Raw genomic sequence first — 65192 nt, 5'->3', positions numbered from 1 at the left:
AGGCATGAAGCTACCCTCGTCCGAATGACCGCCCAAAAACAATGGATCGAGAGGTATTATAATCGAAGATCCAACCTTCGACACTTTAATGTCGGGGACTTAGTGTTGACGAAGGTCACATTAAATACCCGGAACCCGAACGAAGGAAAGATGGGAACAAACTGGGAAGTTTCGTATCAAATTATTGAGATCAACGGAAAAGGGTCGTAAAAACTCGGAGCAATGAACGGTGAACAACTACCGAACAACTGGAACGTAACTCACTTGAAACGATATTACTGATAAGGTACGAACCCATTTACATCTTTTATTTATCTACATTTTGAACTAACGCTTGCAGGTAGCCGTCAAAGAACGCTACAATTTTTTAGGCAGGAAAGCACGCGTTGCACTCTTTTTCCCTTGATCCGGTTTTGTTCCAAATGGGTTTTCCGACAAGGTTTTTAACGAGGTAACAATGGATCATGCTAACTTAGAATCAAAGACCGATTGTCAACAGTACTCGAGGCTTCTCTATGATTGACCTCGAACATTGGGGGGCATCACCTTTGGAAAATGATTTTGACAAGGAAAGAAACTTTGTGCTCGAATAGTCTAGGCTCGAACAATAGGATTTACTGTAAGGGCCAAATGGTCGAATGAACTGTGCCCACACAGACCACCTGAGCCTGGACACAAAGCTTGAACAACACATGTGTAACTTTGTATATTACGCACAAAATTGAAAGGAAGTCTCTACCTTGCGGATAAATATTTTGCCACTTGAAAATTTTTCTTTCTTACATTTGATCTCCCGAAAACATCGAGCCTAAGGGCCACCTCACTCAGGGACTGCTGCCCAATGCAGGTTTGGACATCCCAAGAAAATAAAGTCCGGGGGCACAAAGCTTATTTGGTAGTGCCTGAACTTTAAAGGCTACAGCCACCCCTATTCGGGAATAGTTATCTCGGTTAAGCCCGGATGACTCAGGGTAACAAGCCCACTAGGCAATACCCGAACTAGAAAGGCTACGACTGTATTAAAATGGCTCGAAGACGTCTGAGACCCGTAACAAAAAACAATGCCTTCAAAATTTTTAAACCGGTTCAAAAGGCTACCCTCGACAAATTATAATCTAAAATATTCTAAGTACTTTGGGGAAAACTTCCAGTCATACCGAGCCCCCACGAGTCTTAAACAAAATAATATCGAGAGCAAGGCATGTTCGAACCTCTGAACAAGACCTAGTTATTACGTGCTAAGGCATTCGATATCTTTGCAATCATAAAGAAAAAAGCGAAAGGAAACGAGCTTAAAAACTGTCGAAGGAAAAAAAAGAGATATATATATATATATATATATATATATATATATATATATATATATATATATATATAGATAGATAGATAGATAGATAGATAGATAGGCCTTGACAAAAAAATTACAAAATTACAAAAACAAAGAAAAATATACAAGGCACTTAAACAACTTGGTCTCCACCAAAGCTTGCCTCGTCACCGGGATCATCAAAGTCTTCTCCGCCCCCGGATCCGCCCGAACTCTCGGAGTCTTCTTTGTCCTCGGGATACACCAGTTTCTTGGCCTCGGCTTCAAGCCCCTTAGCAGTTTCGTCCTCGACCGACAAATCAAAACCCCGAGCATGAACTTCCTCGAGGGCCTTTCTTCGAGACTGCCACTTTACATATTCGACGATATCTTTCAGACGGTCCTGGGCTGCCTCAGCATCGGCCTTATACTGGGCCACCATCTTGTCGGCATTAGCTTTGGTTACTTCAACCATAGACTTGGCCGCTTTAAGCTCCTTGGCAAGGGTCTCTCGATCAAAAATAGTCGAGCTTAGCTGAGGCTGGAGCTCCTCGATCTTTTGGGACCGTTAGCCTTTTCCCTCATCGCTCGAAGCTAGGCCTCCGTCGAGGTCAACTGCGCCCGGGCAATATCCTTTTTTGAGGCCAGACGGTCCATCTTGCCTCTCCACTCTTCGGCCTCGACCTTGGCTGCATCCATCTCAGCTCGAAGTTGGTCGATCCGATCAATGTTCTGTTGGACCTATGGGTTCCGACCATTAGTCACCTTGTCTAGCTCATCGTCACTAACTTCAAAAAATTTTACCTGTTCAACCAGGTCGGCGTGTTCTTTCTGAGCCGCTTCTAACTCATCTCAAAGGCTATTAGCCTCTCCTTCACTATGCTCGCTGAGAAGTTTATACGTGTCTCTCTTCTCAGTAAGATCTCCGACTTCGGCTTCGAGTTGGTTCAGCTCATCTCGATACCGGAGGAAAGTTTCGTGGTGAAGCACCGAGGCCTACAAATACGAAGAAAAATGTTAGGATTATCCATGAATTAGTTCAAGTATAAGAGGAAAAATTGAAATCATCGAGAGTTATTTATAGTTACCCGGTTCAACGCCTTTTGTGCTTCGTTGAATAGGCAGGGCTCGTCTACCTCGTTGATTTTGGCTTGGTCTTCTTCGGTCATAAGGCACCGAAGGTAACTGGACACCCCTATGGGGGCGGAAAGGACCCAGGCATCCTCTGGAACATTGATAATGATAGACCGCTTACGATTAGGATCCACACTCGGGGCAGGGAATCGGTTGATTAGTTTCGGGATCGAGTTAGGCCCACTTGCCCCCGAGTACGGACTTTTTCTTGGTACCTCTATGTCACCCAATCCGGTGATGTCTTCTGTGGCGGTGGAATCCATGCCATCAAAAAAGCAGCGGAGGGGGTCGTCTGCTCCGTGGGCCCCCTCGTTGGAGTGCTCTTTGATGTCAATCACACCGAGTGCCTCCTTTGGGGCACTGCCGTATCCCGGGAAACCTCGGCCGCAGTCTCCTCATCGCCTTCCCTGGCTTGAGGAAGATCCGCCTCACTAAACTCTGGTTCAGGCCCCCCTGCTTTTCGAGTTGCAACGACTCACGGGACACTGGAACAAAAGGTTCTTCTTCTTCGGATTTGTCCCTTAGACGATAGAGCGAATCCGAAGCTGGTGCTCGGGCGCTGGTGCTTTCTTTTGACTAACGCACCAACCTTCTCCTTGTTTTCTTTTTCTCCGAGCTTGGGGAATTCAGATCCCTATTTCTTTTCTTCTCTTCGGCCTGTCTCGGATCAGGGACTCGGTAGGTAATTCCTCGCCACCGGCTGGAGGCCTCAGCTCGACATCCTTAGATAAACCTGTAAAAAAGAAGTAAAGGGAGTAATGGTTTAACGTTAAAAGAGGGATCTTAATACTACCTACTCGGGGAAGAAGTCTCACCATGGGAACGGGCCTCCCAACGGCCCTTCGAGAGCTTGCACCACTAGCGCTTGGAATAGGGCATTTGTGATACGATACTCTCGACTCACTTTTCGAGTCGAGGGATAGCATTTGGGACCCAAGCGACGGCTGCACCACCACAAAGCACCAATAAGAAAAAGAGAAGTAAGTGTAAAATCGACATTCAAAAGTAAATCGTACTTACGTGAGGTATTCCATTTCTCGGGGAATGGCCTGCACTCGGCTGGGATTAAGTCTGAAGTCCTCACTCGAACAAAACGTCCTTGCCAGCCCCGATCCTGGTCCTCATCAATACTTGAGAACGGGGCTTTACTAGCCCACCGCACAAGCTTTATCAGTCCCCCTAGAAGATTCGGTGACTGTATAAGCAAAGAAGATGGTCGATGGTGAACGATCACCCATCAATTTTATTCACAAAGAACCGGAAGAGGATCATGATCCTCCAGAGCAATGGGTGAATCTGGCCTAGGCACATGTTGTACCTTTTGCAGAAATCCAAAATGACCAGATCCACCGGGCCCAATATAAAGGGATAAGTGTAGACACTTAAGTATCCCTCGACATGGGTGGTAATGGATTCATCGGGGTCAGGGATTACTATGTCCTTAACGGCCCAGTTGCAGTTTTTTCGGACAGTAGGGAGGATCTCTTCGGTGATCGAGCAGATATATCTCGAGACCTCATCACACCGGCCTTCTATGGAGGAAGGCTTTTCGACCTTGAAATCGACGTTGACCGAGCATCCCCCATGGATAAACATTTTCAAAGGGAGTTCGGGTACTGGTTCATAAACGGTAGCGCGCGAAACGGTCTCCTCGGCCTCAGTAGCCGGTCGCGAAGTTGAAGGAGTTTCTTTCTGGAGAACGGTCTTAGAAGTCTTTGCCATTTCTTTAAAAAATGGAGAAAAGTCTGAGAAAGGTGGAAAAAGAAAGGAAGATTGAAGGATTAGACTTGTTGTCTTGAGATGAAGATGGGTAAAAATTCTTGCAAAGGGACTCGAATAACCAGGGTAAAAGTTCTAAAGAGTATTGAAATCTTAAAGGTACGAGGGTAGAAGGTTTGGATGTAACGTTAAAATGAACAAAGGAGGGGGTATTTATAGTTCATCGACGTTTTGCATCCAGGGACGGCCGACCGGCGGCTGACATGCATTTAATGCTATTAAGAGTTGACTGGCGAGACGTTTCAGTTGCTTTGTCGTTTTTGTCATGGTGTATCGAAATAAGAATCGGAAGCTCATGTCGATTCTCATAGTTTAATCTCCGAAAAACGAGGGGACTATCTGTATACGGGTGAAATCGAGCTCATGGTGCATCCTAGCCTCCGATAAGATAAGCCAGGCTCGAGATATGATAATAAGGGACCGAAATCGAGCCAAAGTCCCACCGAGCTAGAACCCGGGGGCATGACGCCTGCCTTCAAGAATATCGAGGTCATGATCCCAGAATCAGTCCTAGCCTCGAACGACTTCGAAGAACGTTGTCAGACAATCGAGCATAGCCAACAAAAAGCCGAAATATCCGTGACCAACCGAATATTACGGCTGGAATCTCGGCATGTATCGATAAGGAACCAACAATCAGCGAATCAGAAGATTTTTTACCTTTTTATAGAGTTGTACCAAAAATAGGACTCTTCTACTATATAAAGGGGGTCTAATCATTCATTTGACATATTGTAACACGCACTCATAAGCAATACATTATTATTTTTATCCGTCTTTTAAGTTCTTGTTCTTTTTCATCCATACCGGTCTTTGTGAGTTCGGTTCGAGAGTGACTATTTCACTTAGGCTGAAACTATCCAACTCTTGTGGTTTAAATTTATTTGGTCTTTGTTTATTCAATAGAAACTTAATTTATTGCTTTGTATCAAGTTAATCCGCGTATCCTTAAAACCACTTATAAATTTAATTGTTATCCGATTTTGAGGGTAAACACCTATATCTATCATTCTATTGTAATAGTTGATAGGGTTTATTATCAATAAAACCTCCTAGTTTAATTTAGCTGTTCCTTCTTCTCTTCCAAATATTTCACTGTTCCATTGCAGCTGCATCAGATAACTAAGGAGAACAATTTGGATGGTAGGCCCAGAGAAAGATATGATCTAAGACTAGAGAGAAATTCACCAAGAAAATCGTACTCCTTATTAAAATTTTGTTTAAACGGTCAAAGTAGTACTTCTCGTCATCCTAAATCCTAGTACTATTTAATGGCGGCTTTTATGTTTCTGGAAAAAAGTAGTTGCAAGGAGAAATTAATTTATGGATGCTGCGTTTAACTATAGATTGGTGTTAAACAATATCAAAACTCAAAAAGGTTAGCTTCAAACTAAATAATATTTAGACATTAATTATTATCCTGTAATATTTAAAATTTTCATCAGAATACTTTCCAATTTGCTAATATTATTATTAATTCTAATATATATGCTTTTTTTTTTTTGAGAAATAGAGAAATATTTATTTTCTACGAAAGATGACTTTCGTCTTCTTCCGCCAAAATATAGGTGAAAAATCGAAGACGTCCATAGCAGATAAAATAGAGGGCACTCCTACTTGTAGTAATTGATCACACTTAACATGAAAGAGCTATAATGTTAGTTATTCGTTCGGACGAACTCGATAATTTTTGTTTAACTTGTATTAGAAAATTTATTAAATATATATAAATATTTTAATTACAGACTCATTAACTTAAAAGAAGATATAGACTCATTAACTTAAAAGAAGATATAGATTCCAACACAAGTTCAAAATTCATAAACGTCAAATCTTGGCTAAATTTCTGAACATGAATGCATTCCTTTAAAATATAGATAATAAGTTAGGATGTTGTCACTTTCTTAAAGCATATTCCGACTGAGTCTGGTAGAATCTCATAAACTTTAGGCCTTATCTCTTCAATTAGGCAATTACTTACCTCCGCTCTACTTTAAGAAAATTCAATGGAGTACACCATTATTAAGTTCATATAAAAATAAAATTATATTAATTCTGTCTCTTGTTGGTTCGCTCTATCTTTTTCTGTTTTCCTGCTTCAACCATAACATATACAAGAACTACATTTTCCAAGCTAGATATATCTAACATGACTGACTTTGTAAATTTCTTTTGCCAAGTTAAAGAAAAAAAATGATGTTATCCAAATAATAAAGAGAAAGAGCCCTAATGAAAAAAATGATTTACTATTAGAGTTGTTCAGCTAATCACATCAATTATGGTTTTCATCAAGTATGACTAATGGCGGCTCTTATCTCACGTGATGTGACATTGAAATTCTTTGACTTTAACACTAATGTCATATGCTTTCAAATTAATAATCCGATAAAGTCTGCTAACATGTGACTTTCCAATTTTTTTCTTTTACAAATTGCAGACTTTTCAACTCTTATTCCCTATTAAAACCCATCCATACTATTCCTTGTTTCTCACCAAAACCCAAAATGGGATACTCCACAACATTAGTTGCTTGTTTCATTACCTTTGCTATATTATTTCACTCATCTCAAGCTCAAAACTCTCCCCAAGATTATCTTAACCCTCACAATGCAGCTCGTAGACAAGTTGGTGTTGGTCCCATGACATGGGACAATAGGTTAGCGGCCTTTGCCCAAAATTATGCAAATCAGAGAGCTGGGGACTGCAGGATGCAGCATTCCGGTGGCCCTTACGGCGAAAACCTAGCCGCCGCCTACCCTCAGCTCCACGCGGCGGGAGCAGTAAAGATGTGGGTTGATGAGAAGCAATTTTACAATTATAATTCAAATACTTGTGCAGCGGGAAAAGTGTGTGGACACTATACTCAGGTGGTGTGGCGTAACTCAGTACGTCTTGGTTGTGCTAGGGTTCGATGCAACAATGGGTGGTATTTTATAACATGCAATTATGATCCACCTGGTAATTGGAGAGGACAACGTCCCTACGGTGATCTTGAAGAGCAACATCCCTTTGATTCCAAGTTGGAACTTCCAACTGATGTCTAGTAATAACGGTTTACGTGATCAAATAATGAATAAAAGCTTTGTCATGTGTTAAGGAAAATTAAATAAATACCAGTACTATGCTATGTGATGTTATCTTCTTACCCAGTGGATAATAATCCAATGGTGTAGCAAGGGGTGGATTTACTGTTATCTACTTGTTTTACATTTGTTTTTGGTGGTATTATGGAGGTGTGTATATGTATGTGTTTTTGCTTAAACAAAGTGAACAAGGTGATGAGTCAACAGCGATGTAAATTTGTTCTTTGATTAATATAATTACTTACTAGATACGTCTCTTTACTGCTTTTACTTTGTTTAAAATTTTTGCTACTAGCATTTGAACGTATGGTTTTCACAATTAAGGCTTGACCTGTTGATCAGCTGAACTTTGTGGATAAGTTTACTTTGACATTTGGTGCTGTAATAAGTTCATGCAGTACTACTAACTAATTGTAACGGGTGAGAAGAAAAATCGAAAATACTAGTAGTTGAAGTGCAATAAGGAGAAAGAGACCCATAAGGAAAAGCGCCGTCGCCGGCTTCAAAACGTGACAACGGGAAAATAAATATATATATATATATATATATATATATATATATATATATATATATATTTTTTTTTTTTTTTTTTTTTTTTTTTTGAAACCTTCAAAACATACGCAGCTGCTAGTCTTTCGGCTGGGTAAACTTCCACTGTGTAATAGCTTGCAAACCATACATGAGATGTAAATCGCACCAGGCAAGCCCTTACGACAAGCTCAGACCCAAAGGGACAATATGGTGGATAGAACCCGCATATTCTGTGTGGAAATCATCGGCCAAACCCAACTGGGCCGCCCTTTCGGGACAATATATTTGGATTTATAAATTATAATCTTGTCTTTTTCTTCATATTTGTTTATTGTTTTGTCACATTTGTTAGAAATGATTTGACCGTTTGTGTTCTAATCCAATTTTCCACTCTAGGATTATTGGAAATCAAGCATATGCCTATTGATTACACCTAAGTTTATAATGCCAAACCTTTTAGTTTCTCAATGCTATTGGGATCAAAATTTCACTTACCCCCGAGAACTATTCTTAATTTAGTGTAGTATTAAAAATATTGAAATTATAAATTTAAGATCAGGTATATCTCAGACGTTTATCTAATAATCTAGTGAGTGCTAGGAATAAATGTATATTTTGACCTTTGTGACCCCAAGACAGCTTATTGGTTACTTAGTGAGAAAGTGAAGAGAAGTATGGATAATATTCAAAAAGAGACAAAGTAAAATCTTTAATCAACTTGATGGTGGATAACACACCAATATTATATGAAAACAGACAAAAAGTATTACATATGGTTGTAGTTAATCGAGAGGAATACAAGTTGATTTGTCTAAAGGGCTAGACTTAAGCAATACTTGATTACTTCTTTTGGTAAAGGCATGCATTAAGATACGCAAATTATCTCAACATTCCCTAGCTACTTGCATTATATGCCTTTTATTTACGAGTTTAGAGTTCAACAAATATATAATGACTATGTAAAAACTACAATCAGGTTATTAAAAAGTCAACTATAAGTAACTTTCTGTGGAAAATATAACTAGTAGTAACCTACAAACCTTGGTAAATGACCTATTACAACAAGTAAAACCACCATTAGTAAATCTTTTACATAGTTTGTGTATATTATTTAAATACTTACTAGTAGTATGTATCTTAAGGTGAAAGCACTGTAACTTTACTAAGGGAGATGTCTTCTCGACTTTAAAAGTTGCTTTAAAAAACGTTCAGCCTCTTTTCGCTTTACACATGCATTTCCAAATTTCACGTAGCAAAATAATCATATTTTTCACCTATAAATAGCCAACTTATCCAATTCATTCTCATCACCTCTTCAAAAATGGCAATATCCAATGCTTCTTTTTCGACTCTTCTAATTTGTTTCATAATCTTGGCCTTTGCTTTTCCTTCTCATGCCCAAAATTCCCAAACAGACTACCTCGCCGCTCATAATTCCGCTCGATCTCAAGTTGGTGTTAGTGCAATAACATGGGACACTACTCTTGCAAATTACGCACAAAATTATGCCAATCAAAGAATTGGCGATTGCAATCTTGTCCATTCTAATGGACCTTATGGTGAAAATCTTGCAAAAGGGACTGGTTCTTTCACTGGCACAGCTGCTGTTAATTTGTGGGTGGCAGAGAAGCCATACTATGACTATACTAACAATTATTGCACTGGCGGAAATCAGTGTCTGCATTATACTCAGGTGGTTTGGCGTAACTCGGTTCGAGTTGGTTGTGCTAGGGCTCAGTGCAATAATGGATGGTGGTTTGTTATTTGCAGCTATGATCCTCCTGGCAACTACGTTGGTCAACGTCCTTACTAAATATTTCTCAAGGACTAAGAGTTTGATTAAATAAGAACATGATCATTAGAATGTGATGAATAAGCTACTTAAATGGAGCAAAACCTATCAGTAAAAATAAGTGAAAGTGATAATAAGATAGAGGTTTTATATATGATCTGTATTGGCAGCATTTAGTTTCGTTGCACCAAATAATTTGGAGTAACGAGCATTTGTAGCTGCTGAATTGTTGTCTTGTACCTGTTGTTTTGAGTTATTTGGTCTGAATTATATGCATGACAGAGTTGGTTATCATCGGATCTAGATTTATGCATGAAAACTACTTAACTCTATTTGATTTTGTTCGTTTTGCTTGATTTATAGAAAATAAATGAATTTTGATAATCAATCTTCTATGTTTATAAAATAGTTACATTTGACGAAGTAACTAACTATTCATTTAAAAATTCAATTACCTAATGATACTGATCTAAATTAAACAGAAACGAGATCAGAGTCCGATCGAACCAAAGTTTCTGTAATTTGTCATGAATGAACGGCCAATTAGGGCTTATAACAACATCCGGGATTTCAAGAGAATGGGTGCACTATGAAGAGGTGGATCTAAAAATTACATTTGCCGGGTTTAACTTTAGTCTCTTATCATGAATCCACTACACTTTTGAAATTATAGGTTTAAAATTATATTTTTTTTGAAATTTTAGTAATTTTCACACACACACATAATGGGATGTGAACTTCCAAATTCACTTGGAGAGGTACACCCAATAATAATTGTACTATAAGAGTCTTTGAGAATAGGTTCGCGCACATACATTTAAGTAATTTAAAAAAATATATTATTATACATGGTTTAGGGAAAAGAGTATTAGTTCACGTGAACGCATATCCCTCAACTTGAATACGCCTATGATAACAACTTATGCAAAAGTGTTGCATGCATCATGCATGTTGTGGGGTATGTGATATTGTCACGACCCAAAATCCAACTAGTCGTGATGACACCTAACCCAACCCGCTAGGTAAGCCAGTTAACCACTAACCAATTTCAATAATAATAAATAAAGCAATTAAGTAAAAAAATTATCTGAATCTTATACATTTCCCAAAAACTGGTAGTACAAATCATGAGCTTCTAAGAATAAAATTTACAAAGCAGAAATGAAATAAATACATCGTCTATTTGAAAAGTACATAAACAGAGTTTTACAGATCTAAAGCTACCACGAACAAGAAGCAGCTACAATCGGGACGCAGGTACATCTTCAATCCAGCTCCCATCGAGCACAACAACATCAGCAACCAACATCTGCACGTAAGGTGCAGAAGTGTAGTATAAGTACAACCGACCCCATGTACTCAATAAGTAACAAACCTAACCTTAGGTTGAAAATAGTGACGAGCTAACACAAGGTCGGGTCAAATACCAATATCCCACAACACAATACAAGTAATAAAAGATGTATCTCAGAAGTAAAATGCTCAGCTCGTTCACAATTCTAGGAAAATAGTCATGCTTTTCAAGTATCTTAGTGAAAACCCGTTTACCGAAAATGCCAAAAATACGAGTAAGTTTGAAAACGGTAATTTTTTTTTTCCATATATCCTTTCCACATTAAATAAGATGTTTCATTCTCTTTTCAGATATCAAGTGTGAAATACCTCTCTATGCCCACATATCAATGTGTGTAAAAAGTCATGAATGACGTGATACCGTACAACATGAGGAAAAATACATCTCTATACATGTATGTCATGTGTGCATGCCAATGCCATGTATCTCAGAGATGAATCATGTATTCGCACTCACTGTCTCACACTTTTCACTCATCATGCTCAAATACTCGGTACTGTATATGGCCCATACGGCCCGGGGAAGATCCATACCGGAATATATACATCACTGACCATCAGTCACTCAGTACCGAGGAAGGCCAATTCGGCCCCATGGAGAAGATCCATCTCCAGGTATATAAATGCTTCGGACAAGATCCATGTCCAGAGAAGATCCATCCCTCAATATAATCGACCGCGCTCACTGGGGGTGTGCAGACTCCGGAGGGGCTCCTACAGTCCAAGCGCTATCATAAGCCAGATCCAAGCATAAATCAATATAGCATGTTGCGGTGTGCAGCTCGATCCCATAATTATAATCATTATAACTTGCTGCGGCATGCAACCTGATCCCAAAATATCACTCTCACTTGGGCCCTCGGCCTCACTCAGTCATCAATCTCTCCAGTCTCACTCACGTGCTCACAATATCATAAAACTATAACTAGCCCGACAACAATGATATGATGTATCAATAAATAATAACTGAGACTGAGATATGGTATGAATGAATGGATATGACTGAGTATGAAATATCAATAAAATCAGTGAGATGATAGTAAGAAACGACCACTATGGGTCCAAACAGTATCGGCATAATGCCTAAGCATGATATCTAGCATGATTGACAGCTTAATTACTACATCATATGACGAAAATACGGATATCAACAAAGTAGGACCATTGTACAGTGCCATGGAAACAATAGAGTACCAATTCATATGGTGCACGCCCGTCACCTAGCATGTGCGCCACCTTAATACCAATCACATAACATGTATTTCGAGGTTTTATACCCTCAGCACTAAGATTAGAAAAGTTACTTACCTCGAACAAGCCAATACCAATACCGAGCAACCAAACGATACTCCAAAGATGCCATCCCGTGCGTTCCGACCTCTGAACGGCTCAAAACTAACCAAAAACAACTCAAATGCATCAAACAATGCTAAAGGAACCAATCCGAATCGAAAAGATCAAATCTTGAATCAAAAGCCCAAAATATGCCAAAAATCCAACCAGAGCCCGCACCTCGGAACCCGATAAAATTTACAAAATCCGAAAGCTCATTCACTCACAAGTCTAACCATACCAAATTTATCAAAATCCGGCACCATTTGGTCATCCAAATCCCCAAAATCCACTCTCCAATTCTCAAGCCCTAAACCCCCAAATTTCACTTCAAAATCTCACTAATTAGGTAGGAAAATCAGTGGGGAAACAAGTTTTATGATCCAAAACGAGTACAAGAATCTTACCTCAGTAATCACCTCAAAAAGCTTCTCCAAAATCGCCTAAGTCCGAGTCCAAAATGTTGAAATAAGACTAAAATCGCGAACCCTTGCTTATAAATCTTCTGCCCAGACTTTTCGCATCTGCGGGCCTATTGTGGCACCTGCGACGCCGCATCTGCGGTGAAAATGCCGCTTCTGCAGAAGTCACTTGCACCTCCAGGGCCTGCACCTGCGCTCCAGGTTCCGCACCTACGAACGCGCATCTGCGGCCCTGGCCTCGCTTCTGCGGAGTCAATCTCTCCTAGCTGCCCCTGCACCTGCGTCCACTTGTCCGCATCTGCACTACCGCAGGTGCGGGAAATTCTTCGCACCTGCGATCCTTGTCCTTCATGGACTTGCCCGCATCTTCAATTCATGCCACGCTTCTGTGTGCTCGCACCTGCGGTGCGCACTCCGCAGGTGCGGTTACACCAGTAGCAGCAGCTCTTCAGCTGCTTCATCAACTCAAAAAAAATATCAAGTTCGTTAACCACCCGAAATATACCTGAGGCACCCGGGACCTCAACCAAACATGCCAACAAGTCATATAACCCAATACGAACTTAGTCGAACCTTCGAATCACTCAAAACAATACCAAAACACCGATTACACCAGGATTCAAGCCTAAAGAACTTCTAAGCTTCCGAATTCTACAAATGATGCTGAATTATACCAAACCATGCCCGATTGACCTAAAATTTTGCACACAAGTCATATTCAACATTACAGACCTACTCCAACTTCCAGAATCGGAATCCGACCCCGATATCAAAAAGTCAACCCCCCGGTCATACTTCCCAAAAATTTAACTTTCGCCATTTCAAGCCAAATTCCACTACGGACCTCCGAATCACAATCCAAACGTGCTCCTAAGTCCAAAATAACCCAACGGAGCTAACAGAACCATCAAAACTCCGTTCCCGATTCAAATTCACAAAAAGTTAAACTTGGTCGACTCTTTCAAATTTAAAGCTTCTAGCTGAGAATCATTCTTTCAAATCAATTCTGAATAACCTGAAAACCAAAACCGACGATTCACATAAGTCATATTACATCATACTAAGCTACTCATGCCCTCAAACAACCAAGCAAAGTGTAAATGCTCAAAACGACCGGTCGGGTCATTATAGATGTGGTTTTAATTTATGTCTACTAACATTGTAAATCTTGTTTATTGATCACGCCCAACTATGCCTTATAAAAAGGACTAAACAGTCGATGCAAAAATATTCGGTTCAAGAGTCCGGAGTCGAATCCCATAGGGAACTAACCTATTTGCTATAATTTTTTAGTATCACTAATGATAAGCTCAGACAACTTTCAGAGTTCAAGATTTGATTTGTGAATTAATAAAAATTACTTAACTAAAAAAAATGACAATAAAAACTATGAACTAGCAAGATTGAGGTTGAATCAAGGATAAAAAGATCTAGGGTTTATGATTTCCCCAATTATCGGATTAATTCATGACACGCTAGCTATAATCTCACTGTAACACTCTCTAACGAGGATGAGTTCTTATCTGTCGCAATTATCTCTCGATCAATTACGATAATTTACTAGAAGTATTCTCTCGAACTACTCTAGTTGACAATTTGTACAACTCAAAAATATCGCACCAAAGCTTCGTTATCTCTAATCCTGCTTTTAAATTCAAGTAATTAATTTCTTAGTTTACTCGGAAGTGGCATTGTTCAACAAAGATCTACTCAAGTGTTCTTTATCAAGCAACACAAGATAACTAGATACGATTAATCAAGGGCCCTTTAGTTAATCACAAGAAACACATAGTTGAATAATTAAAGAGTAATAACGGCTCAATTATATCAAAACACAATCAAGGCTCCATCCAACAATTGGTTCCATCAACTCTAGATGACTGGTTTAGTTACTCATAATTGGATAGATAATCATAGTAATATCTAAGAGCATTAAACTACAAATAAAATGAAAGCGAAGACAAAAACTCGAGTGATTCGTGCTTCCAAAGTATTTCGTAGCCTCTTGCCTCTCTAATGATGTATAACCCTTCAAAAACTAAATTTAAGAGGTATTTATAGGGTAGGGGCAGAAATCAACATGTCCAAAACTAGTGAGGAATTAAAATTTGCTCGGATGGCATCGTCGGCGTGAGGCACTGTCTGGGGCACCAATATTTCTGTGCGAGGCACTGTCTATGGCGCCATTGTTTAAGAAAGGCACTGTCTTGGGTGCCAATGGCAGTGTCCTAGACAATGCCTTACACTGTCTATAGCCATGACTTTTCTTTGCCTTGCACGTCTTCTTTTATTGCTCCATTTTGTAGCTCTGAGGTACCATTTCGTACAACTTTTCTCCAATTCATGTCCAAGCATTCCTACACGTGAAAAAAGCTCTATTAAGAGCAATTGTCGCACAAATTAGCATCCAAACAACATGCAAGTAGGGTAAATAATATCAAAATATATGAAATTATCGCATGACATCAACACCCCACACTTAAATGTTGCTCTCCCTCGAGTCAACCAACTAAACACCTCCTCTTCAAGGACCCAACAACCCACACATTCACAACACACTACACCTATGACCATGGTTGATAGCAACAATTAAGCTCTAGCATATATATTCAAAATACACTTCTCGTACTTATGCCCAATTTCAAAATGTCAAACATAGGAACAATATGGCTATAAAAATCCTAGCCTCGATAACTAACTCAATGTCACAATGCACCTGAGGTTTGAATACTTAATCTAATAGAGAAGTCTAATAATGTTACATATCATTTGTGAAAGCATGTGCCGTCACACTAAAATAAAAGAGTAAGTAGTCCACACATCCAAATCACATGATCGAATATATTTTAAGGACTCACACATATGAAGAAAAATCACCCACTCTCTCAAAGAAGTCACATTCACGCAAAAGGTACTATAGGCTTGCCCATTATGTAAACATCTACTAATGTAGGCCCGCTTAGTCTGAAATCAACTAGGACTTATTATGGTTGTAATGTGGGCTAAGGGACGGGTAGGATATATTTGGGATATAGTGGCTAACCCTCCTAAGCACTTTAACACATCACGTATTCAATTTTTAAGCGCAATTCCTTCAATCTACTTCAATCATCACAAGATAGTTCACCCCAAAATATTTTTCCTTCTTTTTTACACATCACTTCATATCACATCCACTAGAAAAAATAAGAAACCATTATTTATTCATTATTCTTCTCTTTTTTCTTTCTTTCTTTCTTTTTTTTTTTTGTATTTTTTGCTTTGCCGCTAGTGGATTTTATTTTCTTCTATTGGTTCCACTCAAAAGCTACCCCAAGTTTTCTCATTACTTTTTTTTAGCGCTCTCTTTGCAATTCAAATACTTTAAGAGGTCTAAGGATCAAAATGATTCAATTAATAATAAAAGGGGATAGGCTTGTAATGCAGGTGCCAAAAGAAAGGCTTATAGGCTCAAAAGGGTAATTAGGGATGATTTTATTTGTGATAGACAACAAACTCAAAAAGATCAAAGAAAGTCTAACATCACTTTTTAAACCGAGCAACACCTAGGATTTCGATTCAATTCACATTCCGGGCAAGTTCTAGACTCAAATGCAATAACATGGACTATGCAAAGAACTCACTTAACACATGGCACATGATTCAATAAGGACAGTTTCATTCGGACTCTCAATCAAACCAGTATTCACAAAGCCAAGAGATATATTAAGCATAAAGCACAAAGTAAACACAAGTCAAGCAACCGAGACATAGAAGTTATACCACATACTATTTTTGCCAAGGCATCATCATATATTTAAAGCTAAGGGAAGGTGAAACACATGCCATAACCTAAGTATGCAACCATGAAATAAGTCAAAAGATATGAATCACATCATTTCTTCTCCTTTATTTCCTACATACTACTCTAAAGATAAAAAAAATAAAAACTACTACCCGGTTCAAGTTATATCCCATGGAAAAGAATCGAGGCACGAAGAAAAATCACGGGGGATTATTACTACCTAGGAAGAATAAAAAGATATATTTTTGTATTTTTCTATTTTCCAATTTGTTTTTGTATTCTTTTGTTTAGACTTTAATCCCTCAAGAAAACTGTCTAGGGGATCTATCGTTGGGAAAAGTCTATTTTTTTCTATCTTTCTATTTGTTTTTCTGGTTTTTGTTTTCGAAAATAATAATTAAAAAAAACTACTACATTACTCAATACTATTCTAGAGTATCCTTAAATATACTAGAAATTAAAAATATAAGAAGTTAAAAATTTAAAATATAAGAAGCTAATATGGTTACTAATCTATTCCTACTATGCACAATGAGAGTTACCCACCCCACACTTAAAACATGCAGTGTCCCCAATGCATAATTAAAGTAGAAAAGGTGAATAAGAACTCCCTGATCAATCCTCTAGATTATGGCCCTCATCGAAGAAGGCTTGGTCAGCCTCATCACAATCATCAACATTATCACCCAGATCCACACCAGTGGCATCAACCATTGGCTCAACTGTTGGATCAACCTGCTCCTCGTCACCCTGTACCGAATGCTCTGGAGTGTTGATATCTTCTTCTGGTGGAACCCCCTGACCCGCAGCTAAACTAACCAATCGTTGTGCTGGTGTGTTAAGCCGAAATCGCTCAGTCTGAGTCCTCTCCTATGAAGTAGCAGGACTACCTCCAGTCCTCAACTGCAAATCCAACATCCCATGCAAATGAGCTAGGACACTCTCATCGCGAGCCTGACGCTCCGCTGTAGTCAATATCGTACCATCTTCCTCATCTGGCCCACGAATAACAGTAATGTCGGTATCTCGAGATGTGACTGGAAGAAACATGTCAAACTGGGGCTCCTCATCTACCTGCTCTTTATGCAAGTATTGCGTAAGCAGATTCACAAAGAATATCCTAGTAAGCGTTCCCTTTCTAGATTGTGCCTTATGACTACGTATCAACTGGCCCACATTCACCGGCCACCCTTTCATCAAGAAATACACTAGACATACTCTCTCTCGGACAACAACATAATCATGATCACATGGAAGTAGTCTCGTGTTCACTAAGCGCAACCATACTTTAGCAATTTTTGTAAACTTGACTTTAGGAAAAGAAGTACAGGTGTTGTATCTCTTGTCCCGTGTCCACATCGCATTCGAATTAACAAGACACAATGTGTGCCTAATATCTCTGTAAGCAGGCCGGTCAATAAAGTCACACAACGGACTACATGGGACATCAGGGGCATCCAAGAATCTACATAGTGCACTAGCCAAAATATCAATCAACCTCCCACGAATAGGTACCAATTTCTCCTTATCCTCAATGTTCCACACGACTCGCGCACTAAGCTAAAGTTAGCCTCTCTCGGATTTTTAAATACAAAATCCAGTCCTAGTTCATGTATTCTTTCCCAAATCGGAGGGTAACAGGATTTCAATCTGTGCTCATTAACTGCAAAATCAGGGAGATATGAGTTTGGGCGACACTTACTGTAAAATGCTCTCCCAGACGGGGGCACACTCTTGATGCCATACTCACGAGTCGCTCTCTCTTGAGGTTGTGCCCCGGTAGAAGTACAAGCCACTTGTTTTCCTTTACCACTGTGACTACTAGACGTAGCCTCAACTCTGGTTCTTTTATTTGGCGGTGGGCTTAACGAGGTAGCCTTTGTCTTTGGTGGTGCGTTGGCCTTAGCCGGTGACTTAGAACTAACTGTTGGACGACCTATATTGCACGTAACTGTCAACCATGCCAACTGTCAATGCAAGGAAAAACAACTATCGCAAAAATAAGGTCGGAGTGACCCCACACTTAAAGCTCTAAGATATGCTAATTACTTTAAACCATAGGCTACTCAAACTTCGCCTTCATAAAGTAAGTGTATTAGCATCGAAATTTTGGCAATACACATAGCCCGTATGTCATTGCAAACACACTTTATCAATCCACCCCAACTCCGTAAAGTCACCCCACACTTAGGTTTTCATATCAATCATGCTTACCTAACACAAAACAATTAATCTCAATGAGGCAATTTATCGAACACCTTGTATGCATTATTTGCGTGTGAGTTTCTTTGTAGGTGAAGGATTGCTCCACCCTCCCAAATCGGCTTGGGAATTCGAGTGTGAAACACTCGTTACAACAGTCACACTATATCCTATGAGGTATTTGGGGTTGGAAATTATTTTTTAGCACAATTGCACTATTGTTGTACCTTGTAGAGCATATTACCCACAAACTAGAATTTACATAGAAAAAGAGAGAATAGAGGAGTGAGAAAGAGAAAATCATACGTAGGTTGCGTGAGAAAGAGAGGCGAGGCAGTGGGGTGGGATGGCAACTTGAGAACTTGGATTTTCCTCTCGCTTTGGAAATGGGACAGTGGGGTTAGGGTTAGGTAGAAGGTTTTTTTTGTTTCTCTTTGTTCTGGATGTTGGGGTCGTGTTGGTTTTATAAGGGAGGGGTGTTAATGTTGTTGTTATTTTAATTGGGTTGGGGTGGGTTAAATAAATTTTTTTTACTTACCTAGGCCTTGGCACGAGGCGGCATGCGGGGAGGCCGTGAGATGCCGCAAGGCGCCCTCAGGCTCGCTGACTTTAGTGCTTTGGACAGCGCAAGGCGGCGTGGGAGGCATTGAAAACTCAGTGCGGGGAGGGGTCTAGGGCGGCGTCTGGTCACTGCCTCGCTAGGTAACACGAGACGTGCAAAACTTATCATTTGGACTTCGCCTTGCGATGGCTCGATGTTTTCTTGTTCGTTTTTGCAACCTTTTAGCTTGTTTAGGAACCCGAGCACATCTTCTTTCCACGTAGCTCCACTACCTATAAAAACACTTCAAATGCACACAAAACTCACCTGTTAGTCCGCCTCAACATCAAACTATATTAAAAACTAAAACTAAACTAACTCTACGCTATGAGTTAGGTTGCCTCCCAATAAGCGCCTTAGTTAACGTCATGGCATGACGAATACAACATAACAATGGGTTGCCTCCCAGGAAGCACCTGATTTAGCACCGTGGCACGACCCAGACTTTCAGGATTACACTTCGCTCACATATTGGGGCTCTTCCAAGTACATCACATCTTTCTCCCATTTTTCTTCAATCATTCCAAGGTAGTGTTTTAACCTTTGCCCATTCACTTTAAACTTATTCGTTCCATTGTCGGACTCAATTTCTATCGCTTCACTTGGGAATACCTGCACAACTCTAAATGGTCCCGACCATCTAGATTTCATCTTACTCAAAAATAATCTCAATCTCGAGTTGTATAACAATACTAGATATCCGGGTTTGAAGTTCTTATCTAGAATGTGCTTATCATGCATCATCTTCATCCTTTCTTTATACAATCTCGTACTCTCGAATGCTTGGAACCGGAACTCGGGAGTTCATGTAACTCTGTAACTCTACTTGTGCCCGTGGTTTCCATAATCAAATTCAACTACCATAGTTCCCATAAGGCTTTATGCTCAAGCTCCACCAGAAGATGGCATGTTTTCCAAATACCAACTTGTACGGAGACATACCAATTGGAGTTTTAAATGTTGTGCGGTAAGCCCATAAAGCATCATCCAACTTCCTTGCCCAATCAGTTCGAGTTGCATTCACTGTCTTAGTCAGGACACTTTTGATTTCCCAGTTGGACACTTCCACTTGCCTGCTCGTTTGCGGGTGGTAAGGTGTGGCAACCTTATAGAGAACTCCATACTTTTCTAACAGCCTTGCAAATGCTCTATTGTAGAATTGAGTTCCACCATCACTGATTATATCTCTCGGAGTGCCAAACCGTGTGAAAATATTTTTCCTTAGAAATCCTATCACTCCCTTGGCATCATTTGTTGGAAGAGACACTGCTTCAACCCATTTCGAGACATAGTCAACTGCTAGTACTATGTACTTGTTAACATACGAGCTGACAAATGGTCCCATAAAATCAATCCCCCACACATCAAACACTTCCACCCCTTGAATTGTAGTTATCGGCATCTTGTGACAGCGAGATATGTTACCGGTCCTTTGGCACTCATCACAACTTTTCACCCAGGCATGTGCATCCTTGAATAAAGTCGGCCAATACAAACCTGATTCCAACACCTTCGCATCTATCCAAATTCCTCCAAAGTGCCCACCATATTGTGAAGCGTGGCAAGCCTGTAAAATAGAAGACTGATCTTTCTCGGGGATACACCTCCGGATCATGTTATCCACACATATATTAAAAAGTAAAGGTTCATCCCAGTAATAAGACCAACAATCACGAAAGAACCTTTTCTTTTGAATCGAAGAGAGTTCATAAGGTACAATACCACTAGCCAAATAGTTAGCAATGTCAGCATACCAAGGTGTCTCCTCCATTGCCACTGCTAGTAATTGTTCATCCGGGACTGTCTCTGTTATATCTTCAACCTCTACTTTCTTTTCAGCTCCCTCCAACCATGAAAGATTTTCTGCCACTTGGTTCTCCGTTCCTTTCCTATCGTGTATCTCCAAATCGAATTCTCTTAGCAAAAGAACCCAACGGATCAAGCGTGGCTTTAACTCCTTCTTGGCTATCAAGTACCTAAGTGTTGCATGGTTAGTATAAACAATCACTTTGGACCTATAAAATAAGACCTGAATTTGTCGAATACAAATACCAAAACTAACATCTCTTTATTAGTCACGGTATAAATGAGTTGTGCACCGCTTAGCATTCGGCATGCATAGTAAATTGGGTGCACCATTTTATCCTTTCGCTGCCCCAAAACCGCTCATATAGCATAGTCACTCGCATCACACATGAGCTCAAACGGCTGCTCCCAGTCGGGTGCAACGATGATTGGTGTAGTCACCAGTCTCTTCTTTAGCTCCTCAAATGCTAACCTGCAATCATCAGAAAACACAAAGGGGTGATCCTTTTCAAGCAGTTTACACGAGGGATTAGCAATTTTAGAGAAATTCTTTATAAATCGCCTGTAGAAACCGGTGTGCTCAAGGAAACTTCTTACTGTCTTGACCGAAGTGGGCAGTGGAAACTTCTAAATTACGTCAACCTTAGCATGGTCGACTTCAATACTATTACCTGACCCTCGATGCCCCAAAATTATGCCTTCTTGTACCATAAAATGGCACTTCTCCCAGTTCAGCACTAGGTTTGTCTCCACACCTTTTCAACACTCTTCTCAAATTGTGAAGACAGTCATCGAATGAATTCCCCACCACTGAGAAATCATCCATAAAGACTTCCATAATATCTTCAACTATATCAGTAAAAATGGCTAACATACACCTTTGGAAAGTGGCCTGTGCGTTGCACAGGCCAAACGACATTCTCTGAAAGACAAAGATGCCATACGGACAAGTAAATGACTTTTTCTCTCTATCCTCAGGGGCTATTGTGATATGATTGTACCCCGAATATCCATCCAGAAAGCAGAAGTGAGACCTCCCTGCCAATCTATCCAACATTTGGTCAATGAATGGCATGGGAAAGTGGTCTTTCCGGGTGGCAGTGTTCAGTTTTCTATAATCCATGCAAATTCGCCAGCCCATGACTGTACGAGTAGAGATAAACTCATTATTCTCATTTTGTACAACAGTCATACCACCTTTCTTCGGAACATATTGGACTGGGCTTACCCAACCGCTATCCGAGATCGGAAAAATAATGCCCGCATCCAACCACTTAATCACTTTCTTCTTCACCACTTCCTTCATATTCGGGTTCAGCCTTCTTTGATGTTCCCTGGAAGGTTTTTGCCCCTCTTCCAAGAGAATTTTGTGCATGCAAAAGGCCGAGTTGATACCATATATGTCTGCCATGGTCCAACCAATGGGAGTCTTACATTCCTATAACACCTATAAGAGTTGTTCTACCTGTACCAGTTGAGATAATAACAGGTAAAGTAGAGTTAGGCCCTAAGAAAGCATACCTGAGGTGAGTTGGAAGCGGTTTCAGTTCCAACTGTGGTGGATCCTCTATTGTCGGCTTTGCAGGTGGTGTTTCTCTTTCTTCTAAGTGTAGTGGCTCGAACTGGGGTTCCCTTTTTCAAAACCCTTGACCTTCGACAGCCATAACCCACTCTGCTAACTCTTCACCATCCACATCTTCCAAATTCATCAAGCAAACTTCTATTGGGTCTCTGACATTAAGGGTCTCATCCTCCTCTTGTAGTATTACATCAACTACCTCCACTAGCGAACAATTTGCAAATTCGCTGAGCCTCCTCATAGATTGTTGAATATTGAATATTATTTCTTCATTATTCGACCTTATTTTCAACTCTCCAGTCTCACAGTCAATCAATGCTTTCCTAGTGGCTAAGAACGACCTTCCCAAAATTATGGGTATTTCTTCGTCAACTTGACAGTCAAGAATAGCGAAATCAGCATGAAATACAAACTTCCCCACTTGGACGAGCACATCATCCAGAATTCCTGTTGGCCTTTTCACTGTGCGATCATCCAGTTGCAGCAACATTGAGGTCGGTTTAGCTCTGCCAGTGCCTAATTTTGTGTAGATTGACAAGGGCATCAAGTTGATACTGACTCCCAAGTCACACAATGCTTTAGCAAAAGCATAACTTCCAATTGTGCATGGGATAGTGAAACTACAAGGATCAGACAATTTTTGAGCCATAGGTCTTTTCACTACCGCACTACAAGTTTGAGTTAGAGTTATAGTAGACAAGTCCTGGAAGTCAAACTTTCGCGGCATCAAATCCTTCATCATTTTTGCATAACCTGGCATTTCCCTCAAGGCATCCATTTGTGGAATATTCAATTGAATCTGTCTGAGTATTTCCATGAATTTCCTGTATTGATCATCTTTCTTAAGTTTTGCCAACCTTTGAGGGAATGGTGCTGGAATTAGCTTTTGCCCACTGCCCTGTGTCTTTTCCTAATTAGAAGTCTTTTCCACTACCTGTTCTGGGAGCTATTCAATTTCTTTCTCTTTGCCTTTGTCAACTTGTGCTTGTTCAATTACAATCTCTGTGAGCTCTGTCGACTCATCGATCTCGAATGGCACTGGAATAAGTGGCACGACGTCTCTATTAGATTGAGCAACTTCTTTCTCTCTGTCCAAATTCCTTCCATTCCTGAGACTCACTGCCATTAACTAATTCGGGTTCTGCTATTTTGGATTGATGTTTGTGTTTTCAGGCAACGTTCCTTGTGGACGATTGTTCAAAGTCATGGACAGATGGCCTAACTGAGTTTCAATGCCTTTAATAGCCGAGTCATGTGCGGCTAACTTTTCTTGCATCCTTCCATTCCAATGATTTGTTGTACTATGCCCTTGATTTCTATCATATTACTGTCGTCCTGTCTGGTCACATGCTATTGATGAGGCTGTTGGTAAGCCAGTTGTTGCTGGTGCTGCTGATTATAACCCTGTTGCCTTTGATAGGGCACAACTTGGCCTTGTGGTCGTGCTCTCCAAGGATTGGTATTGTACTGTTGCTGGGTTGGTCTGTACTACTGATTTTGAGGTCCCCATTGCTTTCCACCTTGTCACTGACCCCCAAAATTATTTACGTAATTCATGTCTTCTCTGAAGCCCTGGTTATCATTCTCTCCACTCCACGAGCAAATATACGACTGATTGATGCAAGGAGTGCATAGGCCTCCAATTGTTGTGTCAACACTATGAACCTTTTTCGTGACCATCTCATCAATTTTCTTTGTCAACAAGCTCATCTGGGTCTTGAGAGTGGCTATGTTTTCTTCATTTGTATTGTTTGGGTCAAGTGCAACAGAATGCACTATTGGAGTGTGTGTCGTATTTCTCGTCATCCAATCTGAATTTTGAGCCATCTTGTCAGAAGAATCTTACACTCTGTGAATGATTTGCTCAAGAATGCACCTCTGGCTGAAGCATCTACATTGGCCTTCAGACTGTCAGCCAAACCCATATAGAATCTCAGTCCTAGCATCTGATTCGGGATGCCATGGTGTGGACACTTCACCAATATACCCTTAAACCTCTCCCAGGTTTCTTGCAAAGTTTCAGTTAGTTTCTGCCTGAACTGCAATATCTCATCAATTTACCTTGCAGTTTTGTTGGGTGGATAGAACTTATTTAAGAATTGTTTGACTAGTTCCTTCCATGTAGCAATGTAGTTTATTGGGAGCAAATTCAGCCAAGTTTGAGCCTCCCCAATCACTGAGAAAGGAAATAGTAACAATCTTATTGCTTCAGATGTCACATTCAGCTGTCTTTGAGTGACACAAATTGATAGAAAATTCTTCAGATGTTGATGTGGGTCTTCGATGTAAGACCCGGAGAACAACCGTTTGTTCTGTAGCAAGTGCATCATGTTATTTGTAATTTGAAAAGTCCCCGCTTGTATCGGAGGGACTGCAATTGCAGTTGCTAGATTGTCAGCAGTTGGTTGCGCCCAATCATATAGAGCAGCCTCCGGCACCAACGGTGCTACTACTTTGATGTTTGGGTCAACTTGATTATTTATATTGTTCCCGTTGACGTTCTTGACGTCACCAATTTCAATTTCGATTTGTTCGTTCTGTTTTAGCTGTTTGCCCTTCTTGTTAGCCCGATTCAATATCCTGAATGCTTTTTTGGGATCTGATAGACCTTCAAATAGTTCACCAGTTCTCAAGGAGCTTATAGGCATGCACCTGAGGCACAAAAAAATTCAAACGTGAGAATTTCAATGGAAATATTTTTAGCACCACGGAAAATTGATCTAAGATAAAAATCTTAGTAATTCCTTCAAGTTGTAACGAATAACACCGTTAGTTCCCCAGCAACGACGCCAAAATTTGATAACGCCCAACTATGCCTTATAAAAAGAACTAAGCGGTCTCTATAAAAATAATCCGGTTCAAGAGTTCGGAGTCGAATCCCATAGGGAACTAACCTATTTGCTATAACTTTTTAGTATCACTAAGGCAGAATAGCCTAATAGACACCTCTACTTATTCGATTTTGACATCCCGGTCCCCATACTTAATGAAGTTTCATCTAGACACCTCTACTCGGTCAAACATAATATTTTAAACCCTTCTAACCATTGACCAAGCCTATGTGATATTTGCTTTGCTGAGTTGGATAAAACGCGTGATTACACGCTTTAAGAAGCGAGTAAAATTTGGTGATTTTAATTAAAAATACCAAAAACTGAAAAGAAAAGAAAAAAGAGTAAAAAAAAGTATTCTTACACAGAGAATTTCACCCCATCGAGGTCCTTCCCCCCTCCCAATTTTTTTCTCTTTTTATCCCCCCCCCCAATCAACCTATCTTTTCTTCCGCCTCTCCAATTTTCTTTTCTTTCTATCCCTTTCTCCTCTCCCTTGTCTCTTCCAGTTAGCCTCAAAATCAAGTTGAATATATGCAGCAATAGAGGGATTTTTTGTTAAAAATAAAGTTTCAGATTTAGGGTTTTCAAACATGGTGGATTTTCTGGTGACTTGATTTAGGAGATGGAATTTTGATTTTTCACTTATTTGAAGATTCTTGTTTACTAATTTCAAGGTCTACTATATAGAGGATTGGGTTTTTGACATTATTTTCGGAAAGTAAGAAAGAGAAAAATGGAGGAGATGTCGCTATGAATTTTTCGGTCGTTTTGCAGGGGTCGTTCGCGTCTATGATCTTTTTTCTTTTTCTTTTTTGGGGTCAAGATCTGAAGGTATCATACAAAGAATTTTACACATAATAAATTGGATACTTTTATTATATTTGATTTCAATGAAAATGAACAAAATGAAATGTTGATTGGATTTCTATGGAAAACCGGCTAATTTGGTTTTGCAAACATTAAGAAAGAGAAATGATGGATTTTGGTTCAGAATTAAAAGAGAATATGAGATGATGAATTTTGGTTCTCAAATGGCTGATTATCAAACAAAAAAGTCTTGAAGGTGCTTGTGAGAGAAAACTTTAGGATTCAACTTGTTTTTTTTCTCAAAAATAATTTTTATGAATAAAAATAATGACGTGGAATATTTTTATCTGGCATGGATAATACAATAAGGCGATTGAGGAACACACATAGTCAGAAGTGTTTAAAATATTACGTTTGAACGAGTAGAGGTATCTAGATGAAACTTCGTTAAGTATGGGGACCGAGATGTCAAAACCGAGCAAAGAGAAGTGTCTATTAGGCTATTCTGCATATCACTAATGATAAGCTCAGACAACTTTCAGAGTTCAAGATTTTATTTGTGAATTAATAAAAACTACTTAACTAAGAAAAAATGACAATAAAAATTATTAACTTGCAAGAATGAGGTTGAATCAAGGATAAAAAGATCTAGGGTTTATGATTTTCCCAATTGTCGGATTAATTCATGACACGCTAGCTAGAATCTCGCTGTAACACTCTCTAACGATGATGAGTTCTTATTTATCGCAAGTATCTCCCGATCAATTATGATAATTTACTAGAAATATTCTCTCGAACTACTCTAGTTTACAATTTGGACAACTGATAAATATCACACCAAAGCTTCGTTATCTCTAATCCCGCTTTTAAATTCAAGTAATTAATCTCTTAACTTACTCGGAAGCGGCGTTGTTCAACAACAATCTACTCAAGTGTTCTTTCTCAAGCAACACAAGATAACTAGACACGATTAATCAAGGGCCCTTCAATTAATCACAAGAAACACATAGTTGAATAATTAAAGGGTAATAACGGCTCAATTACATCAAAACACAATCAAGACTTCATCCAACAATTGGTTCCATCAACCCTAGATGACGGGTTTAGCTACTCATAATTGGGTAGATATATAATCATAGTAATATCTAAGAGCATCAAACTACAAATAAAAGGAAAGCAAAGAGAAAAACTCGAGTGATTCGTGCTTCCAAAGCCTCTTGCCTCTCTAATGATGTCTAACCCTTCAAAAACTAACTTTAAGAGGTATTTATAGGGTAGGGGCTAAAATCTACATATCCAAAACTAGTGAGGAATTAAAATTTGCTCGGATGGCATCATCGGCGCGAGGCACTATCTGGGGCACCAATATTTCTGCGCGAGGCACTGTCTGGGGCCCTAATGACAGTGCCCTGGGCAATGCCTTGCACTGTCTATAGTTATGACTTTTCATTGCCTTGCACGTCTTCTTTTATTGCTCAATTTTGTAGCTCTGAGGTACCATTTCGTGCAACTTTTCTCAAATTCGTGTCCAAGCATTCCTACACGTGAAATAAGCTCTATTAAGCGCAATTATCACACAAATTAGCATCCAAATAATAAATAAGTAGGGTAAATAATGTTAAAATATATGAAATTATCGCAAGACATCATTTATATTATAGGTGTTGTTTAACTTGCAATAACAGATTAGTTATTATTTTTGTTTATTATAGAGTTTACTGATAATTACCGTATAAATGACATAATTATATAAATAATTTGTACACCGTGAATAGAAACTGAAGACTCGCCTCCATGGATATGCGAGATGGTTATAAGCCCTTCTACAGCATTGACAGCTGTTTGAAACATTACTTGTTGAGAAATTAAAACTTTTCTCTAGAGAAAACTGCAGTAAGTTATCCTCTTAACCTTTTAAGAATAAAAAACAATATCACAATCACCTCTTTAGTGAGGTAGAGAAGAGATCTAACTCTTTTGAGCTAAAATATTTCAGTGGTCCCAGAAATTTAAAGTTTTCGGAATGATGTATAAATAATACTACGTAAAACTGTTTTGACATTTTGTTGTTAATTTTCACTCATTTTTGGGTTAAAAAGAAAAGAAATGAATTAACATCATCTCCATGATTTTTTTTCCCTGTAAAACATGACCAGTCAAAAAAATTACAGCGAATTTAGCATAATTGTCCGTTGAATTTCTCTATGTCAACTCATTAAAAAAAAAGTTTCTCACATTAGAATCCAGCAAACATTCTTGATATTAAGAAGGAAAAAAAACAATATATTATACATTACACGAAACTAGGAAAGGTTGTACTATCAGTCTATCACCGACCCCAATATCCAGCCACCTATAAATAAAACTAGAATACAAAATGTAAAGCAAGAGGAATAAAGATTAATTAATACCTTGTATATCAAAAGTAAAAATAGTCACTTTGCTTCGAAGGATAAAGATACTTTGATCAAAGGACTTTCACAAACTTTTTAACTTAAAAATAGTAGTAGTATGCAAAGACCAAACAAATGGGTACATAAAGTGAAAAAGAAAAGAATCGATCATCCATTGTTACGAGAGGCGTCGAATTTAGCCCATCAAAATATTACCCTTTCGAATTTAGTCCAACTCGTCGATTAGACACCTTTAATCGATGTTGATGATTAATACTTTGGGAGAGAGCACTCTATGGGAAGATTATTTTGAAACCGTTGATTATCCATGCAATAATCATATGTCAAATGATATTTTCTGACCCATTTGAACAACCTTCTTTGAGTCCATGTCAAAGTGCTGAATTTCTCCTTATTCCACCAATTATTTTCACTTTCTCCTCTGCAAAATCTTGCATTTCCTTTCCAAACGCAAGCATCAATTGTGTAATTTCCTAAAGAGGCTACAAATGGTGCTTTTGACCAATCAATTTTTGTTTTTCCACCATCTGTTGCCCAACTTTCTCCATTCCATATGCTAATTTGGAGTGCCATTGGTTGCCAACGAGGATATTTAGCTCCTTTATCTGCATGGTTTCTGTACGTTCTAATAGGTACCCGATCAACCATAAACCTGCCCAAAAATCACAGAGTTTTATCACCTTATTAGAAGTCTTATCCTTTAATATTAGAATGAAATGAATCCAAAATAGAGCGAAATCTATACACAGATTATTCATATATAGTCAGTCAACTCCAGCTAGTTTGAGACTAGTTTGAGACTGAAACGTTATTTATATGCGTTTGTGTGTGATATTAAGAAAAAAGAATAAGGTTGAGATGGATCATGGATGAAGTACATAATGAATCGGTTAAACTTATATTACTAAAATTTCAATAAATATTAAATTCTGAACTCATAATTTTGAATTAGAACCTAAAGGTTGAATTGATTGAATTTAAATCCTAGATTTACCTTGATGCAAAACTGTAAGAAGAAAATTAAAGGCTTACACAATTTGGTGAAGGTTCCACAGAATAGAATAAGTGTGGAAGTCTTGTGTTGGATCAAACCACAAGTTGATTCTCTGTTCTCTATCGTCCAACCCATCGACATAAACATTCGTTTGAAGAGTATAAGGTTTCCCAGGAACATTTCCCAGAAACTCAAAATCTACCTCGTCACGATTTGGTTGATACGAAGTTAACTGCATATAGTTCCAAATTAATCAACATTTTAGAGGAATTAAAAGTTAAAATTTAAAAAGAACGAGAATTTAATTAGGTTGTGCATACATACATAAAATGCCACGACCGTGCCTGCGGAATTTCCTGGTATCAACTTAATTTTCATGTCGAATTGACCAAACAAGTACGTATCATTTGAAGCAATCCCTGAACCTGAAGATAATGAAATGAAATATAAAAAAATATATTATCAAACATTATGTTCTTAGCCACAAAAAGAAAAGTTAGAGATGTAGAGATTTTGTATTTCAATTACCAGATTCCTTATCAAATATCAAGCTTCTTGTATGGCCATCGGCAGAAGTATTTACATGGTTAGGGGACCAAGGCACTATAAAATCCTTATTGAAATCTCCTGTTGAAACTATGGAAGCTAATGTAATATGAAACAAATAAATAAAAGCAGTGACAAAGAAAATAAGTGTAGAGAAGTTATTCATATTTTCTCCTTGGAAAAATATCAAGAATGGAGGATGAGGGAATATGTGTAATTGAGATAATAATATATAGGTATTGCATGGGAAGCTGGTGAGACGAGAAAGAAGAGAAATGATAAGATTTTCGTTTAAGCAAGAATATCTTTAATATGAAGCAAAGGAGTGGTATCAAAGCTAGCTGTTTTAATAATAATTTTTTTAGAATTTAGACCTAATATCTTTATTAACCTCAACGACTAAACTCTAAAAAAGGTTTTAGCTTATGAGTTCATACTACTTCTGAAGTATGCTTATTTTACCCAAAATGGTAGTTTGATAAAGAAACGAATTGAATTTCAATAATGCGATCTGGTTTTGTCAGGTGCTTTAGGCCCATTTTTAATATGATAATTTTTAATGGGTTTAAACTAATAACTTATGCACCGCGTCAAAAATATTGTGTTCCGATAAACTTGTTGCCGAACCGCTGCCATTGTACCTTGGCATTTTTAAAAAAGACTACACGACTAATGTAGTTTAACCTATTATAGTATGTTAGTTACCAATTTTCTCATGTTGTCAATCAATATTTGCCATACAAATTTTATCCGTAAAATAACTTGATTGTGTAAATACGTTATCACCATTAAAGCATATAACTTATAATCTTATTTAATAACTTTATTTATACTGACAATGCAAAAATTTTAGTTCGCTCATGATACTTTTTAACGTCTAACAAGCAGAAAGTTTAATTAGGAGAGTATAAACTGATAATAGTTGTTCTAATTTTTTTTCCCTTTTTCCTTTTTTCCGATCATGCTTTCTGTTGAAGGTATCTTGACATCTTTCTTATTCACTTGTCTGAAATAGAACTAAGAATTATTCCTTCCCTCCTTTTGGGTCTTGATTGGTTAATATGTGTTCTCGTCTATCTCAAAATTTGAGGCCAATTTGGAACCCTTTAAAATAGTCTACGCAATCATCAACCACAACTCATATATCCTAATTAATATTAATTATAGTTCAAGAATATGATAATCATTACATAATTTTCCTGGTCACGTCATTCTGAAGAATTCAACCACATAACTAATAATGCATAATCACCCTATAATTAGGATTATGACTACTACTTTACTACCAACCCGTGACCCCTAGCCCCAGGTTTTCCCTTTTTAGTTATTTTTGGTGCCAATTATGTGGAGAAGAAACGAGTTGAGTTTTATTCAATCTTGTTTTCTAGAAAATGATATGTTTGGATTAGGCTTAATTTGAAATTATTGGTCTTGTGTGAGCTGTAAGAATTAATTTTGGGAAATAGCCTTCTGCTTTATTTTATGTTTTCACCAAAAACAAGCAACTGCATATTGTCATATTTAAAATAAAAATAAAAAAGAAGCACAAAAGTAACTGTTTAATGGTAAGATAATGGAAGAGGTAACTGCTGCTTTAATCCAAATCAATATGATTACTGGTCATATAAATATAAATCAAAAGGCAGAATCTTTCTGATAGTGGACCTATAGGTTAAATCAAAAGCTTCTTTGGTTCTTGTCAGCTCCAAGCTTTGATTATAGAAAATTATGGCCTTCACCTTTTGGTTATTTAAGTCTCAAATATTCAGCGAGATTTGCATCTATACGCAGTTTTTGGATCACAATTTAACTTATACCCGCTTTACAAAAATAATTGCAAGCGTACCCACTTTTCGGGTAACTGATATACGGGGCCTGAAGTAGCAAGAATTTATGTCTGAAATTTGAACTTCAAAATTTTTTGCCTGAAGTGTGACCTTATCAAAATAAAACTTCAGATATTTTCGTCTGGAGTTTGGCCTGACTTGCAAAAGCAATAAAAAAAACTTCAGTTCGTAGTGCAAACTTCAGACAAATTAGTCTGAAGTTCTTCAGTTTGTAGTGCAAACTTCAGACAAATTAGTCTGAAGTTCTTCAGTTTGTAGTGCAAACTTCAGACAAATTAGTCTGAAGTTCTTCAGTTTGTAGTATAAAACTTCAGAAAAAATCAGCTTGTTATATTTGAACTTCAGATAATTTTTCCTGGCATGATAGTTGCAAACTTAAGACAAAATTTAATTTGGTAATGTCTGAAGTTTGGTCCTGCAGTCCGAAACTTCAGTTGATGGTTCTTCGAGTTTTGACAATAAACTCTTGTTTTATTATTTACGTACTTTGTATTGGGGTGCAAACTTCAGACAAATTAGTCTGAAGTTCTTCAGTTTATAGTGCAAACTTAAGACAAATTAGTCTGAAGTTCTTCAGTTTGTAGTGCAAACTTCAGACAAAATCAGCTTGTTATATTTGAACTTCAGATAATTTTTCCTGGCATGATAGTTGCAAACTTCAAACAAAATTTAACCTGGTAATGTCTGAAGTTTGTCCCTGCAGTCCCAAACTTCAGTTGATGCTTCTTCGAGTTTTGACAATAAACTTTTATTTTATTATTTACGTACATTGTGTTGGGATGTATTAATGTTTGAGAGGCAATGACGAGTCTTTCTTTCTTCTTGATTTTGTCGCTTTGTCCAATTTTCAGAAACGATAACATGTGTAACTTACAGGATAACATGTTTGAGAGAGAAAAGAAAAAGAAGAGGAAAAGAAAAGGAGGAAGAAAGGAGCACATAGGTCGCAGGATCTGAAGTTGTTAAAATTAGGGTATAGGTTAAATAAATTTAAAAATATGGGTATAGGTTAAATGGGGGCGACCAAATAGGGCGCCCCATGCAATTTTTATCAAATATTCAGACGTCTGAAAATAGGCATATCGTTTATCTGTGCAGGCTGTGAATTCGGCCCATGGTCTCTGGGCTTCTGCTAGGGCAAAAAGCCACTTTTCAACCCTTTGTAAGTTGTAATTGAAAGATAATCAAAACTCCATGACAATGTCTATTTTTTTATACAGTGCTGAAAAGTGGCTAGCCCTCGTTATCTCTACCTTCCGATCATCTATTTTCCTAAAGGCTATAGCTAAGATATTTTTTATTTGTCAACTAATTGTAAGAAGTATTGTATGAGCTAAAATTTATTTTAGTTTAAGTTTAGACCATATCAGCATTAAGAGATCCCTCAAGGCTGCCACGTATCAAAGAATGATTTTGACAAAGGGCACGTTCAGAGTTGAAGTGATCTCACAAGAGATAAAGAACGGGGTCAAGGAGTCAACATAAATCAAGGTCGAGGACGAGCACTCGTCTTAAACAGAGTATTAACGGCTAGTTTTAGGACAAGACTCTAAAGGGAATATTACAGTGGATATTCTCTGGATCTGTACTATTAGGGGTTTTTGGCACATGTTCCCTTATAAATTGAAAGAGATATAGTTATAGAGGACATGAAATACTAAATTGTAAGACAACACATTGACATTCACTGGGATTCTTGCTTTATTATATACCTACAAATAAAATCTTTTTCTTGAGATTCTTGTCTAACTTTTCTTCCACGATCCAAGGAGAACCCGAATATTCAAAGGTTCATTAATAATTAATCATTGTCAAAAAGAATACTAAAGAATTTCACCCTTTTAGGGTCGCTCACATGCCTTTATTTACTTAAATGTCATTTTTGCTATTTATTACTATTAAATGCTATCTCTTTCATTTTTGGATCATTGAATGCTACAATGTTATCGTCATTTATTGCTACCTAGATCATACCTGTATTATCTTACCACACAAAATTGGTTAACATATTTTTTTGGGTATTAATATCGGCTAAGATTAACTCTATTTTACTAGAAAATATAATTGTTTAAACCTAAGCCTAAATCTTGGATCAAATAGTTTGGCGCTGTCTGTGGAGATTTTCTTAGCTAATCTTTTAGTTTTCATTAGATCTACAACCTGCGTGATTTGCTAACCTAATGAGCCGCAAAGCTTTTCTCCTTTCTGCTCGTATAGAAATTTCCATGGCAGGAAACTAAGAAAACGGAACGAGGGCGACATGTGCCATCCCCAGTAACCTCATGAACGCTATCAACGAGAGCTATGAAAATCTGGGCGATGATGTGACACCCACTGCCTCCCCCAGGCACGAAAGGTGGCCTCCACTCATTGCAGCACAACGAAACCAAATGGAAAAGGGGTTTCCTCATCCACAGGAGAAGGGACACCACCTGTCGAAAAAATGCTCCTTGAATCTTGGTTGACCGATACTTAGTAAGCGTGCTCAACAAACAAGCTCCATGCACTACTATAGAAACCACGAGGGCCCATATGGTACAGCAAGGAGACGAATAGAGCGATCAACCAGACCCTCCAATGCCAGGTATAACTCACAATGTTAGTCATAGTGCAGGTGACGACATGCTCGCCGTTGTTTTGAAAAGAATAGAAGAAATGGAGAATGAGAAAAAAACACTCAGAGACCAAAATGAAAGAACACCAAAAACGAGTCGACAAGATACCGAGAACCCCTAAGCTACTGTGGAAAAGGGACGCCGGCAAGTTCATAGAGCAGTCGTATAACAAGAAAGTGGCCCCACATGCCATACCAAAGACCTTCAAAATGCCATCATATCTAAGGATATACGACGAGACAACTGACCATGAGGATCACGTGACTCATTACGTCACCGACGTGAAGGGAAATGACCTCACCAAGGAATAAGTGTCCTCCATTTTGCTGAAGAAATTTGTCGAAACCCTCACTGGAGGGGCATTAACATGGTATTCACATCTACCAGCCTGCTTCATAAAAACGTTCGAAGAAATGGCAGATGTGTTCCTGACGGAGCATGCCGGGCCAAGAAAGCCAAAATAGGAGTAACGACATCTTCACCATCAAGCAATCCCTGAGAGAGGGACTGAGGGACTTCCTTGGCCGATTCAACAGGGTGAGGATGAACTTACTAAATATATCCGAAGGGATGACAGTCGCAGCCTTTCAGAACAGGTTGAGTAAAAAGTGTTCAAGAGTGACCAGAAAGCTGCTGAGCCGGTTGATGAAGTACCCTCCAACCACTTGGGACAAAATTCATAATGCCTATTGTGCCAAAGTCCGAGCAGATGATGACGACCGCAACGGACCAGCTCGACGGCTCATCTCGGTACAAACCGAGCCCAGGAAAGAATGAAGAGATAACATAAGGAGAGATCACCCAGTCTCAAGGCCAAACAGAGAACGACATCAGCCTTACGTCACGGCCCCTGACCCTCCTTCCTTCTGCTATGATGATGGCCCATCTAGGCCGAGGACGGAGACTCACAGGAACGAGAGAGGTATGCCCCCTTGTTATCTGCTCACAACTTTTGTGTCTTACCTATAAAAATATTCTACGCCCTGGAGAAACTTGGAACTAAGTGGAAATTTGCTTCCAAAGATGAGGTCTGATCCGAGTATCAAGAAATCCGATGCTCTCTGCGAGTTCCAGTAGGAATGCGGATACTAAATAGAAGATTGCATCGCCTTAAGGCAAGAGGTAGCGGACATATTGCAGCAAAGGCACCTCAAAGAGCTATTGAGCGACAAGGGAAGGAGTACCTTCGCCAGGGGTCGAGAACATCAAGGCCCACCAAAATCTCCCTCACTAGCTCATACCATCAATATGATTGTTGATGGCAGTGAGGAAGCCTCCATCAACGGCGTCAAGTTCACTTCCACTCACAAGCTCAAAAGATCGATCACCCACTAACGATATGACGAACTCGAAGAAAGTACTATCTTCGACGAGTCAGATGTAGACAGTTTGAATTTTTCTCACAATGATGTTCTAGTCATTACTTTATGAATTGTATATAATAATGTATCATGGTAGATGATGGGAGTGGAGCGTGTATTATCCATCCCCGAGTCCTCGCCCAGATGAGACTCGAGGACAAGATAGTACCACATTGCATCACACTAACAGGTTTTAACAATGCAGTTGAATGAACATCTGGAGAGATCACACTCCCCGTCCTGGCGGGTGGTGTAACTTTGGAGACAACATTCCATATCATGGACTAGGCCACCACATACAATGCCATAGTAGGACGACCGTGGATACATCCTATGAGATCCGTCCCTTCTAGTTTATATCAAGTAATCAAGTTCCCAACACCTTGGGAAATATTCAGCATACGAAGGGAACATCGCACATCCCGGGAGTGCTACCGTATCACCATGGATAGCACGACAACTCAACAAAAGAAATATAAGGAAAAAGAAGCATAGCAATCAGCAGGTCGGGGTTCCCGTAAAAAGAAACCAAGGATGTCATTTCGGACCCCGAAATGGTCGAAGTTGCGGACTCAACTATAGAGGACCTTGACCCCGTTCAATTTGTTATACCCCATATTTTCGTACGTGGGAGTACGCCATAAGTAAATTGATATAATTTCGAAAATGAGATGTTACATCCCACATTTTCGGACGTTAAAGTTTCGTCGTAAGTTAATCAACGTAAGCTCGGGAATGAGATTATTTTTGAGGTTATAAGTATTATGCTATTACAAACAAGTGATAAGTAAATTTGTGAAGGAGAGAGGGTAAGCGAATCAAAGAAAGTGAGTTTCGTCAAAGTTTGTCAATTTGGGATAAAATACGGTCCGAGCTATAATACCCGATATTTATGGACTAATATCATACAAAGTACCACATGACCATGATAGTAAGGTGTATAAGGTATGTCAAAGTGAGTAGTATTTTAAGTAAGTTGAGGTAATTCATAATTATGTGAGTAATTAATTAATTATTGGGTAATGGGAGATTACCCAGTTAATTAAGGAATTATTGGGTGATTAATTAAAGAATTGGTTAAGATTAAACCCTCCCCCACGTGGAAGCAAGCCACCCCAAGAATTGTGACTCTTAAGTCACTATTATGTGGCAAGATTAGAAATGTAAGTTTTGGCATTCTTAAGAAGGTGAGTCACCTATCCATTTAATATGTAAGTCTTAAAACTGTGAGATCTATCCATTTAATATGTAAGACTTGAAAACACGAGGGTCATATCCATTTTCAAGAACGTGATTAGCTCAAATTTTGCTATAGTAACGTGAAGCTTCTATCACAAATTAAAGATGGTCATATTCAGCAAGGTAACGGTCTTAAGCACAATTTCCTATGAAATTATACTGCGTAATAGCAACGGGATTTTGCGATTCTATGGGAGTACGGTGCAATCCTTCTCAAGAATATCATATGAATTGTCCCTTATTTCGATCTCGCTGTTACATGTTTTATCGCAATCAACGTGTGTTGGAGGGATTGTCAAGAGAATCATTTCAGGTATGCTAAGGTTATCCCTTCTTTCTTTTTGGCATGATCAATGCGATACAAGCGAAACAAGCAAATGTATAATTTCCATAAATGACTCTATTCATAGAAATACTAGAGATGCTTATGTTCTTGATTCCCCATGTGTCATATTATTCTATCATCTATTCATGGGTCTCAGAAAATACGTAAGTTGATAAAGTTTGTTTCATGATATTACTCAAAGTCATAATGGTCTTATGACACTCCAAAAGATTTTATTGACGTACTTCTCATGCATTGCATTCATATACATTGACCCATGACCAGATGGTGTTATATACGCGTATATATGTAAATTATATGTATATGGGATATGAAAAAAGGTTACGGCGTTATATACGCACCACCACCTGATCAGCTGGTATACGCTGATGATTTGCCCACAGTGGCCGAGATGATATGATGGGATGCCCTCAGAGGCTTGATGATATTATGAACGCATATACCTATGCATGATATGACATTTATACGCATATGCATGACATTATAAATATGAAATGATTTAAAAAGCCATTCAGACTTACATGTTGAGTCTTTTACTCCATGTTTCTCTATGTCTATTGTTTACTGATTTTCATTCCTTACATACTCAGTACATTATTTGTACTGACATCCCTTTTGCCTAGGGATGCTGCGTTTCATGCCCGGAGGTCCCGATAGACTGGTCGAGAGTCCTTCAAGTAGGCTATCATCTCAGTGGAAGATGTTGGTGCTCTCCATTTGCTCCGGAGTTGCTATTGGTCAGTATGATTAGGCATGTATTGATTGGTATGTCGGGGCCCTCTCCCGGCCTTATGACGTTTATGTACTTTTAGAGGCTTGTAGACATATGTCATGTATATGAAAGATTGTATGGCCTTGTCGGCCTATGTTCAGTGTATGAGTGATTATTTTCGCCTTATAGGCTCGTACGTCATATGTATAAGTCAGTATATCAGGTTGGGTTGTTTTATGTCGAGTGTTCTCTCATGTTTTATTATTTTTACCTCATACGGCCCTTCTGGCCCATTTACCCATGTTGATGTAATGAGAAAGATATGTTACATTGGTATTCGGTTGAGTAAGGGCACCGGGTGCCCGTCGCAGCGTATCGGTTTGGGTCGTGACAAAAGTGGTATCAGAGCAGTTCTGTCCTAGGGAGTCTACAAGCCGTGTCTAATAGAGTCTTGTTTATGGGTGTGTTGTGTACCACACTTATAAGCAGGAGGCTACATGGCATTTAGGACTGTCACTCTTTCTTCTTACTCTAGATCGTGTGATAGAGCTCAATTGTAAGAACTCAATTTCCTAAACTCTATCTTATTCATAATACGACGATGCCTACATCCAGAAAGACGGTTGGTAAGAGATATAGTTGTGGAAGAGTTGAGTCAGAGGAACTTGATTTTTCATGATTCTTATGATGAGTAAAGGTGAGGTCTTCAGCAGATCATGTGTGTACTAAGATGTGTAAAACTTCTTGATAAGAATCCCTAAGGCAAAAATGTCTATCCACTCTTATGGTAAAAAGGAATAAGAGAATCGGAAGGTAGATACAAGTTTTAGCAAGTAAAAGAAGCAAGATGAAAAAGGGTACGAGCTACCCAGCTAATGAAGATTATCGCAGGGGAATATAAGCCTTTTGAGTTACCTTCAATAATAACAGAGGTATGTACAATTGGCCACACCCATCTCATTTATGCCCTATGGGGGCTAACAGAATTAGTATAAGAGAAGGAAGGATATCAGGATCCGGCTGGGGTTAGAGTAACCCAAAATGGTGAATGGATTGTTTGTGTTAGTTGACATGTCCGAAGGATATTACAAAGGTTCTAATAGATCTCCTTGTGAGGCACCCAGATGATGCACTCTAGAATATTACAATTAGATGTGAATACTAGCATGATCAAAAAAATCAGAAGATAGGCACTGAAAGCCTGAAAGGGATAAATATTACCTTAGTGTGGCTCGCGTCCCCTAGTAGAGCGAGAACGTTAATCAACCCGAAGAGCCACTGGATGGAGCAAAGGGGAGCTAAAAGCAAGAGAATGTCTTGTTCGAGTTTTCAAAATAAAGTGATAGATATAAATGTTAGTGGGAAATAAGAAAAGAGTTAATGAAGCATTATAAGTAAGATATGATACGTGGATGACAACGGTAGATCAAAAGATGATAGTATTACAGAGTCTATAGTCAAGTGAAGGAAAAGACGAGAGGTGACAGGACTTGAGACAGCAAAAGAGTATAGGCCATAAAGTCATATCCTCATTTCGAGAAATAAGTTTGTGACTCCAACGCGACTACCAGAAGGAAAAGTTAGACCCAAGAGTAATATAAATTAGTATGGGCTGGTGAACAAGATAAACTAAACATGAATTAGGGACTCAATGATTTGATAATGGTCAACATCATAAGAATTTCAGAGATTGTGTCCCGGGATAATAGAATGGACGATAGAGGAATACCCTTTAAAGGTCATTCAGGAAGACGCTTCCCTAAAGCAAGCAAGGTGAGTAAAGTTAAGCTTAAGGGACTGTATATGCCAGTTACACTAAGTGTCACCCTTGTGAGTAAGGAATTTTGTTATCCTTGGTACAGAAGGATTACTGCAAGGCGAGTAGGGATCATCTATGATGTGAAAAGATGCCAAAGATAAAGAGGTAAAACATCTATAGGTAGATCGTCGTAGCGCTAAATCTTAGTACTCCCCTAAAGGGGGGAATATGGAGTGATGAGGCATTAAGTCAGGATTAAGTGGTTCTAGTAACTATAGAATGGTAAAGGAAAAATGCGATAAAAATGAAAAAGGGATGAGATTGCACTTATTCAAAGCCTACAGATATACTACGATTCCAGAACATTATGCAAACATGATGTCAAGGAAATGAAGTAAGGGCCCCTGCCCGAGATGTTATTAGCAGAAAAGGATCCAGTGCGAGACGTAAGTTAAGACAAAGGAAATAACCCAAGAAAGATTACACGGAATATTGATATAAGAATGGGCCAACTAGTAGTTAGTAATTGATTCAGGAAGAGCCTAGTTATGGCTAAATAGAAGGTTACAGACGAGTCAGCAGATCGTGCAAGATAAACATAGTAAAACCCAATATAGTGAATTCAGCCTCGCAGTAATGTCATTGTAATACTTGAGAAATATTCAGATAGGAATTGGGGTAGTTAAAAGTACCGTATGAGTATTACGGGAATAAAAGAAAGTGCCAATGGGAAGACAATCAAAATATCAGTTCAGAAGCAACCCTACAAGCACAAGGGCATGGAAGTAAGTAACTACGGATAATTATAGGCGAGGAAGAACTTCAAAAATTTTATTGGGTATACGATGTAATAAGCCTGCTGCTTTACAGGAGTCAGAGGGTCTTCCCTAAGTACAACAACGAAAGACTAGCTGAGAAAATAAGGAAAAAAAGGCTTCAACCTAAGCACAGTGACCAAAAGAGGAAATGGTCTTGTAACAACAGTCTTACAACAACATTGTATACACTCCATAAGGAAGTGGCACCTAGCATGGCTAATGAGCGGGAAATGAAACCAAAAGTAATATTCGAGACCATATGAATTGCACAAAATTCCGACATGCATGGGAACTGAGATAAGCTAAGTATGCACGTAACAAGGGGCAGAAAGACCAGGAAAAGTAATTGCTTACGTTTAAAGAAAGGTGAGATGAAACGAGAGGAATTATTCGATCAATGATCCAGAGTTAGTTACGTTATGAACACACTCAAGATTTCGGAGTATCATCCATGCAACATGTATATTGACAATCATACAGTTGTAGAAGACTCTGGTGTATAAGTTAAAAGAAAGAATTGAGTCCAGATCATAGACAAGGGATTGAATTATTAAATGATGGTATGACGGATATTCCATAGCGTCTATGAAAGGCTAAAGTAATAACTCATACTATGAGCCGCAGATTGGGAGATAGCTTACGCCTACATAAATGATGATCGGAAGGAAGAGGAAACTAAAGAGTTACATCAACAAAGTAAATCAGGAGTCTGATTATTGGAACCAGAAAATTATAGACCTCATGATTGAGAACATTGCAGTATCACTCTTAAATATCATAGGTACAAGAGAGATAGTATTAGCCATATTCTATAAGGGGGTCAGAAGAATACCAGCCTCATAAGAAGTTAGTATGAAGCTCTCACCGGATTATGTATACACCAGAGATGCAAGTATTATAATAAAGCTTCAAGTTATGGATGTGAATTATACATATGTGGAAGGAAGGTCATGAAAGATATAGAAGATGTGATGCTAGATTTTAAGGTAAGTAAGGTAAAGGTGAACAACGTACGCGATACTCAAATGCATAAGGTTGTGAATAGTCCATACTTTGGATAGAAGGCTAGAAGCGCGGGAATTCAGTATCCAGGAATGATAGCGGTGCCGTCAGTGACATGTCTTCTAGCCTATGGTTTCTAGGTATCGAGGAGTCTAATTAAGAGAGTAAAGAAGAGTTAGAGATGATGTGATGTTCCAAAATGACATAAGGAAATCTATGATAATCTATGATGGAAGCAAGTTGAAGGAATGCTGCGAGTAGTATAAATAGATATATGTCGGACGCAAGCTAAAGTATGGTAAAGCGACAAGGTTTTAGGAAGACAAGAATAAGGACAAGAAAGGGCGAGTGAGAAGGTGACGAGAAACGGATAAGTTCTCGGGATTAAGCCCGTGAAAATAAAAGAGTTGATGATTTCTCTAAGTTATAGAAAGCTCAGTATAGCCTGAATGAACTCAAAGGAGTTACTCATCATAAGTAGAATTTAGAAGAGATGGAATGCTGCCCTGATAGTAGAATAAAGGTGTAATTGTGGTAGATAAAGGATGACGTTTGGGCCTTCGATTGATTAATGATTTGAAGAAGAAAAGAAAGCATTTCATGAATTGTACAACATTAAAATACTCACGTACAGTGAATCACATTGGGATGCTAGGAGATACAGTTATGAAAGCATGGTATCACCCCAGGTGGATCAGTCTAATCATTTCAGATGTTCCCAGATGCAACGTGAGCCCTAGTGATTACGTAAGAGGTTTTAAGTCATCAGTGGTAGATTGTAGATCAATATTGAGGTGAATAAAAAATGGATGGACAAAAGTCACAAAGTATGAGATGAGATTAGGCCGTCATTCTTAAGATGAACAGTAATGAGGAAGCGTTAAAGGACTTAGATTTATACATATGGGATAAGCAACATAAGTAAGCTGGAATTTGGTAGCAGACCTCAGCAACGATAAATCGAAGTAAGATTTATGGTATAATATGACCTACCTAGATGCAGTAAAGTCATACGAATGGATAACCGGGTCTATGAAATAAGATATAACAATATTCGTAAGTTCAACAAAGTATCGAGCAAAGAACTTCAGTATACCTATAGATGCCCAGAGAGACATCTTATCAAGCTCTATATATGTTTACAAAGTGAGGCCTAGAGATTGGCTAAAAGTTAGAGGAAAAAGGAGAGAAGAGTCGCAAAGGCACATTTACAAGGTCAGAATCACACATGCTGCATGATAGAAGGTAGCAAAAGTTACGAGATTGGAAAGATTCCGACCATAAGTCGTGGTATGAGAAAGAGGTCTAAAGGGGAGAATTCCCTGGCCTTTGAGTATATTCAAAGAACAGTTACCTAAATGGTAAGGAGAGTACTAAGGTATTCGCAAGAGCTATGGGTTATGAGAATAATAAGTGCATCAGTCAACACTCGAAGACGAATGTTCCGGGAAGGGGGGGGGGGGGAAATGATGTTACACCCCATATTTTCTTACGTGGGAGTATGCCATAAGTAAATTGATATAAGCTTGGAAATGAGATGTTACATCCCACATTTTCGGACGTTAAAGTTTCATCGTAAGTTAATCGACGTAAGCTTGGGAATGAGAGTATTTTTGAGGTTATAAGTATTATGTTATTTCAAACAAGTGATAAGTAAATTCGTGAAGGAGAGAGGGTAAGCGAATCAAAGAAAGTGAGTTTTGTCGAAGTTTTTTAATTTGGGATAAAATATGGTCTGAGCTATAATACCCAGTATTTATGGACTAGTACCATACAAGGTACCACATGACCATGATAGTAAGGTGTATAAGGTATGTAAAAGTGAGTAGTATTTTAAGTAAGTTGAGGTAATTCGTAATTATGTGAGTAATTGATTAATTATTAGGTAATGGGAGATTACCCAGTTAATTAAGGAATTATTGGGTGATTAATTAAAGAATTGGGTAAGATTAAACCCTCCCCCACGTGGCAGCAAAGCCACCCCAAGAATTGTGACTCTTAAGTCACTATATTATGTGGCAAGATTAGAATGTAAGATTTGGCATTCTTAAGAAGGTGAGTCACCTATCCATTTAATATGTAAGTCTTGAAAACATGAGACCTATTCATTCAATATGTAAGTGTTGAAAACGTGATATCTATCCATTTAATATGTAAGACTTGAAAACATGAGGGTCACATCCATTTTTAAGAACGTGATTAGCTCAAATTTTTCTACAGTAACGTGAAGCTTCTATCACAAATTAAAGATGGTCATATTCAGCAAGGTAACGGTCTTAAGCACAATTTCCTACGCAATTATACTGCATAATAGAAACGGATTTTGCGATTCTAAGAGAGTACAGTGCAATCTTTCTCAAGAATATCATATGGATTTTTCCCCTATTTCGATCTCGCCGTTACATGTTTTGTCGCAATCAACGTGTGTTGGAGGGATTGTCAAGAGAATCAGTTCAGGTATGCTAAGGCTATCCCTTCTTTCTTTTTGGCATGATCAATACGATACAAACGAAACAAGCAAATGCATAATTTCCATAAATAACTCTATTCATAGAAATACTAGAGATGCTTATGTTCTTGATTCCCCATGTGTCATATTATTCTATCATCTATTCATGGGTCTCAGAAAATACGTAAGTTGATAAAGTTTGTTTCATGATATTACTCAAAGGCATAATGGTCTTATGACACTCCAAAAGATTTTATTGACGTACTTCTCATGCATTGCATTTATTTACATTGACCCATGACCAGATGGCATTATATACGCATATATATGTATGTATATATATGTATATGGGATATGAAAAAAGGTTACGGCATTATATTCGCACCACCACCTGATCAGTTGGTATACGTTGATGAATTGCCCACAGTGGCCGAGATGATATGATGGGATGCCCTCAGAGGCTTGATGATCTTATGAACACATATACCTATGCATGGTATGAAATGTATACGTATATGCATGACATTATAAATATGAAGTAATTCACAGAGTTATTCAGATATACATAGCGAGTCTTTTACTCCATGTTTCTCTCATGTCTATTGTTTACTGATTTTCATTCCTTACATACTCGGTACATTATTTGTATTGACATCCCTTTTTCATGGGGACGCTGCGTTTTATGCCCGCAGGTCCCGATAGACAGGTCGAGAGTCCTTCAAGTAGGCTATCAGCTCATCGGAAGATGTTGGTGCGCTCCATTTGCTCCGGGGTTGCTATTGGTCAGTATGATTAGGCATGTATTGATTGGAATGTCGGGGCCCTGTCCCGTCCTTATGACGTTTATGTACTCTTAGAGGCTTGTAGACATATGTCATGTATATGAAAGATTGTATGGCCTTGTCGGCCTATGTTTAGTGTATGAGTGATTATTTTGGCCTTATAGGCCCGTACGTCATATGTATAAGTCAGTATATCAGGTTGGGTTGTTTTATGTAGAGTGTTCTCTCATGTTTTATTCTTGTTACCTCATACGGCCCTTCTGGACCATTTACCCATGTTGATGTAATGAGAAAGATACGTTACGTTGGTACTCGATTGAGTAAGTGCACCGGGTGCCCGTCGCGGCCCATCGGTTTGGGTCGTGACACAATTAGATCCCAGCGACCCCAATGAAAAGGCCTACATCGGCTGCAAACTCCGAGAATTAGGTAAATTTAGTCAATTCTTAATAACTAAAGCAGATTTGTTTGCTTTCAGCCACGCAGATATGTCGGGCATCCCCAAAGATATCGCCATACAGAAAGTGAACGTCGACCCATTCTATTCCCCTGTGAGGCAGGTCCGACAAAATTCAACCTCATCATCAATGATGCCGTCCGTGAGGAAGTAGAAAAGCTATCAGAGAACGGCTTCATCAGGGAGCCGAGGTACCCCAAGTGGATAGCCAACGTGGTGATGGTCAAAAAGAAAAACGAGAAATGGAGGATGTGTGTAGATTTCACAGACCTAAACAAAGCATACCCGAAAGATTCATTCTAGTTGCCACATATAGACCAACTCATTGACGCAGCGACGAGGCACGAGCTGCTAAGTTTTTTGGATGCATACTCGGGTTATAACCACATACTCATGGAGGAAGAAGACAAAGAAAAGACCATGTTCATCACCCATAGAGTATCATATTGTTATAGGGTCATGCTGTTTGGGTTAACGAACGTAGGGGCCAACTATCAGAGATTGGTCACAAGACTGTTCAAAGACCAACTCAGCAAGACCATGGAGGTATGTATCGACGACATGATGGTCAAATATGTAAGGGCATAATATCACATTGACCACTTGAAGGAATCTTTCGACATACTAAGATGGTACGGGATGAAACTAAACCCAGAGAAATGCACATTTGGCGGTCGGGAAATTTTTTGGGTTTCTTAGTGTCACAACGAGCGATTGAAGTCATCCCAGATCAAATCAAGGCTATCGACGGGATACCTGAACAACTGACTACTAAGAAGTAAGTCCAAAGGTTGACTGGTTGAATCGCCACCCTATCGAGATTTATCTCGCAGTCGTCCGATAGATTTCATAGATTTTTCGACGTACTCAAAAAGGATAACAGCCTTCAGTGGATGCCCGATTGCGTACGAGACCTATGAGAACTAAAGGCGTATCTGTCATCACCGCCTCTACTCTCGAAGCCCGAAACCGAGGAACACCTCCTCGTCTACCTCACCATCTCCGAAGCAGTAGTAAGTGCGGTCCTGGTTCGAGAAAATAAAGGTACGCAATCTCCTATTTAATACATTAGTAAAACACTTGTCGATGCCGAGAAGAGGTACCTACACCTCGAGAAACTGGCCCTAGCACTGGTCGTAGCTTCACAAAAGCTTAGACCCTATTTCCAGTGCCACCCTATCTCGGTCATTACCATTTTTCCTTTAAAAAGCATTTTACATAAACCTGAGCTGTCGGGGAGGCTGGCCAAGTAGGCCATCGAGCTAAGTGAGCACGACATCACATATCAGCCTCGAACAACAATAAAGTTGCAAGTGCTCGCCGACTTTGTCGCGGACTTCAGCGCAAAAGTAATGCCTGAGGCCGAGGAGGAAGCCACTCAAGATTCTCTTCAAACACAAGACCTTTGGGTCCTATACACCGATGACACAACCAATGCTTACGGATCTAGACTGGGACTCGTACACGAGGTCCCTACTAGCGAAGTAATTTGCTAGTCCATAAGATGCTCGGATATGACTAACAACGAGGCCAAGTATGAGGCCGTAATTGCAGGGTTGAGACTAGCACTCAAATATGGGGCGAAGCGGTTGAAACTGCGTTGTGATTCTCAGCTCGTATTCAACCAAGTTTCATGGATTTTCCAAATCAAAGAACAAAGGTTGCAAAAATATCAAGTCGAGATCTGTAGACTGCTTCCCAATTTCGATGAATGCCAGGTCGACTAGATCCTGCGAGCCCAGAATATCGAAGAAGACGGCCTCGCCAAATTGGCCACAGCTACCAAAAGCATCACAACTGGGGATAAAATTGTAGTCCACCTCCTCAACTCGTCATTAGATCAAATTGAGGTAAGATCTGTATGCTTAGCTTGGGACTGGCGCAATTGTATTATTACCTACTTGCAGGACGACACCCTCCCAAACGAGAAGCTAAAAAACTAAGAATAAAAGCATCCAGATACAATCTCCTTCATAATGACTTGTCTAAGAGAACATATGGCGGCCTTCTGGCGAAGTTCTTGGGTCAACCAAACCCAGCGCGTTCTCTAAGAAGTCCATGAAGGCCATTGTGGCACTCATTCTGGTGATCGAGTACTTGTTAGGTGCTTCATACGAGCAGGCTACTACTGGTCCACCATGAAAAACGATGCCTCAGAATTTGTAAAGAAATGCAAAAAATGTTAGAAATACGCCTCAATAATTCACCAAGAGGGCGAACATCTTCATTCGGTCACCTCTCCATAGCCGTTTATCAAGTGGATAATGGACATCATGGGTCCCTTTCCAGTTAGAACTAAAAGAAATCGTATATTACCTTGTCCTGGTGGAAAGGGACCCACGGGCAACGGGGCAAACAGAATCCTCCAATAAGTGCATATTAAACATCATAAAAAAGAAACTTGAAGGGCTAAGGGACTATGGCCGAAAATACTCCCAGAAGTATTATGGCCGCACAGAACCACCCCGAAGACGAGCACATGAGAGATTCCCTATTCCCTATTCTTTATAACAGAAGCAGTTATACCAGTTGAAGTTAGATAGCCCAGCTTAAGGTACTCCCATGAAAGCAGCACCAATAATGATGAGAGTGGAAGGCAAGAGCTCGATGAGATCGACGATTGAAAAGATATGGCGTACATAAGGATGGTCGCCCCAAAACAACAGGTGGAACGTTACTACAACAATAAGGCAAAGGTCCGACTGCTCAGAGTCGGGGACTACGTACTCAAAGCCAAAACCCAAGCAAGTAGAGATCCACGAGAAGGCAAATTGGGAACCAAATGGGACGGCCTGTACAAAATTATAGGCAAAGCAAACAAAGGTTCATTCCAATGAGAGACAATGCAAGGAAAACAATTACCAAACAATTGGAATATCAGCCACCTCAAATACTTCAACTTCTAAAAAAAATGAGAAGTGCCCCCCAAGTCGTACTCTTTTTTCCCTCACTTGAGTTTCGTCCCATTAGGATTTTCTCAAGGAGGTTTTTAACGAGGCGACAAGAGGGACTCTTCGAGTCAAAGTATACAAAGAACGAACTGATTTCTTTTTCATTGCCCGACTCCTCAAGATTCTCCAAGTCGAACAATGAAGGGACTAGATATACCGGGACTGGGACTGGAACGCCAGCCAATACCCAAAGTTTGTAAGTTTCTCCAATTATGTAATCAGAGCATCAACGTAAAAGTAATAGAAACTCACATTTATCGAAACTGCTTTAACGAAAGTTTAAGTTCTACCAAGCTCGAACAAACACCTACCGGCTCTCGACCGTGATTTAATGAAAGGTTATGTTTGACCAAGTTCGAACAAACACCTACCGTCCCTCATACGCGATTAACGAAAGGTTATGTTTGACCAAGTTCGAACAAACACCTACCGACCCTCGGCCGCGATTTAACAAAATATTATATTTGACCAACTTCAAACAAACTCCTACCGGCCCTCAGCCATGATTTAACGAAAGGTTATGTTTGACGAAGTTCGAACAAATACCTACCGACCCTCAGTTGTGATTTAACGAAAGGTTATGTTCGACCAAGTTCGAACAAACACCTACCGGCCCTCGGCCACGATTTAATGAAAGGTTATGTTCAGCCAAGTTCGAACAAACACCTATTGGCCCTCTGTCATAATTTACCAAGTTTGAACAAACACCTACAGGCTCTCGGCCGTGATTTAACGACAGGTGATGTTAGACCAAGCTCGAACAAACACCTACCAGCCCTCAACCGCGATTTAACAAAAGTTCAAATTCGACAAAGCTAGAACAACACGTATCGGCCCTCGGCTACAACTTAACGAAAGGTCAAGTTCGACCAAGTTCAGACAACACCTATCGGCCCTCGGCCAAATCTCAATGAAGAGACATACTCGGCCTATATAAACAAAGGGCTGATATGGCCCATGGATATTCGGCTCCAAGGCTATGGTTAGCTAGAAGACAACAACAATAAAAGGGACAAAAAATGAAACGAGCAAATAATAGAAGCAAAAAATATACAAGTACAATAAACAAACCACGGGAATGGAAGAAGGTGCAATGAACAACTTTGATATTTCATACTTAAATAAATAGTTTTTTACAAAGGCTCTTAAAGATGCCGGCAAGAATACACAAAAAAAGTTTTAAAAAAAACTATTGGTCATCGCCGTCACGGCCTTCAGCACCCTCGCCAGCTCGGTCTTCAATGACGTTACCACCCTGACCACCGATATCATCACCGTCTCGCCCCCCAACATCCTCTCCATCCTTGCCCTGAGGGTAAACGAAATAATACCAGGCGTCCTCCTCAAGCCAATCTATGCTCTCCTCATCCTCCTCCTAACCAGGTCGAGGAGTAGTAGGGTGATAGCCACAAGCAAGACGAGCTTCGGTAGCCTTAACCCGAGCATCCTCAAGGGCTACCTAAGAAATAGAGCTTGTTGCATGCAAATCTCGAAACACATCCAGTTGGGCCTCAGTATGGATCTACTCTTCGTACAACTCCCGAGGGACATTGGGGAAATCAGAAACTTAAGAAGAAGAAGGCCATGGAAGCAATTGAGTTTTCTCGACCTCTAGAGTGGCAACTCGATCATAAAGCTCGGAGGTTTCCCTGCCCAGCTCCCCGATCCTCTCCTCAAGCAGGTCCTCCGAGAAGTGCTGTCGACTGATCATTGTCTCCCTCAACGCGAAGAGTCTTGTTCGCCAACTCAAGGATTCCTACCTTCCTCTGAGCATCCAATCGATAGGATTCCGCCTTCTCGAGCTCCTCATGCTTCTTAACAATCTCACCACTGAGAGCCTCCACATGGAACTGGAACTTTTCAAGCTGGCCTCGTAGTTGGACCATTTGGGTTTGAAGGTTGCTGCATTGGGCCTCCACGCCCTTCTGAGCTCGAGCTCCTTTTCTGTACTCCTAAACATCCTCTCAAGGACACTGCACTTCTCTACGGCCTCCATAAGCTCTTCGTCCCTTTTTTTTAAATCTTCTCTCAAGGCCCGCACATCGCCTCCCTCACGAAGCCAATCCCGAAGCTCCCGGTACTTCCTGTGGTACTAGTATACTTCCCTTTCACCTTAACAAAAATCTCTTTTCGCCTTTTATCCCTCTTAGCAATCTCAATCTCCAGAATGATTGTCTACAGATCAAAGAAGAAAGTTTAGAACATAAAAATAAGCTAAGTCATAAAGAAAGGGACATGAAGCAATCATACTTACCCTGAGAGAGAGGCCAGCGATACTATTCGACAAAGTGTTGTCGTTTATCTTCTTGAGGGTCTCACCCTTGACATTGGAACAGAGAGGACCGAGGGCAGAGACTACCTCCTCGATATCGACAAGCAAATCATGATCCATTGGGATCATGATGTTCCTAGAACCCCCTCTAGTCTCACCTCGAGTTAGGTAAGCCCGTCATCGATCATTTTCACATCATCCAGATCGATGTTGGAGCCCGACTCATCTCCATCCTCAGCGATAGCTTTCCCTCGGACGCCATCGGGCGAAGAAACATCCACTGCCGCCCGTGAAGAAGAATCCTCCTCTTACCTCAAAAATACAGGGCCGCCATCAAGTGCCCCCTCCACAATCGTTTTCCCTTAAGGATGAACTAGCACGTCCATGATCACGTCCAAATGCACACATCTAAATAGGTATGAAATGGTCGTTTGCAATTATAGAAACCCAACTAAGAGTCGGGGTCGAATCCACAGGGAGCTAAGATGGGAGTTAGAGGTATATATTTCAATGTGCGTGATTGAATTTTCGAGATTGCCCTTCCATAAAAAGATTGGTTTTCTATTTCTAATTTTTACTCTATCGATTGCAAATTAAAGAAACAAGACTAGAGATAATTGGTTTTGGGTTTTTTTCCAAATTGATAAAAACACCTAGGGTTGTGACCATTATCTAGGTGTTTGCCTAATGGGATAAAAGACTTTAATGCTTGTTCTATTGACTGGAGTGTATTATAGCTATCAACTCTAAATTACCCACTCAATACCTCTCGGTCAAAGAGTGGTTTTGCCCAATTTGACTTTCTCAAGACCAAATAAGTGTAACACAAAACAGTTGATAAAATCTCAAGTCGAGTTATTACTATCTCTAGGTTGAACCCTTTAATTAGGTAAATCAATCTCTCAATTGACCCAATTCCTTGTTAGCCAAGTTATCCTAGATTAGGTCTCTCTTTCTCAAGAAGAGACTAAGTCAAATAGGCATGAACTATTGTTTGCAACCATTAATTCCTCAAATTAAAGCATGAACTAAGCTAAATAATAAACACCCAATCATAGACAAATACTAATTTAAATACCCATAAGGTTCACACACTAGGGTTGAGTCATAACCCTAGTGAAAATCTAGCTACTCATACTTGGGTTTGAAGAAAATGAAGAAGAAAGACTAATTAAACCCATAATAAAATATTAAAATAGCTAATTCTATTGTAAATTACACCAAAGCAAAGCAAACTTCCAAAAACGGCTATAATGTTTAAAGAGGTTCAAACTTAACCTAATTTTGTGAAACTCTTCTATTTATACAAGTCTGAAAATCTCGGACAAAAGAGCCACTCGGGAGGTTCTGCGGCCGCACAATTCCATGTGCGGTCCGCAGATTTTATCATCTGGTAGGAGTAGGAGTTCTGCGGCCGTATAATTCTATACTGCAGCCACGAAGCAACTTTTCTGAGGTTCGCAGATTTAAAACTGAGGCTGCAAGACAATATTTTGTTGTCCGCAATGTTAGGGTTGCAGCCGCAAGGCTATCTTATGCGGCCACACAAATATTATACGGTCCGTAATTCAGTGAGGTCCTGGACTTGGAAATTTGCACACTCTTTTATCATGAACTCTTAGCCTCATTTTGCGGTCGCATAATTCATGTGCGGTCCGCAATTTGCCCAAATGTCTACTAAGTTTTTCTTATTTGTTTGCGGCCGTAGGTGGAATTCTACGGTTTGCAATATCTTCTGTGGCCGTAGAATTCCTTCTGCAGACTGCACATTGTGTGCTTCTGTGCCCTTTGTTGCCTTGTGCTTGGACAACTCCTCTTTGAGTCAGATTTTATCTCGGGAGCCCAACTTCCAACATTCCTATAATTTTGCACAATTTCATTAGTTTTGGGAACACAATTCAATAGTTCTGGACTAAAACAAAAGCTAAAAGGCGTTAATAAGCAGTCAAAATCCCCACTTATCAACTCCCCCAAACTTAAGTCATTGCTTGTCCTCAAGCAAATAAATTAGTTCCCACCTCCAAAAGTTAAGGGTCATTTCAGCAAGTCGAAGGTGGGCCATCCACACATCAGTTGGGACCAACAATTACCCACACTACTTATGTATTATCAACAAGGCAACAAGTTAAACATTTATGCACATATAGTTGTAAAGTGACATTTGAGCATCAAAAATTGGCTTTACTCATCAAGGACTCTTTCTCTATCATATAGGTCATTGCGGATTCTAAACTCTTCCTCCTCTACTCTCCGGTTGCCTGGCTCACTTAAGAAATTTATCACTCAATCCAAAGATTTATGAAAGGTTCGCTCATCTCTCTCAAGAGAATGTCACAAGTACGGCTTCAAGTACCATAGGTTTTCCCCTCATGTAGATCTCCACTAATGTAAGCTCACTCAGCTCAAAAACAAGTAAGACTTCTTTCGGGATGTAATGAAGGCTTTTGGATTAGGGTTTGATACAATATGGGTAAGTGGTTACACCTTCCTTAAGCACTCTATCATTCATTTCTCGGCTCACACTTTGCCAATTTCTTGAGGCACTTTCTTTTCCTTGGGGGACTAGAGAGACTTAACATCACTCTTTCTTGATCATTACATTCATATTTCTCCATGTTTGGGATTATTTCCTTTCTTTGAATTCCTTGAACTCTTGTACTTATTCATTTGGTTGCATATTTCTTTTTGTTCTTTTCTTTTCCTTGCCTTTTCTTCTCATTATTTCTTTTTCTCTTTTTGTGCCTTGATACCTTTTTCAATTTCCTCGTCTCTCCTCCAAACATACATTTTTTAGCCATTTCTTACACATGAGTGTTAAGGAAAGCTCGGGTGCCAAGAGAGGGTCACAATAGAATGGGTAAAGGCTTGTAACATGGTTTTCAAATGAGAAAGGCTAAAGGCTCGAAGAGGTTGACTAGGGATGACATCATTGGTAGGCAATAGAAAACTCAAACGGGCCAAGGAAAGCCTACAATCACTTCTCAAGCCAAGCAAAACTTAGGATTTTTCCTTGCAACACATTCGGGGTAAGTTCTAGACCTTTCGCACTGGTACTTGGACTAACAACAAAGCAACTCACCTCTCATGCAACTGGATTGTTAAAGAGGACAGAGTTGAGGGCCCACAATGACCATATTTAAGTTTGAAAATCACTATGGTTCAATTAAATCACTAGATGGTTGCCAAAGTCAACACAAGAGTCTCAAAGTCACTAACTAGAACTATTTCTTTCAAAAAACTTTATTTTAACCATAAGCACGTAGTTAGGTGTGCTGGTACCAAATGAAGGACGATTGACTCTTCGAGCATGACTCAATTAGGTCTGTTTATTCATTACTACTATTATTATTACCTAAACACAAAATGCACGCATTCCCTTAAGAAGGATGTCACATCATCCATCATTGGGACGAGTCACCCAGTTCACACAATAACTACCGTTGGAAAGAACTGTGGCATTAAGAAAACCAAAGGCTTATTATCTACTGAAACATAAAAAGAAGCTACTAAATCAAAAGGAAGCTACTAATTCAAAAAGAAGCTACTAAATTAAACACTAACTAATAAGAAAATAAATATAAAGAAACTACAAAACAAAAACTATCGAAAGCATAACGAATGTACAAAATAAGGGAGAAAGAGAAGATATATACATAATGAGAGAAGAAGAAGAAGAAAACAGTATCAAGTTAGTACAAGCCAAATGTCTCAGAATCATCAAATAAGATCAAATAAACCCCCCCCCCCTGCTTAACAAAATAAGAGTAAAGGAAGGGAAAGAATGAAGAAAACTCCATATGGCTCCTTGGACATCTCTGTGTCCACAGCAACGTCACCGCCCTCAGTTTCATCCAACTGGATCTCATCATCCTCAACTCTGGGAGTGACTGGGTTGGTAAACATCTGACGCACTGCTTCGGCAGTGTCGGCAGTGAAGTCTGGCTCCTCAGACTGGCCAGCTGGTGCCACCAGTGCTAATGGTATTGTACGATCTGCGCCTAGATGGTGTGGGTCAATCAACATGTCAAAAGGGATACCTTCGGCTGTAGCAAGCTTGGTAACCTGTCTCCGAAGCTTGTCCATTGACTTCTTGGAGGCCTGCGACTTTCTCATCTTCTTTACTTCTTTTCCCAGCTCTTCGATCACTGACCCATGATGTACCAAGGCAGCCATAATGGTGTTTTGGTTCTCCGGGAGCTTCTTTAATGTTTCTTCCACAGTCGGGGGAATCTGAGGTGCCTGAATAGAAGAATATGTTGCAACAGTACTGGATAAGTAAGATAGCTTTGCAGTGGCTGTCTGCATCCAGTTGTTGAGGCTCGCCAATGTATGGGAGACTCGCAGCGCAGAAAGTGGAGCAGTAGGCATGGGCACCGACTTCAAAGACAAGGTGGAACTTATGGCAGGAACTGTAGTGGGAACTGAAGATGGTGGTGGAGGCATAGCTGCGGCACTAGATGAAGGCTCGGCCGAAGTGGATGGAACATCAACTGCCTCTACAACTACCACTAATGGATCATCAGAATGGCCTGTGGTGGTAGACGGCTGACCCTTTCTCTTAGGGTTATGTGCATCCATCAATGAGTACCAGGAGAAACGGCTTCCTCGACTTCACCTTTGTGTCATAATCCATCGGCTCTACCCTTACATCTGTGAGATATTCTGTAATAGTGTTGGGATACGGGTAGGACGAGTCATCTTACCGAGCAATCACTGAGATGTTGGCCGACATCACGATACCCATATTGATAGGGTACCCAGCCATGATAGAAGCAACTAGAACTGCCTGAGGGATCGGAAGATAGGTATCATTCTGGCACGGGTCTAGTCTATTACAGATAAATGTTTGCCACCCTTTTAGCTCAAAGCTCAGAGTGTTCCTATAAATAGAAACCCATGTTGTGATCCATGGTGGTCGTGACCCAGGAGCTGCTAGAATCTTTGCTAACCAAGGATGAGATGCATCCCCAAGTGCACACTTCTCTAAGTACTCTGTGGGCTCGACATCATCAAATCCCAAGTATGTGTTCAATGTGTGCTGATCAAATCGCACTTTGAGGCTTCTCACTTTTGTCACCTTTGTCCCTTTCTTGATATGTGCCACATTGGCGTAGAATTCCCGAACAAGGTACTCCTTAGAATCCACCACACTAAGGGTAAACCACATCCACCCTTTGCGTTCTCTAAACTACCACAATACTGCAGGGTTATACCTTTCCAGATCTTTCAACTAAAACTGTCGCTCAAGAGTGAGCGACCTCACAGGCCAGCATTCATGGAAGCTAGAGAAGGCAGCCAAGCTGACAAACTGGTCCTCCCATACCTCTTTCTTATTTGACATTTCAAGGCCGGCAACTGTAGCATCTCCCCCTCTGCCATCATCGGGGATGTCCTGAACTGATGTCTCTGGTGCCTCAAGGGAAGGTGTAGTAGATGGTTCTTAAGGCTGACTAGAATTTTTTGAATCCTCGGAAGTGTTGTGGGATGATGATGCTTCGTCCCTAAGTTGATACCTCCCTGGAGGCCTTGACTGGATAGCCGACTGCTCTTGTACAGAGGCTGAGTTGCCCTCTGATGCTTCCCTAGATGGGGCATAAGAGCTGGTCCCGGAAAGGTCTGCACCTCTCCCTCTGCCGGTTGTAGGTTTCTTTGTGATTGTTCTTTGTTGGCCGAGGGTTAAGGCACTCTTGCCTCTACCCCTAGAAAGTTCACCCATTCCTTTCGAAGTTTTGCCTCTGCCTCTAGATCGAACCATTTTGTTACATCCCATGTTTTCGTACGTGAAAGTATGCCATAAATAAATTGATGGAAGCTCGTAAATGAGATGTTACATCCCGCATTTTCGTATGTTAAAGTTTCATCGTAAGTTAATCGACGTAAAATTCGGGAATGTGGTTATTTTGAAATTATAAGCATTATGCTATTTCAAACACGTGATGTGTAAATTTGTGAAGGAAAAAGAGTAACCAAATCGAAGAAAAGGAATTTCGTCAAAGTTTGACATTTTGGGATAAAATACGGCTAGAGCTAAAATACCCGGTATTTATGGACTAGTGCCATACAAGGTACCACATGACCATGATAGTAAGGTGTATAAGGTATGTAAAAGTGAGTTATATTTTAAGTAAGTTGAGGTAATTCATAATTTTGTGAGTAATTGATTAATTATTAGGTAATGTGAGATTACTTAGTTAAATAAGGAATTATTGGGTGATTAATTAAAGAATTGGGTAATATTAACCCCTCCACCCACCCACCCCCCTCATGTGGCAGCAAATGCCTTAGGTAGTAGTGACTCTTACTTCAATAGGTTAGGTGGCTTATTTAGATGATTTTGTGACATTGACATTAGCCATTAAACATGAGGTTCAAATTATGTCCACGTTGTTTGAAGGAGCACCAGTTTTGGATGATATATTTTGCACTTGTTAAGGGTTATATTGCCAAATATGAGCTACAACAATTAGATACGCTCAAATAGATGTATCATCTACAACTTCTGAGGAGCACAATTAGTATTTCCCTTGGATATATCATTAATTATCAGACTTCTTGGACAAATAAGCTTGCGAAGCCTCTTCAATAATGTCAAGAGTGCCCAACTGTACTTTATTATGCCTAATTCGGTCTGTAATCACAGCACCATATCTCTCGGTCTTTTGCTAACGGATGGAGCTCCATAGCTCATTTGAAACTTCACAACACAATATAGAGTGAGATTTTGTAAATTTTAGGGAGTACGCTGCAATCTTTCTCAAGAGAATCGGTTCAGGTATACTAAGGCTATCCCTTCTTTATTTTTGGCATGAGCTATACGACACGAATGAAACGAGCAAATGCACAACTTTCATAAATGACTCTATTTATAAAAATACTAGGGGTGTCTATATTCTTGATTCCCCATGTGAATTATTATTATATCTTTTGTTCATGGGTCTCAGAAAAATACGTATTTGATAAAGTTTATCCGAAAGGCATATTGATTTTTATGACATTCCGAGAAATCTTATTAACGTATTTCTTATGCATTTCATGCATTTATGCATATATATTGACCCATGACCAGATGGCATTATATACGCGTATATTATATGTATATGGGATATGGGAAAAGGTTATGGCGTTATATACGCACCACCACCTGATCAGCTGGTATACGTTGATGATGTTGCCCACAGTGGCTGAAATGATATGATGGGATGCCCTCAGAGGTTTGATGATATTATGAACGCATATACCCATGCATGGTATGGCATTTATACGCATATGCATGACATTATAAAAATGAAATGATTCACAGAGCTATGCAGACGTACATGTCGTGTTTTTTACTCCATGTTTCTCTCATGTCTATTATTTACTGATTTTCATTCCTTACATACTACGTACATTATTTGTACTGATATCCCTTTTGCCTGGGGACGCCGCGTTTCATGCCCGCAGGTCTCAATAGACAGATCGAGAGTCCTCCAAGTAGGCGATCAGCTTAGCGGAAGATGTTGGTGCACTCCATTTGCTCCGGAGTTGCTTGTTTGGTCAGTATGATTTAGATGTGTATTGTTTGGTATGGCAGGGCTCTATCTCGACCTTTATGACATTTATGTACTCTTAGAGTCTTCTAGACATATATCGTGTACATGAAAGATTGTACGGCCTTGTCGGCCTATGTTTTGAGTTTATAAATGATCATGTTGGCCTATTAGGCCCGTATGTCACGTGTATATGATGATGTAATAAGAAAGATACATTATGTTGGTACTCGGTTGAGTAAGGTACCGGGTGCCCATCGCGGCCCATCGGTTTGGGTCGTGACAAAAGTGGTATCAGAGCAGTTTTGTCCTAGGGAGTCTACAAGCCGTGTCTAGTAGAGTCTTCTTTATGGGTGTGTTGTGCACCACACTTATAAGCAGGAGGCTACTGGACATTTAGGACTGTCACTCTTTCTTCTTACTCTAGATCGTGTGGTAACGCTCAGTTGTAAGAACTCAATTTCCTAAACTCTATCTTATTCATAATACGATGATGGCTATATCCAGAAAGATGGTTGGCAAGAGATATAGATGTGGAAGAGTTGAGTTAGAGGAACTCAATTTTTGCATCATGCTTATGATGGATAAATATGAGGTATTTAGCAGATCATGTGTGTACTAAGATGTGTAAACTTTTTGATAAGGATCCCTAAGTCAAGAATGTCTATCCACTTTTACGGTAAAAAGGAATAAGAGAATAGGAAGGTAGATAAAATTTTCAGCAAGTAAAAGAAGCAAGACGAAAAAGGGTACGAGCTACCCAACTAATGAAGATTATCGCAAAGGAATATAAGCCTTTTGAGTTACCTTCAACAATAATAGAGGTATGTACAATTAGCCACACCCATCTCATTTATGCCCTATGGGGGCTAACAGAATTAGTATAAGAGAAGGAAGGATATCAGGATCCGGTTGGGGCTAGAGTAACCCAAAATGGTGAATGGATTGTTTGCGTTAGTTGACATGTCCGAAGGATATTACAAAGGTGCTAATAGATCTCCTTGTGAGGCACCCAGATGGTGTACTCTAGAATATTACAATTAGATGTGAATACTAGCATGATAAAAACAATTTAGAAGATAGGCACTGAAAGCCTGGAAGGGATAAATATTATTTTAGTGTGGCTCGCGTCCCTAGTAGAGCGAGAACGTTAAGCAACCCGAAGAGCCACTGGATGGAGCAAAGGGGAGCTAAAAGCAAAAGAATGTCTTGTTTGAGTTTTCAGAATAAAGTGATAGACATAAATATTAGCAGGAAATAAGAAAAGAGTTAATGAAGCATTATGAGTAAGAAATGATACATGGATGACATCGATAGATCAAAAGATGACAGTACTACAGAGTCTATAGTCAAGTGAAGGAAAAGACGAGAGGTGACAGGCCTTGAGACAACAAAAGAGTATAGGACATAAATTCACATCCTCATTTCGAGAAATAAGTTCGTGACTCTAATGTGATTACCAAAAGGAAATGTTAGACCCCCAGAGTAATAGAAATCAGCATGAATTGGTGAACAAGATAAACTAAATATGAATCAGGGACTGAATGATTTGAATATGGTCGACATCATGAGAATTTTAGATTGCGTTCTGGCGATAATAGAATGAAAAACAGAAGAAGATTCATGAGAAATTCAGAGAATGGTCATTCAGGAAGACGCCTCCCTAAAGCAAGCAATGTGAGCAAAGTTAAGCTCAAGGGACTGTATGTGCCAGTTGCACTAAGTGTCACCATCGCGAGTAAGGAATTTTGTTATCCTTGGTACAGAAGGATTACCGCAAGGCGAGTAAGGGTCATCGATGATGTAAAAGGACTCCAAAGATGAAGAGGTAAAACATCTATAGGTAGGTCGTCGTAGCTCCAACTCTTAGTACTCCCCTAAAGGGGGGAATATAGAGTGAGGTGGTATTAAGTCAAAATTAAGTGGTTCTAGTAATTATGGAATGGTAAGGGGAGAATGCGATAAAACAAATGAAAAAGGGATGAGATTGCACTTATTCAAAGCCTATAGATATTCTACAATTCCAGAACATTATGCAAACACGACGTCAAGGAAAGGAAGTAAGGGTCCCTGCCCGAGATGTTATTGATAGATAAGGAGCCAGTGCGAGATGTAAGTTAAGAAAAAAGAAATAACCCAAGATAGATTACGTGAAATATTGATCTGAGAATGGGCCAACGAGTAGTTAGTAATTGATTCAGGAAGAGCCTTGTTATGGCTAAATAGGAGGTTACAAACGAGTCAGCAGATCATGCTAGATAAACATAGTAAAACCCAATATAGTGAATTCAGCCTCGCAGTAATGTCATTGTAATACTTGATAAATATTCAGATAGGAGTTAGGGTAGTTAAAGGTACCATATGAGTATTACGGGAATAAAAGAGCGTGCCAATGGGAAGACAGTCAAAATATCAGTTCAGAAGCAACCCTACAAGCACAAGGGCATGGAAGTAAGTACCTACGGATAATTATAGGCGGGGAAGGACATCAAAAATTCTATCAGGTATACGGCATAATACGCTCGCAGCATTACAAAAGTCAGAGGGTCTTCCCTAAGTACTAAAACGAAAGACTAGTTGAGGAAATAAGGAAGAAGGTTTCAACCTAAGCACAGTGGCCTAAAGAGGAAATGATCTTGTAACAACAGTCTCACAATAATATTGTATGCACTTCATAAGAAAGTGGCACCTATCGTGTCTAATGAACAGGAAGAAGAAAAAAATCAAAAGGTGATATTCAAGATCATATGGGTTGTATGGAATTCTAGTACGTGTGGTCATTAAGATAAGCCAAGTATTCATGCAATAAGCGGCATAACGACCAGGAAAAGTAATTACTTACATTTAAAGAAAGATGAGAAGGAACGAAAGGAATTATTCGATCAATAATCCAGAGTTAGTTACATTATGAATGCACTTAAGATTTCAGAGTATTATCCATGCAGCATATATGTTGCCAATCATACAGCCATAGAAGACTCCGGTATAAGTTAAAAGAAAGAACAGAGTCCAGGTCATAGACAAGGGATTAAATTGTTAAAAGATTGTATCCTGGATATTCCATAGCATCCATGAAAGGCTAAAGTAATACCATGAGCAGCAGATCGGAAGATAGCTTAAGCCTACATAAAGGCTAATTAGAAGGAAGAGGAAACTAAATAGTTACTTCAACGAAATAAATCAGGAATCTGATTATTGGACCCAGAAAATTATAGACATCAGGATTGAGAACATTGCAGAATCACTCTTAATATCATAGGTACAAGAGAGATAGTATAGCAACCATATTCTATAACGGCTTTACAATAAAGCCAGTTAGTAAAGTACCAGCCCCATAAGAAATCAGTATGAAGCTCTCACCGGATTGTGTATGCACCATTGGTGCAAGTATTATAATAGAGATTCAAGTTGTGGATGTGAATCATACCTATATGGAAGGGGGGGGTCATAAAAGAGATAGAAGATGTGATGCGAGATTTTAAGGTAAGTAAGGTACATGTGAACAACATACGAGATACTCAAATGCAGAAGATTGTGAATAGTCCATACTTCTGATAGAAGGCTTGAAGCATTGAGATTCAGTATCCAGGAATGATAGCGGCATCGTCAATGGCATATATCTTCCAGCCTATGCTTTCTAGGTATCGATAGGCCTAGTTAAGGAAGTAAAGAAGAGTTTGAGACGATGTGATGTCTCGCTTGATGTTCCAAAATAACACAAGGAAATCTATGGTGCAAGCAAGTTGAAAGAAGGTTGCGAGTAGTATAACTAGATATGTGTAGGTCGCAAGCTAAAGTATGGTAAAGCGACAAGGTTTTAGGAAGACATGAGTAAGGATAAGAAAGGGCGAGTGAGAAGGTGATGAGAATGGATAAGTCCTTAGGATTAAGACCATGAAAACAAGAGAGCTGATGGTTTCTCTAAGTTATAGAAAGCTCGGTATAGCCTGAATGAACTCAAATGAGTCTAAGACTAATAGCATTTAAAAGAGATGGAATGTTGCCCTGGTAGTAAAATGAGGGTATACTTGTGATAAATGAAGGATGACGTTTGGACCTTCGATTACGTGATAATTTGAAGGGATTTCATGAATTGTACAGGATTAAAATACCCACGTAAGTGAGTCACATTGGGATGCTATAAAGTACGGTTATTGAAGTACAGTATCGCTGCTAAGTGGATCAGGAAAATCACTTTGAATATTCCTCGATGAAAAGTAAGCCCTAGTGGCAATGTTTTACGTAAGAAGTTTCAAGATATCAGTGGTAGATTGTAGATCAACATTGAGGCAAATCAATAATGGATGGATAGAATTTACAAAGTACGAAATGCGATATGGCAATATTCGTAAGTTCGACAAAGTACAAACCGGAGAACTTCAATAAACCTATAGATACCCAAAGGGACATCTTATCAAGCTTTGTATATGTTCCCAAAGTAAGGCCTAAAGATTGGCTATAAGCTGAAGGGAAGAGTCGCATAGGAGCACATACAAGAAAAAAGTCCTAGAGGTTGCATGGTAGAAGGTAGCAAGAGTTACGAGATTGGAAGAATTCCAACCACAGACCGTGGTGTGAGAAAGAGGCCTAAAGGGGGGAATGCCCTGGCCTTTGGATTTATTCAAAGAACAGTTGCCTAAATGGCAAGGAGAATATTTAAGTATTCGGAAGACATAAGTTATGAAAATGATAAATGCATCAGTCAACATTCGAGGACGAATATTCCAAAGGGGGGAATGATATTACACCCCATGTTTTCGTACGTGAAAGTACGCCATAAATAAATCGATGGAAGCTCGTAAATGAGATGTTATATCCCGCATTTTCGTATGTTAAAATTTCGTCGTAAGTTAATCGACGTAAAATTCGGGAATGAGGTTATTTTGAAATTATAAGCATTATGCTATTTCAAACACGTGATGAGTAAATTTGTGAAGGAAAAAGGGTAAGCAAATCAAAGAAAAGGAATTTCGTCAAAGTTTGACATTTTGGGATAAAATACGGCCTGAGCTAAAGTACCCGGTATTTATGGACTAGTGCCATACAAGGTACCACATGACCATGATAGTAAGGTGTATAAGGTATGTAAAAGTGAGTTGTATTTTAAGTAAGTTGAGGTAATTCATAATTTTGTGAGTAATTGATTAATTATTAGGTAATGAGGGATTACCCAGATAAATAAGGAATTATTGGGTGATTAATTAAAGAATTGGGTAATATTAACCCCCCCTCTCCCCCTTATGTGGCAGCAAATGCCTTAGGTAGTAGTGACTCTTACTTCAATAGGTTAGGTGGCTTATTTAGATGATTTTGTAACATTGACATTAGCCATTAAACATGAGGTTCAAATTATGTCCACATTGTTTGAAGGAGCACCAGTTTTGGATGATATATTTTGCACTTGTTAAGGGTTATATTGCAAAATATGAGCTACAACAATTAGATACGCTCAAATAGATGTATCATCTACAACTTCTGAGGAGCACAATTAGTATCTCCCTTGGATATATCATTAATTATCAGACTTCTTGGACAAATAAGCTTGCGAAGCCTCTTCAATAATGTCAAGAGTGCCCAACTGTACTTTATTATGCCTAATTCGGTCTGTAATCACAGCACCATATCTCTCGGTCTTTTGCTAACGGATGGAGCTCCATAGCTCATTTGAAACTTCACAACACAATATAGAGTGAGATTTTGTAAATTTTAGGGAGTACGCTGCAATCTTTCTCAAGAGAATCGGTTCAGGTATGTTAAGGCTATCCCTTCATTCTTTTTGGCATGATCTATACGACGCGAACGAAACGAGCAAATGCACAACTTTCATAAATGACTCTATTTATAGAAATACTAGGGGTGTCTATATTCTTAATTCCCCATGTGAATTATTATTATATCTTCTGTTCATGGGTCTCAGAAAAATACGTATTTGATAAAGTTTATCCGAAAGGCATATTGATTTTTATGACATTCCGAGAAATCTTATTAACGTATTTCTTATGCATTTCATGCATTTATACATATACATTGACCCATGACCAGATGGAATTATATATGCGTATATTATATGTATATGGGATATGGGAAAAGGTTATGGTGTTATATACGCACCACCACCTGATCAGCTGGTACACGTTGATGATGTTGCCCACAGTGGCTGAAATGATATGATGGGATGCCCTCAGAGGCTTGATGATGTTATGAACGCATATACCCATGCATGGTATGGCATTTATACGCATATGCATGACATTATAAAAATGAAATGATTCACAGAGCTATGCAGACGTACATGTCGAGTTTTTTACTCCATGTTTCTCTCATGTCTATTATTTACTGATTTTCATTCCTTACATACTCGGTACATTATTTGTATTGATGTCCCTTTTGCCTGGGGACGCTGCATTTCATGCTCGCAGGTCTCGATAGATAGATCGAGAGTCCTCCAAGTAGGCGATCAGCTCAGCGGAAGATGTTGGTTCACTCCATTTGCTCCGGAGTTGCTTGTTTGGTCAGTATGATTTAGATGTGTATTGTTTGGTATGGCGGGGCTCTGTCTCGACCTTTATGACATTTATGTACTCTTAGAGGCTTGTAGACATATGTCGTGTACGTGAAAGATTGTACGTCCTTGTCGGCCGTAATAAGAAAGATACGTTATGTTAGTGCTCGGTTGAGTAAGGTACCGGGTGCCCGTCGCGGCCCATCGGTTTGGGTCATGACACATTTTCTATGGCAAGCAAAGATGATCGTT

General features: G+C 39.3%; 4 protein-coding genes across 5 annotated transcripts; 2 read left to right on the top strand and 2 right to left on the bottom strand.

Moving 5' to 3' along the window:
- Positions 1 to 6695: 6695 nt before the first annotated feature.
- LOC107768378 (basic form of pathogenesis-related protein 1-like) lies at positions 6696 to 7551 on the top strand. The gene has a single exon (XM_016587501.2). It carries the CDS (start codon positions 6724 to 6726, stop codon positions 7261 to 7263), a length of 540 nt encoding a protein of 179 aa, XP_016442987.1. The 5' UTR covers positions 6696 to 6723; the 3' UTR covers positions 7264 to 7551.
- A 1601-nt stretch (positions 7552 to 9152) lies between these two features.
- On the top strand, positions 9153 to 9937 carry LOC107768382 (pathogenesis-related leaf protein 6-like). The gene has a single exon (XM_016587507.2). The coding sequence runs from the start codon at positions 9155 to 9157 to the stop codon at positions 9644 to 9646; it is 492 nt and encodes a 163-aa protein (XP_016442993.1). The 5' UTR covers positions 9153 to 9154; the 3' UTR covers positions 9647 to 9937.
- A 12825-nt stretch (positions 9938 to 22762) lies between these two features.
- LOC142178804 (uncharacterized) lies at positions 22763 to 23830 on the bottom strand. Its single transcript, XM_075248526.1, has 3 exons — positions 23702 to 23830; positions 23329 to 23614; positions 22763 to 23220 (listed from the first exon to the last, which is right to left on the bottom strand). The coding sequence occupies exons 1-3, from the start codon at positions 23828 to 23830 to the stop codon at positions 22763 to 22765; spliced, it is 873 nt and encodes a 290-aa protein (XP_075104627.1).
- A 3600-nt stretch (positions 23831 to 27430) lies between these two features.
- LOC107768383 (putative xyloglucan endotransglucosylase/hydrolase protein 10) lies at positions 27431 to 30550 on the bottom strand. 2 transcript variants are annotated; one of them, XR_012707036.1, is made up of 5 exons: positions 30282 to 30550; positions 30078 to 30178; positions 29792 to 29985; positions 28955 to 29411; positions 27431 to 27883 (listed from the first exon to the last, which is right to left on the bottom strand). XR_012707036.1 is itself a non-coding variant. In XM_016587509.2 (4 exons), the coding sequence occupies exons 1-4, from the start codon at positions 30463 to 30465 to the stop codon at positions 29009 to 29011; spliced, it is 882 nt and encodes a 293-aa protein (XP_016442995.1). In that variant the 5' UTR covers positions 30466 to 30550; the 3' UTR covers positions 28740 to 29008. The 2 variants fall into 2 exon arrangements, 1 of the variants encoding a protein (XP_016442995.1); XM_016587509.2 differs by lacking the exon at positions 27431 to 27883 and having other exon boundaries at positions 28740 to 29411.
- Between the last annotated feature and the right edge of the window lie 34642 nt (positions 30551 to 65192).

Source organism: Nicotiana tabacum, unplaced genomic scaffold (genome assembly GCF_000715075.1).
Source record: "Nicotiana tabacum cultivar K326 unplaced genomic scaffold, ASM71507v2 Un00001, whole genome shotgun sequence".
NCBI classification, from domain to species: domain Eukaryota; kingdom Viridiplantae; phylum Streptophyta; class Magnoliopsida; order Solanales; family Solanaceae; genus Nicotiana; species Nicotiana tabacum.
This window is presented reverse-complemented; position numbering and strand designations above follow the sequence as displayed.

What these genes read in the sequence shown, in the direction of transcription:
- LOC107768378 (XM_016587501.2), top strand. Translation starts at nt 6,724, where the DNA reads ATGGGATACTCCACAACATTAGTTGCTTGTTTCATTACCTTTGCTATA.
- LOC142178804 (XM_075248526.1), bottom strand. Translation starts at nt 23,830, where the DNA reads ATGGCAGTGAGTCTCAGGAATGGAAGGAATTTGGACAGAGAGAAAGAA. An exon ending in CGACAGAGCTCACAGAGATT is followed by an intron (nt 23,615 to 23,701) that starts GTAATTGAACAA and finishes ACTTCTAATTAG; the next exon opens with GAAAAGACACAGGGCAGTGG. An exon ending in TCAAAAATTGTCTGATCCTT is followed by an intron (nt 23,221 to 23,328) that starts GTAGTTTCACTA and finishes ACACAAAATTAG; the next exon opens with GCACTGGCAGAGCTAAACCG.
- LOC107768382 (XM_016587507.2), top strand. Translation starts at nt 9,155, where the DNA reads ATGGCAATATCCAATGCTTCTTTTTCGACTCTTCTAATTTGTTTCATA.
- LOC107768383 (XM_016587509.2), bottom strand. Translation starts at nt 30,465, where the DNA reads ATGAATAACTTCTCTACACTTATTTTCTTTGTCACTGCTTTTATTTAT. An exon ending in GCACGGTCGTGGCATTTTAT is followed by an intron (nt 29,986 to 30,077) that starts GTATGTATGCAC and finishes AACTATATGCAG; the next exon opens with TTAACTTCGTATCAACCAAA. An exon ending in TGGAACCTTCACCAAATTGT is followed by an intron (nt 29,412 to 29,791) that starts GTAAGCCTTTAA and finishes ATTTTTGGGCAG; the next exon opens with GTTTATGGTTGATCGGGTAC.